Source organism: Mesocricetus auratus, unplaced genomic scaffold (genome assembly GCF_017639785.1).
Source record: "Mesocricetus auratus isolate SY011 unplaced genomic scaffold, BCM_Maur_2.0 Super-Scaffold_100011, whole genome shotgun sequence".
NCBI classification, from domain to species: domain Eukaryota; kingdom Metazoa; phylum Chordata; class Mammalia; order Rodentia; family Cricetidae; genus Mesocricetus; species Mesocricetus auratus.
The window spans coordinates 44,207,258-44,269,918 of NW_024429195.1; the positions used below are offsets into that span (position 1 = coordinate 44,207,258).

At 46.7% G+C, this 62,661-nt stretch overlaps 5 protein-coding genes across 6 annotated transcripts in view; 2 read left to right on the top strand and 3 right to left on the bottom strand.

Annotated features, from left to right (window-relative positions):
* The window catches only part of Sdr9c7 (short chain dehydrogenase/reductase family 9C member 7), a 16,325-nt gene extending 15,783 nt beyond the window's left edge, over positions 1–542 (bottom strand). The window contains exon 1 of the mRNA XM_005079736.4: positions 145–542. Within this exon, the coding sequence (XP_005079793.3) occupies positions 145–445 (301 nt within the window). The 5' untranslated portion in view covers positions 446–542. The remainder of the gene's footprint in view (positions 1–144) is intronic.
* Positions 543–17,668: 17,126 nt separating this feature from the next.
* On the top strand, positions 17,669–23,717 carry LOC121143251 (retinol dehydrogenase 16-like). Its single transcript, XM_040754723.1, has 4 exons — positions 17,669–18,193; positions 21,175–21,433; positions 22,657–22,820; positions 23,271–23,717. The coding sequence occupies exons 1-4, from the start codon at positions 17,881–17,883 to the stop codon at positions 23,486–23,488; spliced, it is 954 nt and encodes a 317-aa protein (XP_040610657.1). The 5' UTR covers positions 17,669–17,880; the 3' UTR covers positions 23,489–23,717.
* A 3,926-nt stretch (positions 23,718–27,643) lies between these two features.
* LOC101830355 (retinol dehydrogenase 7) lies at positions 27,644–34,083 on the top strand. Its single transcript, XM_040754724.1, has 4 exons — positions 27,644–28,256; positions 30,395–30,650; positions 32,652–32,815; positions 33,304–34,083. Exons 1-4 carry the CDS (start codon positions 27,944–27,946, stop codon positions 33,519–33,521), a joined length of 951 nt encoding a protein of 316 aa, XP_040610658.1. The 5' UTR covers positions 27,644–27,943; the 3' UTR covers positions 33,522–34,083.
* Positions 34,084–44,155: 10,072 nt separating this feature from the next.
* LOC121143253 (retinol dehydrogenase 16-like) lies at positions 44,156–50,356 on the bottom strand. The gene is made up of 4 exons (XM_040754725.1): positions 49,714–50,356; positions 46,439–46,697; positions 45,053–45,216; positions 44,156–44,601 (listed from the first exon to the last, which is right to left on the bottom strand). Exons 1-4 carry the CDS (start codon positions 50,024–50,026, stop codon positions 44,384–44,386), a joined length of 954 nt encoding a protein of 317 aa, XP_040610659.1. The 5' UTR covers positions 50,027–50,356; the 3' UTR covers positions 44,156–44,383.
* Positions 50,357–51,810: 1,454 nt separating this feature from the next.
* Positions 51,811–59,067, bottom strand: Rdh16 (retinol dehydrogenase 16). Of its 2 annotated transcripts, XM_040754726.1 has the most exons (4): positions 58,755–59,067; positions 55,807–56,065; positions 53,729–53,892; positions 51,811–52,472 (listed from the first exon to the last, which is right to left on the bottom strand). In XM_040754726.1, exons 1-4 carry the CDS (start codon positions 59,065–59,067, stop codon positions 52,255–52,257), a joined length of 954 nt encoding a protein of 317 aa, XP_040610660.1. In that variant the 3' UTR covers positions 51,811–52,254. The 2 variants fall into 2 exon arrangements, 1 of the variants encoding a protein (XP_040610660.1); XR_005880441.1 differs by lacking the exons at positions 53,729–53,892; positions 55,807–56,065; positions 58,755–59,067 and adding an exon at positions 53,102–53,226 and having other exon boundaries at positions 52,363–52,472.
* Between the last annotated feature and the right edge of the window lie 3,594 nt (positions 59,068–62,661).

Here is a 62,661-nt window from a genome sequence, read left to right on the forward strand (position 1 = left end):
GATTCAACTTCACCAAAGCCCCCCCTGGCCTGTTCCCTACTTGATCTCTCCAGTTCCATTTGTGTGTCAGAGTCCCAGGGAATGGGGGAGGGGGAGGGGGAGGGGGGAGGGGGAGAGAATGCTGAAGAAGGCAGTTCACCCCACCTTGCTCGCCCACTTGGTCCCTCACCCACTGGGCTGCCGCCTTGATGCTCTCAGTCTTGGTGACGTCTAGGAGGATGGTCTGCAGCTGGTAGGAGGTTTCCTGCTGGAGTTTCTGGGCTCCCTCCTCAGTGAGGCAAGCCGCAAGCACTCTCATGCCCCGGTCTACGAGCTGCCTGGCCAGCAGGTTCCCAAAGCCAGAGTCACAGCCCGTGATGAAGACATACTTCTCTGAGAGATTTCGAACCAGATTGCAGTTTTTGAACCAGCGGTACATGAAAGAGAGGTCTGTGAGGGCTGCCATAGGAGCTGATGTCCAAGGATGGGTCCAGGATCTGGTCCTCAGAGCCCAGCAGGCAGCCTGCCGGAGCCCACGGGGAGGGAAAGCTTCTGGGACTTGCGACAGATGCAGGGGCCCTGGATGAGCCACTCTGTAATTTTATAGGTGGATACATCAACACAGCAATTAGCTCAGATGCAAGAAATTCAAGTCCAACCTGAAGCATGTCACCTCTGACAAAACGACTGCCCTGGTGACTTCTTCAGTCTCTGTCCTTGATCTTTCAGGGAAAGGGGTCAAAAATGGGGACATTCATAGTAGTGTGAGTTCAAGTACATTCTGAGAGAGGCGTGAGAGGGCAAAGGAGGGCTTAGCTGAATTGAGCCTGCCGAGTCTCAGGAGAAATGAACTGCAGGGCGCCAGCTCTTTGAGATCGTCAATTAGTGAATTTAGTTTAGTTTAGTGACAGGGTCTCACTGGTAGCCCTGGCTGGCCTAGCCTGGACTTGCCAAGTTGTGACACTCCTGCCTTTACCAGGTGCCACCGTGACCACCTTCTTTGGAGATGTTCAGTGAGTCGGTGAAAAGCACAGGGTTTTCCCAGGCTGGGTGTGACTCCCTTGGCTGACTCCAGAGGCTTTGAGGTATCTTTGCAGGGGAGGCTGGAGACAAGAGTTTCAACTTCTCAAAAATGGGAAGACTCAAAACAAGCGGTGCGGTGGCTCACATTAGTAATCTTAGCACTTGAGACGTAGAAGTGGGAGGATCAGGAGTTCAAAGGTCATATAGCTAGCCTCAGGCCTATCTGGGCTGCATGGGGACCCAGACTCAAGTCAGTCAGAACCTTGGTGGTGGTAGGGCGGGCGATATTCAAGTTACCAGCAGGGAGCGGCCATACCCAATATTCCGGCCCCTGGTGGCCAGGCCATTGTATGTGTCCAATACTAAGGAGACCCTGGCACTCTAAGGAAAGGCTCTCTAGGAAGCTGTCTTCCCCTCTATTCCAAAGACCGGCGCTTTCTAGGTGGCTTGATGAACTTAGAGGGGGATGGTGCCGGGAAGGGGCTATCAAGCCATTTGACACAGTAGCTAATTGGATCTACAGAAGGAAAGGAGGGCAGACGTCGAAATGATTGGAAGGTATGGGCCAAGAACAAACAGAAGAGCAGATGGCGTGAAAAGCCTGGAGGCAGGACACAGCTTCAATAGGGAAGTTGGGGAATGGACCACACCGGGCCCGTGGAAAATGTGGGAGGAGCTTGGGCAGAGTCCCAGGGCGGTGATTTGTGGAGAGAGCAGGGTTGAGACTTGGAGAGCGTCAGGGGCAGAACTTGTCGCCGAGAGAGCTGTCCTAGGCAACAGAGTAGAGAGCTTACAGAAAGTTAGGAGGAAAGCTGCTAAAGCAGACGAGGGAAGGAAGCAGCCTGGGTGTGAGTCTTGAGCGGCCACGCCCAGCATTGCATCAACTGCAGGAACCGAGCAACGCTGGCTGCCTTTTTGGCTCTACATCCTGGATAGTCAGGATGAAACTGGTCACGCGCTGACCTCTTCCGTGTTTAGAGGGTCCGTACAGAAATTGAGGGGTGCTCCACTATTTACGATGCTGGCCAGCTGTACAGGTAAAGAGTATGTCACACCACCTGTTAATCCCACCGGGCAATGTTAATCCCACCGGGCAAGAATACGACCACTACCATAATTTTGAGCCAAATTTGAAACAAGCTTTATTAAATACTGGTATAGACACTGACCAGGTCTATGCCTGGGATTCCCATAGAATGGCTGTGAATGATGTTAGTTGGCTGCTTATAAAGGCAAAACCCACAAGGCTACCTACTCCCTGCCTTCATCTGATGGTGGGGGACAATGACATCCTGACATACCTGCTGCCTACATGTGACCAAGCACATCCTGTGCAGCTGGGGTGACCAACCTCATTTACAGGAGTGAAAATGCATGGCTTGTTATCTTGTGGAAGCAACAGCCCCCAGCACTCCAGCAAGTTATCTGCCCTTGGGCAAGTGGGGTTACAGGTTAGAGGCGTTTGGCTTTACAGATCTCTTAAGCACAGCCATTTAAACTTCAATCCTAACTTTAGGCCTCACACAGCAGGGCTGGGTCATTCAGTACCAAAGATGTGGGGGTGGGGACCAGGTCCTTAGCCCATCTCTGAAGGAAAGGCCCATGGGCAACGGAGGTGGGCAGTGGCAGACCACAACAAACCTACGTGCTTCGTCCTTTCCTCGAGGCCATGGTACATCCTGTACAGCCTTGGCAAGCAGCCTCCCGTCTGTGCCGGCCTCCTGGATGAGTGATCAAGGAAGTTATGCCCAGGAGACACCAGTGTTCCTCAAGGCTGAGCGGGCTGAGGGACAGCAAGCATTCCAGTTCTTGGGGGCACCGGTAAGACTGACGTATCTGGCCCCAGAGAAGAATAATTCAGAACTGACCTGGAGCAGGCCTATACTGGATCCAGTCACTCTCTAGGTCTCCCTCCTGGCTCTGGCTAAGGCAGTGGCTGCCTGTACTCAAACTAAAACAAAAGAATGTTGACTGAGGGCTGTAGGGTCACATAAACAAAAGAATGTTGACTGAGGGCTGTAGGGTCACATAAACAAAAGAATGTTGACTGAGGGCTGTAGGGTCACATACAAGGCTGGGGGTGCCCCCCATTTCAAAGACCAGCTCTCCTCACCTCGTTGGTATTTCAGGCCTGAGAGTACAGACTTCTGTGTCCCCTCTCAAGCCCACTCAGATCCACAGGAGCCTTCAGAAGACAACAGGCCTGGTTTCCTCCAGGCCATTTCCATGCCATGGAAGAGTAGGAACTGGCCACACCAAAGCTTACTATGTACATATACACAATTCCTCAACTGAAAAACATAGTTTGCTCTTCCTTGTATTTCCCCAGAATCCTGAATACTATCTCAGGAAAAAACCTGGGTCAGACATGAGGAGGTGGAGAATCTACATGATCCTGGGGTCCTGCAATGCTTCCCTTTACTCTGTTCCCTGCCCCATGGCATATTACCTGTCTCCCAGCAAACCACTAGAACTTACAATGTTCTCCATTCTTAACTTCATAGTACCTTGGGGGATTCCATGGAAGCCATCAGAAAGGTAGATGTATAGTTTGTGAGGAGAGTAACATCAGAGTTTCAGCCACGTGAGTGTCACATGGGTGCCACGTGGGTGCCATGTATGGACGGTATGAGTAATTAGTATGTTCTCTGTGAGTTTGTTACCCAGAGCAGATTCAACTCATCAGAACACTGTCATGGACTTTGAAGTCTGTCTGGAATGAACGGGATCTTTTTTTTTTTTTTTTTTTTTTTTGGTTTTTCGAGACAGGGTTTCTCTGTGGCTTTGGAGGCTGTCCTGGAACTTGCTCTGTAGACCAGGCTGGCCTCGAACTCACAGAGATCCGCCTGCCTCTGCCTCCCAAGTGCTGGGATTAAAGGCGTGCGCCACCAACGCCCGGCATGAACGGGATCTTTAATGTAATCTCTCCACTTCTGCTTTCAGTTCTAAATCAGGAGGGAAGTTTGTAAGAGTTCCAGGTTCCCCAATGATGCCACCTCCTCACCGCTCAGTTCTGTAGGAAACTCTCATCAGCTGGGCCACAAACTGTGCCCACTTGCCAGCATCCCACCTCCAGGCTCATTCATGATGGCATGTGGGTAAGAAAAAAGGAAGCTAGTAGTTGGTTTTTTCTTTTTGTATTTTTTTACTTTTTATAAGTCTCCCATACTTTTGAGGAATCTTGCCCTTGAGCACAAAGGAGATGTCTCCTTGAGACAGAGACAAGATCCAGACAGGAATCTGGGTAGGACCTTTGCTCCCCAACCCCCTACTCATCCCTTCACCCTTTAGAGACTACAGCAAAGCTCTGGTTTATTGATTTCCAGGGTCATGGCCTCCAACATGTCTGAGGTCTTGTTCCTCTGCTGCTCAGCTTCCTTCTCCAACAGTTACTCAGCCCGCACTCTCAAACTTCATATGTCCAACGGTCTGGCCAGCAGGATCCCAGGGCTGGAGTCACAGCCATGATGAAACATGTTTGTTTGGGAGATGGTACACCTCCTGCCTCTCCCTGTGTGAATTCCACAGACCCACTGTGGCCACTAGGTACAGCCACAGGCCTTTACAGAGCACAGTCACTGAAATCTGAGTCAAAATGAGTCTGGCCTCAGTTCAGATTTGAAGGAGTAGGAACGGCGAGGCCTGTGGTAGCCAGGGTCTGTAGGCTTTTGGCATGGAGTCTTCAGTTTCTTCCCTGATTATGGACTTTTCTGAAGCATTTTATTCCAGCTCCACTCTGTTCTTTGAATAGCTTTTGGTATTCTGGTAGACAAATATCGCTGGATATTTCCTGCCCTGCCCCAAAAGAAACCACAGCCCAGTATTCAGCAAAACTCTTTAGTCCCTTGATTTCTCTCAACTCCTATGTCTATGTGGGAATCCATACATATGTCACAACAGGTACTCCACCCTAGTCAAGTTCCAGGCCCAGACTGTGTGTTAATGTCTCGGAGGCTGGTGAGCACCCTCGACCCAGGGACTTTCTGAACACAGGTAGTTGCTGTAAGACCTGGAGTTGGCATCAAAACACATTTACAGCCACCTGTGTTGGGCACATCTGTGTTCTGAGCTACTTCAGAGGTGAACCCAGGAGTATCACAAGGTCAAGGCCAACCTGGGCAGGGTACCAGCAGGACCTTGTTTCATAATGAAGTTGTTTTAATAAATCTGCTGATACAGCTCACTGGTGGAGTTTTTGCTGACACCCTTGATTCAATCTACAGTTTCTCTTCCCCACCCTGCCCCCAAGTCCCGCTTCACCGAGAAAAATCCTCTGTTAATCTGGGTTTTCTCATTAAGTTTATAATCCTTCCTTAGAAATAAGATGATTTCCCTACAACTGCCGGAGAGGGCTGGCAGAGAGTGTGGGAAGGCTGGTTCACATATAAGTAGAACTAAATGGAAGCGAGAAGTGGGGTCTCCAGACAGGAAGTGCTGTTAGGGAACATGAAGGGACAAAGAAAGGACAGACACGTGTACAGAAACGCCGGCATCCCGTGGCTTGCGTGTGCTCTGATGGAGCCTCAGCCACTTCCACGGCAACCTGTGCCCTCGGCACGTTATTATGGACAGCATGGAGGAGGGGTTGGCTGTTCTCTGGAGGAAGTCTGAAGGCAGCACCTCAGGCTAGAACCCCCAGGAAGCTGCAGTTGCTAGCTTTCTCAAGACTACTGCATCATCCATAAACACCCGAACTTGGACCAGAGGAAGAAGGCTTGGCCAATTCTAAGTTTGACCCATATAGGGAAGGCCTTGCCAATTTGCTCTGGGTCTGAGGCCTTGGTACGTCATCGTGAAGCCCATGTCAGCAGCACACACTCACTCAGGACTTCACTCACTCAGGGCTCCCTCTGCTGTCTGCAGTTCCCTGGCTTCTGGGGCAAGCTTGACTCTTTGATACCAGTTTAAAATAAACATGATGACTTCCATCTATAATAAAGTCACTTTTAAAGAAATTTATTTTTCTATAATTATTTATGTGTGTATACAAACAAATATGTGTAGATAAAACATATACTGTGATCATTTCCTCCTCCCACTGAACCTCACTGTCTTCCTAACAGAGCTCTGGCCCGATTTCCTGTCCTGCAAGTGTCCTTGTGTCCCCCTGCACTACTTAGGGTTGCCGGTGTGAGCATGGGTGGAGAGCTGTTTTCTTGAGCAAGGGCAACTTATCAGAAACTACACCATTGAGGAATAGGACTCCCCCTCCCTAATGAAACGCGTACATCTCCTCAGGGAGGGGTGTGCCCTTAGGAGCCCACAGCCCCACCCTCACCCCAGCAATAGAATGGTGATGAGGTGATGAAGTCACTTTAGGATACAACCATCTTCCTGATCAGGATTGCAGGGATCCAACTGGTTTTATTGCTACTCAAGATTGCAGCACCTTAGGGTTGATTCCCCTATTGTTGCTTCAAGTTGATCCACAGCACTAATGCTGGAACAGCCTGCTTCTCTCCTGTGCATATTCCTAGACCCTAGACCCCTCAGAGACCGCATTCTCAAGGACTGCAAAGGTAGGGGGATGTTTTGAACCTCACGCAGACAGAAAGGTGTCAGTTAAGTGTACATTCTGGACAGACATGGACAGATGCTATCCTTCGGAGTCTGACCCCACATGACTGTCCATGGAGCACTCAAGTGTGAGTACAGGATGTCACTTCCCATGACAGTCAGGGGTGGGGGATGAAGACACACAGGAAGTTAGTAGAGAGAAAGGACAGACAAAGCCAGGGTCCTATGGGTCTGGGCAGCTTTTAACTGTTCATGTTTGTTACCTCTGATGGGTTAAAAAGATGCTCAAAGAAGAGATGGATTCCATGACATTTTTCTGCAGAAACCAGACTCAACCATATGCCTGACCCAATGCGTGCATGGGTGCGTGGCTTACAGAGCCCACTTTGCCTTTGAGGGCTGAGCACTGGAAGGAATCAGCAAGGAACTCATTCCACCTGGAGCTGGGTTTGTACTCCCCCAGTGAGGCCTCACCCCCACCTCCTGCTGCTCCTCTTCCTCCTGTCCTCCCCCTCCTCCTCCTCCTCTCCCTCCTCCTCCTCCCACTCCTCCTCTTCCTGCTCCTCCTCCTCCTCCCACTCCTCCTACCTCCTGCTCTTCCTCCTCCTCTCCCTCCTCCAGGTCCTTCTCTGGCCTTGCTCTCCCTCCTGCCCCAGCCCCTCACCAGCCTCCTTCCGTCATCTGCCTCTTGCTCCTCCTCTAGCTTTACCTCTTTCTCCCATTCAGGCTCCTGCTTCTGCAGTTGCTGCTGGCACCCTCCTTCATTGCCTTATTTCAGTGTTTGGGAAGAGGGTAGACAATTCTCAGCAGCCAATAGGACCTGTGAATTCGCATCTTTGCTCACATCCAACGAACAGAAGAAGGAAGGGCTTCCGACCCGGGACAACTGGCAGGCTTCATTTCCTCAGTGACTCCTTGCACCTAGGTCCATCCACTCAGTGTCATTTACGACTCCCCACACCTATTGTCTTAGTTATGGGTTTCTGTTGCTGTGACAAAACACCAAGACCAAAAAAGCAATTTGGAGAAGAAAGGATTTATTTGGTTTAAACTTTCCACATTGCTGTTCATCACCGACTACTGATGGTATGTTGTCCAAATTGGACAAGCAGGACACAAAAAAGATTGACTACAAACCTTGCCAAGACAAGATGGAGAGTCCTTCAAAAATCCTGCTTCACATAAAAGTCTGTCAGAGATAGGCCGAAGATGGATGCCCCAATGTTCCAGATGAACCTTGGGTGACTGTCCAGGCAGCCAGCTGTTTCTGTCATTTCTCACAGTTTTTTTGGAGTCACATCTGCTTACTCAGTTAATATAATTTCCTTCTCGGATCTCTGAGGAAGTTGAAGACTAGATAGTTATAGTTATAGTTTTCCTTGTTTACCAGACTCAGAAAAGAAACTCACTAAAGAGGTGTAAAGTGCAAAAGGCTGAAAGACATTAAAAGATAATTTGATAGTGCAAATTAGAATGTGATTTAGGTACAACATTTGGACTCACCAAGATAGGATAGATAGTGAAGTGTTTTCTCTGAATTTTTCAAACATAAATGGACTAGAAATTGTTGATCCACTTTACTGCCTGTATATATTACATATAGTTATTGTACATTTTTATATTAATTATAGCCTTCTTTTTTATTCTAGACTGAAAAAGGGAAATGTGGTGATATTTTACTTACGATCTAAAAGCTCACCTGAAGATCAGAATGCAAAAGTGTCCACAGCCACAGAGGCCAGGCAGTGGTGGTGCACACCTTTAACGCCAGCACGAGAGAGGAATATAAGGTGGGTGGAGGCAGGATTGTGGTGTATTCAGTCTGCAGTCATGCTAAGGACAGGATTGCCTAGCCTTAGTAGAGGTAAGAACCCTCTAGTGGGTGACTGCTTTGCTTTTCTGATCTTCAGGCAAGATTTATTAGATCATAAACAAAATATCACCACAGAGGAAGGCTGAGTTCATATTGGCTAACATAGCAGTGAATCTGTGGGGTCGTGATCTGTTGCACCAATGGAATACCCAGATTAACATTCCTCCAGTCTCAGAAACAGACCTTAAACCAACTCATGTTTCTGGGAGGAATATTATAAGGCAAACGAAACAAACAAACAAACAAAACAGTCACCAAGGGGGCTGGAGAGATTGCTCAGTGGTTAAGAACACTAGCTAGTCTTCCAGAGGTCCAGAGTTCAATTTCCAGCAACCATATGGTAGCTCACAACCATCTGTAATGAGATCTGATGCCCTCTTCTGGCCTGCAGGGATATGTACAGACAGAACTCTGTATACATAACAAATAAAGAAATAAAGGAATGAATGAATAAGCAAATAAATATCTAAAAAACAGACAAACAAGCAAACAACAGCAACAAAAAAGTCACCAATCATTCAGGCTATACAAAAGCATGGAACAAACAGCTGTTGAATTGTCAGAGCTGCCAACAGCCCTACCCTTGAAATGGTTGACTGACAAACCTATCTGGGTTGGGGACTGGCCTATGACATCAGAGAAATTACAGGTTTTAAAACAGCTGGTTCAGGAACAGCTAAATGTTGACATATTGAAGAACCTACTAGCCCTTGGAATTCTCCCGTATTGTTATTAAAAAGAAATATGGAAAATAGAGAATGCTGACAGAGCTGAGAGCCATCAAAATTGATCAAGATTCGATCCAAACAGGAGAAACCTCAGGAGGAGGAAAGATGACAGCTCATCCACAAGGTCATGTTCTACTATGCATAAGGAGATCTCCTAAAGGGGAAGAGAAGTGTTTGGTTTTTGTCTTCACAGGGACACCCATCTCCAAACAGCGAAAAAAATACTAGATGCATGGATACCTGAAGAAGAGAGGGTGGCTACCCAAAGAACCATCAAACAAAGAAGAATCTAATGTTTGTATCAATGTCTAATTCTCTTAACTTTGTCCTTACAAAAACTATTTCCATTTACTTCCTAATACTCTTTTGGTCCCAATTCACTTAAACTGAAGCTGTTTTTGGAGTTGGATTAGCTCTCCTTCTCTAAATCCAAGGATGCTGTTAAAATAAAATTCAGAATTTCTGTATTATATCAAGGAGTTGTTGATATAAGACAGAAGAAAACAAAACTAGGGACTGTCATCTGTGTATACTCGGTTCCTTTTCTGAAAGTCTAATTTCCTTCATGTTTACTATCTTCCTTATTGTTGCCTTTCCTGGTATACATACATATAAAAGTTGAAAATTTCTCTGTTAACATTAATGTTTGAGTTTTCCAGAGAAAACTTATCTGACTTGATGCATCTGTACTGCCCCATATCATTGACTCCATTTGACAAGCACCATCCTGAAACCGGTTTGGAACTACATCACTGGACACAACTCTGGACCAATGAACTGATATGGTGCACCTTTTACAGTCTAGCTAGAGTTTCAGATAAGAGCTTCAATCAACATTAGAACTTCAGACAAGAACTTCAATCAAGCATCTCCTGCCAAACAGAGACTGTTTAATCCACTTAAGACTCTTGTTACACTAACATTTTCTTCCTACAGGATTCCATGAGGTCGTCATCCCATTTCAGCAGGAAGTAATTTTGAGAATACTACGCCCCCTTTCCCTTCTGTTGATATTGCAGGATAGTTTACACCTGTTAGTGTTAGTTTTCAATTTTTTTAGGGTTGGGATTGGAAGGAGGTGTTTAGACTAGAGCATCTCTTTCAGATAAGTTTAGGATTTAGATGGGATAGATATGCTTAGAATAGGATATAGGTAGATTATAATTTGTTTATCATCTTCTATGTATACATGCTTTGTATATGTTTGAGACATTTTGTATATTGACACAATTTAATTTTGTCTCAAGTCTAAATCTTTTCTTTAGACTAAAAGGGGAATTTTATGGAGAGATTTTATGTATCAGTAGTGTTAACCACTTCAATTTGCAATTTAAGGCCCACTGTTGGGATACAACCTGAGGAACTGAATAATTTGGCCAGGACCCTGGAAGGGGACAAGGACTTAGACGGTCCAATAGAATTATCAGCTGAAGCTGAAAGAGAATTGGCTTTGGTGGAAAGAAACTACAAAATACACATGTGGATCATGTGGATCCAAAGGTTAACTGCATTATGGTTATATTACCCTCTGGACAATCCCTTTCAGTGAGTTTGATGCAAAGGGAAGGTACTATGTTAGAGTGGATATTTCTACCACATAAACAGAATAAGAAATTAAGGACATATGCGAGATTTCTGATTTGATCTTAAAAGGAAAATTAAGATTTCGTCAACTGACAGGAATGAACCCAGCAGAAATTATAGTACCTTTAACTAATGAAGACATTTCTCTTTATGGAAAGAAAATGAATATTGGCAAAGAGCTTACAGTAATTTTTTTGGGAAAGATTAGCAACAGTTATCCCAAAAGTGAGAGAATTAAATTCTTAAAAAAACATTTGGGTCCTTTGGTGCATTCTATGGAGGACACCAATCTCTGCAGTCCCTACATTCTACTGATGCAAAAAATTCAGGAAAGGCAGAATATAAATTCACTTAAACAAAGTGGTTCAAACCCTTATAACTCTGTGCAAAAGGCAGACTTGCATGCCATTCTCATGGTACTGATGGATTTTATAGAACCTCTCAATATAGTTACTGACCCTCAATAGTCTCAAAGAGTTGTTTTACACATTGAAACTGCTGAATTTATTCCTAATAAAATAGAATTATCTTCTTTATTTATACAATTACAGGAAACAGGAATAGAAATCATCCCAGATATAACACATATCAGATCCCATACAGGTCTGCCAGGTCCTCTAGCACAAGTTAATGATGAAATTGACCCATGTGCGGGAGGCCTCAGAATTTCATAAAAAGTACCACTTCAATAGCAAAGGTTTAAAAAAAGGATTTTTCCATAACTTGGCAACAAGTTAAGGAAATCATTTTAAAAAAAAAGAAACGCCAACTTGTTCCTTCTATAACCAAACTCCTTTACCTACAGGAAGTAACCCTAAAGGTATACAAAGAAATGAAATTTGGCAAATGGATGTGTTTAATTTTGCAGAATTTGGAAAATTAAAATATGTAAACCATAGATACACATTCAGGAATTCAATGGGTGACTACTTTGAGTGCTGAAAAGCTGATTCTGTACTTACACATCTATTAGAAGTCATGGCCATCATGGGAATACCTGCACAAATTAAGACTGACATTGCACTAGTGTATGTCTCTAGTAAAATGAAACAATTTTTGCATATTATAATACAAATCATATTACAGGTATACTGCACAATCCTACAGGGAAAACAATTGTTGAAGGATCTAATCACACTCTAAAAGAAATGCTTAAAAACAGGCAAGGGGAAACCCTGGAGATAGATTACATAATGCCTTATTAACCTTGAATTTTCTTCATGCTAATGAGAAAGGAACAACAGCTGTGGAGAGACATTGGAAAATAGAAAAACTGAGTTATACCAGCCTGTGTGCTGAAAGATGTGTTGACCTCAGAATGGAAACCAGGATATGTGCTACATTAGGGAAGGAGTTTCACTTTTGTTTCCACAGGTGTAGTTGAAGTTTCTGCTCTACCTAGTCCAGCTGGCCTTCAGTCCTAAGTAAACACACTAAGGCTTATATTAATTAGAAACTGTTTGACCGCTCCACCCTCTGCTTGAGGTGAGAGTGGGCTGTTCTCAGAACCCCAACTCCCTACATCCCCCTTCTTGGATCTTCCTGGGCCTGTCCCACATCTAGAGTGTCTCAGACCTAGCTGCACCCATTGTGAGACCCATCGGAGTAGTGGACCTGCTTGAACTCACTGGAAGAGAGCCTTAGACCAGTGCTCACCAGGAGAGGAAGAGACCCCACATGCACCCACTGGAAGAAGGGATGGAAAGACTATAATATAAAAACACATTCAACAAGAGAAAAACCAATATGATACCACCAGAGTCTAGACTCTACACCAGCAAGACCTGAACATCCCAACACAGATGAAACAGAAGAGAATGACCTTAAAAACAACCTCATGAAAATGATAGAGGCCGTCAAAGAAGATATGAGAAAATCCCTTAAAGAAATGGAAGAAGCCAGGCCATGGTGGCGCATGCCTTTAATCCCAGAACTCAGTAGGCAGAGACAGGTGAATCTCTGTGAGTTTGAGACCAGCCTGGTCTACAAGAGCTAGTTCCAGGACAGCCTCCAAAGCCACAGAAAAACCCTGTCTGGAAAAAAAATGGGAGAAAAAAAACAAACAAAACTGCAAGAAATCAACAAATCTCTTAAAGAAAGCAAGGAAAACCAAGAAAAACCAATCAACAGATGAAGGAAACAATTCAAACAGTTCAAGACCTGGAAACTGAAATAGAGACAATAAAGAAAACACAAACTGAGGGAATGCTGGAAATAGAAAAGCTGAGTAAACAATCAGGAACTACAGATGCAAGCATAACTAACAGAATACACAGATGGCAGACAGAATCTCAGGTGCTGAAGATAAAATAGAGGAAATAGATTCATTGACCAAAGAAAATCTTAAATCCAACAAATCCTTAACACAAAATATCCAGGAAATATGGGACACCATGAAAAGACCAAACCTAAGAACAATTGATATAGAAGGTGAAGAAATCCACCTCAAAGGTGCAGAAAACATATTCAACAAAATCACAAAAGAAATCTTTCCCAACCTGAAGAAGGATATGCCTATGAAAGTACAAGAAGCTTACCAAACACAAAATAGACTGGACCAAAAAAAATCCCCTCACCACATAATAATCAAAACAGCAAACATACAGAATAAAGAATGATTATTAAGAGCAGTGAAGGAAAAAGGCCAAGTAACATATAAAGACAAACCTATCAGAATTACACCTGAGTCCTCCATGGAAACTCTGAAAGCCAGAAGGTTCTGGATAGATGTTCTGCAAACACTAAGAGACAAGTTCAGGCTAATATACCCAGAAAAAGTCTCAATCACTATAGATAGAGAAAGCAAGATATTCCATAACAAAACCAGATTAATACACTACATATCCACAAATCCAGCCCTACAGAAGGAAAACTCTAACCCAAGGAAGTTAACTATACTCACAAAAACATAAGCAATAGATAATCTCACTTAATCAAAAGCCAGAAATAGGGGGAAACTCACACACAATGACACCACCAAAACTAATCCAAAATAAACAAGAATCAATGACCAGTGGTCATTAATACCCCCTCAATATCAATGGTCTTAACTCACCTATAAAAAGACACAGGCTAACAGAATGGATACGAAGACAGAATCCATCCTTCTGCTGCATACAAGAAACACACCTCCCCTTCAAAGACAGACATTACCTCAGAGTTAAGGATTGAGAAAAAATTTTCCAATCAAATGGACCTAAGAAGCAAGTGGGTGTAGTAATCCTAATATCTAATAAATTAGACTTCAAACTAAAATTAATCAAAAGAGATGAAGAAGGTCATTTCATATTCATCACAGGAAAAATCCATCAGGATGAAGTCTCAATTCTGACTACCTATGTCCAAATACAAAGGCACCCACATTCATAAAAGAAACATTACTAAAACTCAAATCACACATTAAAACCCACACACTTATAGTGGGAGACTTCAACACCCCACGCTTACCACTAGAAGGAACCACCAGACAGAAACTTAACAAAGAAACAAGGGACTAACAGAAGTTATGACCCAATTGGGTTTAACAGACATCTATAGAATATTCCATCCAAACACAAAAGAATATACCTTCTTCTCAGCACCACATGGAACCTTCTCTAAAATTGACCACATACTTGGCAATAAAGCAAACTGCAACAAATACAAAAAATTATAATAGCACCCTGTACCCTATCAGACCACCATGGCTTAAAATTAGAATTCAACAACAACACAAACTGCAGAAACCCCACAAACTCATGGAAATTGAACAATGCTCAATTGCATCACTCCTGGGTAAAGGAAGAAAGAAAGAAAGAAAGAAATCAAAGACTTCCTAGAATTAAACAAAAATGAAGACACAACATACCCAAACCTATGGGACACTCTGAAAGCAGTGCTAAGAGGAAAGTTCATAGCACTAAGTGCCCACATGAAGAAACTGGAGAGTAGCCACACTAGAGAATTCACAGAACATCTGAAAGCTCTAGAACAAAATGAAGCAAACTCACCTAGGAGGAGTAAATGCCAGGAAATAATCAAATTGAGAGCTGAAATCAATAAAGTAAAAACAAAGAAATCAATGAAACAAAGAGTTGGTTCTTTGGGAAAATCAACAAGATAGACAAACCTTTATCCAACCTAACCAAAAGACAGAGAGAGAACATGTAATTAACAAAATTAGAAATGAAAAGGGGACATAACAACAGACAACGGGGAAACCCAGAGAATCATTAGGTCATACTTTGAAAACCTGTACTCCACAAAATTGGGAATTTAAAGGAAATCGACAATTTTCTGGATAGATATCACTTACCGAAATTAAATCACAACAGAGAAACAATTAATATAGACCCCTAAAGAAGTAGAAATAGCCATCAAAAATCTCCCAACTAAAAAAAAAAGTGATAGTGGAGAGGCTGCCTTAAATGCCCTTTCCGGATAATGAGACTGATAACTACCTTGTATGCCATCTTAGAGCCTTCATCCAGTGGTTGATGGAAGCAGAGGCAGACACCTACAGCTAAACACTGAACTGAACTCCTGGAACCCAGTTGCAGAGTGGGAGGAGTGATGAGCAAAGGAGTCAAGACTGGTCTGGTGAAACCCACAGAGACAGCTGATCTGAACAAGGGGGAGCTCATGGACCCCAGACTGATGGCTGATTGGCCAGCATGGGACTGATCCAGACCCCCTGAATTTGGATGTCAGTGAGGAGACCTTGGCAATCTATGGGGCCTCAGGTAGTAGATCAGTATTTATCCCTGGCTTATGAATGGACTTTGGGAGCCCATTCCACATGGAGAGATGCTCTCTCAGCCTGTACACATTAGGGAGGGTCTAGGCCCTGCCCCGGATGATATGACAGACTTTGGAGATTCCCCCATGGAGGGCCTCACTCTCCCTGGGGAGTGGAGGGGGGGATGGAGTGGGGGCTGAGGGCCTGGGGGGGGGATGGGGAAGAAGGGGAAGGAGAGGGAGCTGGGATTGACATGTGAAGCATGCATGTTTCTAATTTAAATAAAAACATATATTGAAAAAATTTTTAAAGAAATTGTTTGACCAATGGCTCGGACTTCTTATTGACTAGCTTTCTCCTAATTATTAATCCGTTTCTATTCATCCAAATATCTCCACATGGTCTTATCCTAACAGAGAAGGGTTCGGACGTATTAGTCCTTCCTCGGGGATTGCATGGCATCTCCCTTGGCGGCTTCTTCCTGCATCCTTTCCCCAGAATTCTCCTCCTCTGGTATTCCTGCCTATATTTCCTGCCTGGCTACTGGACACCAGTGTTTTATTCATCAACCAATAAGAGAAACATATATACAGAAGGGCATCCCCCACCACACAGGAGAAGAAAAGCTGTGGATACCATCAAAATTAATTGAGATTTGATTCTAACAGGAGAAACCTCTTGGTAAGGAGAAATGATAGCTCATCCATTGAGGTAACAATCCTACAGTTTGTAAGGAAACCTCACAAGGATCGAGGCAGGGTTCTGTTCTTGTCCCTACAGGAAAATAAAAATACCCATCTTAAAGAAATAAAAAGACCTTGGACATCAAGACATCTAAGAAGAAGAGAAAGGTATGCAAAAAAAATTACTAACCGAAGGGAAATCTCACTTACGGCACCAATATTCTCCACAGGACAAAATCTCACTACCTTAACATCTACATCTCTTTACTTCTCAGAAAAGTTGTCGTCCTGACTCAATTAAAAATCAAAGCTTACTTGGAGTTGGAACATTGCTCTCACCTTCTCTAAATCCAAGCATTATCTTAGAAGAAAATTTCTGCCTAACATCAGAAGAGCCACCTGGTGTGGGATGGAAGAAATTCAAAAATCTAGGGACTATTTTTGCCAAAACTCTATTATCTCCCCCAAATTCTATTTCACCCCATACTAATTTTTGTACCTCTTTTGTATCTTTTTTGGATAAAAATCTATCTTAAAAGTTAAACTTTCCATTTGATATTAATAAGTTTAAGTTTTCCACAGTGAGCAATAAATTTTCCTAACAGCAATCTCTGAAGTCTTCAGAAGAAACATGGGGTACCACAGCAACAATTCTGCCTGGCTCAAAATGATGCCATTGAGTCAAAATACACCACTCAAGGATTGGCTTTGGATACCAACTGCTCGCGAAAATTCCAAATTGGCTGGTTGAGATGGTGCTCCTTCTTACAACACTCTAGACAAAACTTGAGATTAGAATTTCGGATAAGCCTTACCCACTAATCAGAGACAGGCTACAAATGTTATACATGGTGCTCCCAAGACTGGACCATTGCTTCAGTTTTTTTCAGGATCACATAGAGATATCCTCTCCCCCAAGACAGATGGAAGTAATTCTAGGAAATGATGCCCCCTCTATAAATACATGGAATGGATGGATTTTGGTTTTTCTCAGGGTTGGTTATAAGTTAGTGTTGGGTTGTGGGTATAATAATAATAATTAGAGAACAAAACTAGCATGGATGGCATCTTGAGAAGCTATGCCATTTCTTCCTCCACATCAGTTCTGAGAGTCACTATGTGCCTGGGGTCCCTAGCCACCATCGCCTTGTGTTTCTTTGGGGTCAGACTTCTGTTTGTAGTTGGAACCTCATTCCTCCCAGGCAGCTGCGTGTCCAGTCCTCTCTTTAGACTCCCATGAAATTCTAAAGATAAAATTTTCTGAGGAGAGTTTCTGGCTGAGGAACCTGAGGAGGAAACCTGAGCTCAGAGCAGGATTTCCTTGTAAATGTATCCTGAGTTCAAGCACAGTTGGCACCAGCGCCTGACTGTGTTCACAAGGCCCTGGGTTCGCAGCACTGGAGTGCAAGGTGCAGAGACACAGGTGAGCCTGGGACTTACTGTAGTGAGCGTGAGTGAGGAAACAAACATGTATTCCCACATGAGTAGAAGAAAAAACATCATACTTGAACGAAGGTGGGTTACAGTAGTGTTTTCTTGGCAGCAAGTATGGGACGGCCAAAGGCCATTATGTATCAGATGACCAAAGAGGTGACAGAGCAGAGAGGCAGCAATAAATATCAACACAGGCAGTGGACAGAGAACAAGGTGCGGACTCCCTGCTAGAAGCCTGCGCTCTGCTGTGTCTCCTGAGTCCTCAGTGCCTGCTCCATCCTCTGTGAAGGGAGGCCAGGCTCACTTTGGCACAGACTGTTTGTGCCCGTCCTTTTCAAAGCCATGTGGCTCTACCTGGTGGCTCTAGTGGGCCTGTGGACCCTCCTGCGCTTGTTCAGGGAGAGACAGGTGGTGAGCCATCTCCAAGACAAATATGTCTTCATCACGGGCTGTGACTCCGGCTTTGGGAACCTGCTGGCCAGACAGCTGGACAGGAGAGGCATGAGGGTGCTGGCTGCATGTCTGACGGAGAAGGGAGCCGAGGAGCTGAAGAGCAAGACGTCAGCCAGGCTGGGGACAGTGATCCTTGATGTCACCAAGACAGAGAGTGTTGTGGCAGCCACTCAGTGGGTGAAGGAACGAGTTGGGAACAGAGGTACCACTGAGACGCCCGTCTGTGTCTGTTGGTTTGCCTGCCTGTGTGAAGGGAATGCCTGTGTAGCCCTGAGGAGATTTCTGACACGGGTGCGGGTGGAATTGAAGTGGCTGCAGACTCTTCCCTCTCCAGCATGACAGTCCTTCCTCCTCCTCCTACATTGAGTCCCTCAAGCTCTCTTCTTGGTCAGCTGGTGCCCTGTGCAATTTCATGTCCACAATCCTGTGTGTCCTCTTCTGTCTCTGTATGCAGAAAGACTGGACTGTTGGCTGCCGAGTGCCAGGTTAGAGCCTGATGAGGAAGGAGGGCCGGGGCCCTGGCTTGGTGTGAAGCTGGCTGGTCATGTGCCAGATGCATCTCTCTCAGTGCTGGGACCTGGTGTCACCTTCCACCTGGAATCCTTTATGGGGACCAAGGTCATTGTCATGCTTAAGTGCAACATCCAACACTGGAGGAATGCCTTAGGAAAGTCAAAACCAGGAAGGTCTCTCTCTCTCTCTCCTCCCTCTCTCTCTCTCTCTCTCTCTCTCTCTCTCTCTCTCTCTCTCTCACCCACACCCACCCACCCACACACACACACACAAAGTAAACACACCTGCGTCTATTTTTCTTCTGTCTCACTTTCTCCCCCCCCCCCCACTATGTGTTAGTATGAAAATATTAAGTTATTTTTAAAAATCGAAAACATGGTGATTGTTCTAGATACTAGAGCATGCCAATCCATAATTAACACAGCATTCACTAGCTAATGGATGAAAACTAGCAGCCGTTTGACTTGCATAGGTTAATATATGTTCATTATTTCAATTTAAAAAGGTGAGCAATTTTACCCCTTGAACATTTATTCAAATAATAATATTCAATGAAATAAAAGAAATTGACCCTTAACCATGTCCCACCATTTATACCATACCTTGGGATTAGATATTGGAATTGTTTCATTTGACTGTGTCCATTTGACTTGTGTATTTGCTTTTTGTTGTTCTTTTGTTTTGTTTTTTGCTTTGAGACAGGGTTTCCCTGTAGCTTTGAACCCTCGTCCTGGAACTCGCAGTGATCATCCTTTGGCTTGGGTTGAGCCAGGGTGTTGATATGGAGCAGGCCATGATCTGATGCCCTCTTCCTCAGCCTCCTCTGTGCCTGGATTGCAGTCATGTGCCACCATGCTCAGATCCTTGCTTGTATTTGTTGCCAGGTTGATCACGTTTTCTCTTTCTTCAACAACCTCCAGATTTTCCCATGTCCCTACCCACCAAAGTTCATATTCTTTTTATCGCTCTCTCTCTCTACAACAAAAAGCAAGAACAAAATGAAAATCAACACAAATAAATGGAAAAGCCGATCAAAACATTATGACTCCCCCCCTTAAAAAATTAATCTTTGGAGTTCGTGTTATGTTAACTGACTAACCCCTGTGCATGGGACTCCAATGACAATACGTGCAGAACATGTTATTGCCTTTGGCAATAGGTATCAGTTACAGAGAGCTGCTTGGTTAGAGGCTGGACCTTGTGCCCTCTTCCCTTTCGGTGCTGGGTCACTTCTGGAACCTGTGCAGGTTTTCGGGATGATGCCACAACCTGTGTGAGTTCACGGGAGCATCAGTCCTGTTGTATCTGGAAAACAGCTGATTGGAGTCATCTGTTACCTCTGGCTCCTTTAATCTTCACACAGCCTCATCTTCATAGATCTCTGAGCCTTGAGCAGAGGGCTTTGAAGAAGATTCCCTTTTTGGGACTGAGTGTTCCAAAGTCTCCCACTCTCTGCACATTGTCCAGATGTGGGTCTCTGTGTTAATTTTCCTCTATTGCAAGACAAATGTTTTCTGATGAGGATGGTGCAAGGCACTGGTCTATGTGTATAATATGTACTTGCTGCCATTTTACTGAATATTCCTTTAGCAGAATATATAGTAGGCTCATGAACTACCGATTAGTCTTAGATTTTTTTTACTACTGTAGTTGAGTCAGGTATGAATTCTATCTTATAAAGCAAGCCTTAACTCTAATTTTAAAAAGTGCTTATATAGTTCCATGTCATTTGTGCCTGTATTGCACCAGTATGCCTTACAGGCAAACCAGTATTGTAGGTCACAGGCTTGTAGCAAGGTAATGCTGGTGGTTACCTTTCTCCTCTGGTAATGTGTAGGGTGTCTTCTGGAACACAGAATACTAATCAGTAAGGGTGAAGTTTTGGTTGGGCATGTACTCAACTTCTCCAGCTTGATGACATAAGTATCATCTTCAGAAAAATGGCCTAACTATGAGCTGTGGAGAACACTGAGAAGTCTTGGCAATGGCTATGACGGGCTAGCTTACAGTTTCATAGGTGTAGTCCATTATCACCATGGCAGGAACCAGGCACAAATCATAGTGCAGGAAAAGGAGCTGGGAGTTCTACATCCAGGTCAGTTCAACATGCATTCTTCCAGACCGAGTGAGACTTGTCAGACCCGAAGCCCACCCTCAGTGACACACTTCCTCCAACAAGGTCAGACCCACTCCAACAAGGTCACACTGACTAATTCCTCAAGGTAGTGCTGTTCCGCAATGTCAAACCTTTCTAACATGTTAGCCCAAGGGTCAGATTCCTATTGAAACCACCACCAAAAGGTAAAGAAAAAAAAAACATGTTCGAGAATAGAATAATCTGTAAAACATAATCATAGTTTCATGGTATTCAGATAAATAGAGGAACACCATGATGTCTACATCCCTTCTTAAAACTAGCAAGTGATAAGTGACTGGTTCCTACTTCCTAGGCAGGGAGCTGGGCATGAAGATTAAAGAAGGAAGACATCCATGCTGTGAGACTAGAGCCTGTGGGGTGGGTTTCACCAACCCTGATTAAACCAGGCTGTTCTTCATGGCATCCTACTCTCCGGTGAACACACGTCTAAGCAGTCTTACCTTGTTGAATATGCATTTAATCCACAACCATACCTGAGTTATGTGACGCTCTCTTCTTTCCACTGTCCCCAGGACTCTGGGGCCTGGTCAACAATGCTGGCATCTCCATTCCCTCGGCTCCCAATGAGTGGCTGAACAAGCAGGACTTTGCAAAAGTCCTGGATGTGAACCTGTTGGGCATGATCGAGGTGACTCTGAACATGCTGCCCTCAGTGAGGAAGGCAAGAGGCCGTGTGGTCAACGTCTCCAGCATCATGGGTCGAGTCTCTTTCTTTGGTGGTGGTTACTGCATCTCCAAGTATGGTGTAGAGGCTTTCTCAGACTCCCTCAGGTATTGGACAGGGATGTGGTGGACCTGAGGGAAGCTTTGTCAGGGGTTTTATTTAATCAAGGCCTTTAGGATCCTATTGTGAAGAGGACACTCTCTGCTTTGGTGCTCTCTCACCTTCTCCCTGAATCATTCATTGGGAAGGGCATATCCATGTCTCTAGTAGAGGGCAGGAACAACATCTGAGTTCAGTTCAACTTGTCCTGTCATGGTGGAGGGAGGACATGGGGAACATTACTGAGGTAGAATTGGTCCTGTGAGTATTTTGGTCAAGAATCCAGAACCCTGAGCTGTATGGTGCTAATCATGTTTTTCAGTTGGCATGAACATGTCAATCAAATATACAGGTAAGTGTCAGGCCCCTGTAGAGTCCACAGTCAACACATCCCAGCATTAGAGAGAGGGTTTGAATTTGACCTGAAGACAATGGCAGCACAGAGAGATGTAGATCTAGGGGACACAAGAGAAGTGTGGCCTTACCCTGCAGTGGCCATAGCCTAGTCAGTTGTGACAGCCACGCTTGTCACCTGTTTGTCAGTGTCCTGTAGCAGGACTGGGCTGCTGCAGAGAAAAGGTTAAACATGGAAAGCTGGGACCTGTTTGTGTAGGGTGGATGCTCCTTGGGGGACAGGCCAGGCCAGATATGGAAGAGGAGGATCACCAGGTGGGCTGAGGCAGACTTGTGGAGAGCCTGAGGGCGCTGGGTAGTCTGTATTTCATGCTGTTGCCAACTAAACCCTTGAGAGACGTTGACAGAGGGGAGCCATTTGAGGTGGGTCCATCCCCGGCTGCAGGCACCTGGAAGTCTGTGAACGGGAGGGAGTGGCAGGCAGGGTCTCGCTCTCTGAGACAGCTGCAGGGACAAAGTGGGGCACGTCCTCAGAGCTTCCTGGGACACACGTGGGGTAGACTGAGATTGGGAGTGATAAGGAGGTGACTTGAGCAAGCATGGTAATGATCCTCTGCGTCTGCAGTGTGTGGAGAGAGGTCTGACAGGGTGTCACAGAACAGAAAGCCTCGCTTCAGACCAGTGAGCTCCATCCACCAGATACTTAGTGTGACATCTAAAAGCACACAGGCTTCTTCCCCATCTGCTGCACAATCCAGATCCAAAGCTCGTGCCCTCTCCTCACCACAGGCTCATGTTGGCGTGTGACTCTACTCTCACTGAGAGTTTTCTCACAGGAAGTCCTCTGAATTCCTTGACGTGTCTGTCTGTCTTGCAGGAGGGAGCTCTCCTATTTTGGGGTAAAGGTGGCTATTATTGAGCCTGGTTACTTCAAGACTAGTATAAGCAGTGGTGACATTCATTTGCCAAGTGCCAAGATGCTGTGGGACCAGGCCAGCTCAGAGGTCAGAGAGATGTATGGCGAGAAGTACCTGACATCTTGTAAGTGAGCTGCAAGGATCAAAACCAAGCCTAGTCCTGAATCCTTAGTTTCCATTCCTGTTGCCAGTACTAACGCCATTATCTTTCCAATCAAGGAAAGCACATTTAGACCCATGTGGTGGGGAGGGTGGGTATGGGGTCTGAGAGAGTTCTTGACATTCAGAACATGGTGCTCTCTTCCATCTGAACCTCTCATCATCATGAAGCTGAGGGAAGTCACTGAGGGGAGCCGGGGTTAGACAGAACCTCCCATGAGCTAAGACACAGGTGGTGAGGTGCCTGGTTCTTCGTGAAGCTGGGTTGTGGTCCCTCCTCAGGACCTGGGATAGGCTATGCTTGGGCGTGGCTTCTAACGTGGGAGGCATGGGATCTAGAAAGGTTCCTCCATGTTGGTCTAGAGCAGGAGTGGTGGAGGTAAACACCACCTGAAGTGTTTCTCATTCTGCATAGATCTGACATTTCTAAAGTCACTGGACCAAAAGTGCAGTGAGGACCTCTCCTTGGTGACAGACTGCATGGAGCACGCGCTGACTTCCTGTCACCCTCGCACTCGATACTCAGCTGGCTGGGATGCCAAGCTCTTGTACCTCCCCATGAGCTACCTGCCCACCTTCCTGACAGACGCCATCTTCTACTGGATGTCCGTGAAGCCCGCCAAAGCTCTGTGAAGCCTCTGCCTGTGTCTGTAGTTGGGGCACATGAGTGAAGTGTCAGGTCACGGGTCCTCAGGAGAAGGAGGGCTCCTGGGTGCAGTCAACCTTGTCATTGGAGGCACAGCCATAGGTGCCTGATTTTCTGCCCTGGGTGTGAAGGTAGAGGACACAGAGTGACAGGAGGAACTGCTGTGTCTCAACAATGATTCCCAACGTGGGTGAAAATAGAAAGTGATCTTCCACACCTCAGGGTCACCACTGCCTCCTTTTATTTCAAAGATTTGACTTTTAGTTATCTGTCTGCATGTGTGTCTGCATTCTATGTGTGTTGGAGTAGAGTCCAGATCATTGCAGCCCCTGCAAGTGGAGTCGTAGGACTTGTGAGTTACCTAACCACAGGGTTGGGAATAAAATTTGGGTCCCCTGATAAAGAAGCCAGGGCTCTCACCAGCTGTCCCTATGGCTAGCCTCTTGTTTATATTTTAGTTACTCATTTAGTCAGTCTCAGACAGAGCATCCCTATGTCACACAGGCGCATCGCGACGTGAGTCCCTAGTTTCACCACAGCACACCATCTGGCTTAGGTCTGAAACCCAAAGGGAATCTGAGGTTCATTGAGGGAATGAAGAAGGACAGGCTCACAGACACGTGTACAGAAACGCCGGCATCCGGTGGCTTGCGTGTGCTCTGATGGAGCCTCAGCTGCTTCCACGGCAACCTGTGCCCTCGGCACGTTATTATGGACAGCATGGAGGAGGGGTTGGCTGTTCTCTGGAGGAGGTCTGAAGGCAGCACCTCAGGCTAGAACCCCCAGGAAGCTGCAGTTGCTAGCTTTCTCAAGACTACTGCATCATCCATAAACACCCAAACTTGGACCAGAGGATGAAGACTTGGCCAATTCTGGGCCTGACCCTTGTAAGGGAAGACTTAGCCAAGGATCCTTGGGTCTGAGGCCTGGGCCCCTGTCATGGCGGTGCCCATGTCAGTAGCACACATTCACATGGCTTCCTCCTCCTGTGTCGGGCTTCCGTGTCTCCATCGCTTGGATTACACGTGCCTGCCGCCATGCCATGCAGTTATTTCCTATGTGATGGATACTTACAAACACTCAATTTACACATGATAATAGACTAGCATGCAGTATTCCAAGAAATTCACCAGAAAACTCACAGTGAGTGTTGGCTTCAGTCTCAGAACAGTGAAGGAACAGGATGACCAAGATGGAAAGGAGCCAAGAGTCTGCAAGTGCCCCTGTGTTGTTCATTCAGGTCGGCCCATGTTCTCTTGGAAAGTTGAGCAAGACCAGTGTAGAAACCCCAAACTCAGGTCTCCAACCCTAGATCCTCAGCCATTAGAACCTAACACTCCTTAATTTCTGGGACCCCAGGTTAGACGAAGCAGGGCCTGCATGAGGGCAGGACTGGAACAGGCTTGCACAGTGGGCCTGTTTCCCACAGTTACCTCTGTGATTCCACGCTCCATCCCTCCCTCCTGCATGAAGAAGAAAGAGTGTGGTGGGCGGGGCTGCCCTGACCTTCACTGGAGAGGTGCTTCCCTCCTGGCTGAGCTGGACTGCTCTGGAGTCTTGGTCCCAGTAGGTGGCTCTGCTCAGACTCTGCCTCAGCACCACAGCCCAGACATCAGAACAGCTGGAGGGTTTAGACACACACAAATTCAGGCCTGCAATGGGACCAGGTGCTACCCCAGCCCCAGGACAGCGAAGAGGACTAGCTGGACGCTACCGGGTGGCTTGTGCAGTAATCTTAGTGGAGGGATGGAGGCGGAGGGAAGCTCCACGGGACAGGCAGGTGTCTCTGAGGATTTCTCTTCAGCCCTGAGGCTCCACGTGAGTGAGCTGCACCCAGACTCATATTCCCACTGACTTCTGAAAATTCCCGGGGCTGGTCTAGATCCTGCTGTGTGACTAGAAGCCCTTGACTGCTCTGATCAAACTCCACAAACACGATAACTTTCAAAAGAAAGCTTTAATTGGGTTTGGCTCCAACGGGTCCGTGATGGTGGGGCAAAGGCCTAGAGGCAGGTGCTGGAGTCAGCCAAGTAGCTCACATGTCAAGGGAGCAGGGAGCAGGGTTACCTAGTGGAGGGAATCTTGTGTCCCCTCAAAGCCGGCCCCCAGCAACTCACCTCCTCCAACAAGACCACTCCTCCCAATCCTTCCGGAACATTCTAAACACCTGTGCTTATGGGGGAAGCCCTGCAAGATCAGGAGCAGGGGGAGGCGGGGTGGGGCAGGGGCAGGTGCGGAGGACGGGCAGGAGCGGGGCAGCTACCCACCCACCTTGAAGGAAGAGTGGCCCAGCTCCAGGTCACAGCTCACTCCCTGCTGGAGAGCAGAGCTCAGGCCTTATGATGGAGCGGTGGTCTGTCTGTCTCACCGTTCTCAGACGCGCACTTGAGCTGGTGTACAAACCTACCTGCCTTTATGGCATGACTTTCCCCTTAGAGAGCTGATGGCTGAAGGCGGCGGCTCGGAGACTTGAAACTTTGGCTTTTCTCTCTCCCAGCTCTTCTAGCTCCCTGCCCTTCTTCATTCATCTTGAGACACGGCATCTGTACTTCACTGTGGAGTCCTCAACAGACAGTTTCGTGGGGTTCAGATTCTAGCCCTGTGTCAGGACCCTTGGGGGAAACACACACGTGACACAGGCTGAGCAGCACCTATTGGATCTGTACTCTTAGGGGTCTCTGGGCTTGGATAAGTTCCGGGGAAGCCTGTTGGCTTTGTGGTCCTTGTTCCCCTGAGGTGCCACTGCTTTTAGACCCTTGGTGACTGAGGAGTCTTGATTCTGTGTATATGACAATACAGAGGAAGCTACAAAAATGGAGACCAGTGGGCAAAATTATGCGCTCCCACATAGCTTTCAAGAACTATGGAGTCTTAGAGAATGGGGAGCAGACATGAGGTGCTGTGAGACCTAACAAAGAAAAGCAGATAGATGGAGTTTATATAGCGTATACACTGCATTGGAGGACTTCTTGGGTAGAAATCTGATCTTTGAGAATGACAAGACTATCTGATTCATGTAAATTGAGTTAAAAATTGGTGTAAATCATGGGTAAGGAGGTATGTAACTGTGTTCTTGCTGGAAAGTTCCTGGTATATTTTAGACTGATTCAGCAATTCAGTCAAGCATGTTCCAGGAACCAGATGCAAAGCTCCAAGTATCTCTAGGAATTTAGTGTGACTATGTTTCCTGGGAAATTATGCAAGAAATCCTGGCTTAGGTTACTCTGGGGGCATTCATGGTGGTTACAACGCAAAATTGCTACCCTTGTGTCCAGTTGAATCTGTAGAGCCAAGAGAAGGATGTCTGTCCTCAATAGCCTTCTGTTGCTGTGCATCAGCAGAAGCATCATGGGGAGAAAAGGGTTTATCCCACCCTATCATTGACGGGCTTCATGAAGAGCAGTCGGGGCAGGGGCTCAAAGCAGGAGCCTGGAGTCGCGAACTGAAGCAGAAAGCATGGGGTAATGCTGCTTCCTGGTGTGCTCTGCTTGGCTAACTCAGCCCACATTTTATACTGCCCAGGACCACCTGTCTAGGGCTGACCACACCCATAGGGGAGTAGACCTTCCTTCATCAATTAACAGTCAAGGAAATGCCACCCCAGACTTGCCTATGGGCAATCTGATGGAAGCATTTTCTCAGGTTAGGTTCTTCCCATTTGATTCTGGCTTGTATCAGTTGACAAAAAAACTAATAATCAAGAAAGGAACAACAACAAAACTAGCATGGATGGCATCTTGAGAAGCTATGCCATTTCTTCCTCCACATCAGTTCCTGAGAGTCACTATGTGCCTGGGGTCCCCAGCCACCGTCGCCTTGTGTTCCTTTGGGGTCAGACTTCTGTTTGTAGATGGAACCTCAATCCTCCCAGGCAGCTGCTCACCCTGTCTTGTCTCTAGCTACCCTGAAATTCTAGAGACAAGGAGAGCTACTGTTTTCTGAGGAGAGTTTCTGGCTGAGGAACCTGAGGAGGAAACCTGAGCTCAGAGCAGGATTTCCTTGTAAATGTGTCCTGAGCCCAAGCACAGTTGGCACCAGCGCCTGACTGTGTTCACAAGGCCCTGGGTTCGCAGCACTGGAGTGCAAGGTGCAGAGACACAGGTGAGCCTGGGACTTACTGTAGTGAGCGTGAGTGAGGAAACAAGCATGTATTCCCACATGAGTAGAAGAAAAAACATCATAAGAGAACAGAAGTGTGTTGCTTAACAGTGTGTATTCTTTGGCAGCAAAAAATGGCATTAGATATCAGGACACCAAAAGCGGTCCAAAGAGCAGAGGTCAGGCACAAATTAAATGTTCCAGAAATACCGTGGCCAGAGAGGAACATGTGGATTGCATGACAGAAGTCCACAGTCCTCCGTGCCTACTTCTTCCTTTGTGAGTTGATGTCAAGCTCATTTTGACTTAAGATTATCTTGCTCTTGGCTTGTCTTCTGAAAGCCATGTGGCTCTACTTGGTGGCTCTAGTGGGCCTGTGGACCCTCCTGCGCTTGTTCAGGGAGAGACAGGTGGTGAGCCATCTCCAAGACAAGTATGTCTTCATCACGGGCTGTGACTCCGGCTTTGGGAACCTGCTGGCCAGACAGCTGGACAGGAGAGGCATGAGGGTGCTGGCTGCATGTCTGACGGAGAAGGGAGCCGAGGAGCTGAAGAGCAAGACGTCAGCCAGGCTGGGGACAGTGATCCTTGATGTCACCAAGACAGAGAGTGTTGTGGCAGCCACTCAGTGGGTAAAGGAACGAGTTGGGAACAGAGGTACCACTGAGACGCCCGTCTGTGTCTATTGGTCTGACTCCCCATTGGAAAGGGTCTCCCCTCACACTCCCTGGCAAGATCCCTGAAGGGGTTTGGGGCACTTGAAGTAACAGCAGCCTCCTGCCCTCCCCTGACATCATCTGAGTGCTTTCTCTCTCTCCAGCCCCTACCTGCTGTCTCCCAATTCTCCAGTCTCAGTAAGAAGATGAGGAGTCGCCTTCCCGTGTTCCTGTCTTTGCTGTCATCTCCTCTGTGCAGAAAACCTAGAGTGCTGGGTGCTGGTGCCACCTTAGAGCAGGGCCCCTTTCTGGAGTCGGGGGTGGGACTTGTCCCTGGGCTCTGTGTGCAGGGAGGGTCCCTGGGGCCACGCTGGAGTGGATCTCCTGTGTCAGCTCTGAACTTGCTCTTACCTGTCACCTGCCGTCCTCTATGGAGGGAGACAAGATGGTCTGTGAGGAGAGCAGGCCAGGGCAAGGTTAAGGTCTGACTTGGCAAACTACATACTAAGAAGTAGGCTTGCTTTTGTTGTTGTTTTGTTTTTGAGACAGGGTTTCTCTGTGTATCGCTATAGAGTGGAACTCACTCTATAGGTCAGGCTGGCCTCATACTCACAGAGATCTCCCTGCCTGTGTCTCTCAAGTCCTGGGATTAAAGGTGTGTGCCACTGCTCCTGGCCACTCTTCTTTTACTATACTAATACGAAGAAAAGGAGAGTGGTTTTAAGAGTAAATTGAGAATAGAATTATTGTTCAAAACACTGGGGAATAAAAGTCAAAATAAAAATAACCAATGTTCTCATTCCCCTCACATAAATCCTGGAAACATTTTTACCTATGCAGGATTAAAATATGTGAATTCTTTTCATAAAAAATGATTAATTTAGCTACCTCAAGAACATTCCTTCAAATAATGGTGTTCAGTGACTTAGAACCAACCTTTAACAAATCTCTCAGAATTTAAATGTATCTTGGGGCTGAATACTGGAGTCTATGGAACATGCTTCTTTGTTTTCTTTTCTTATCATTATTACTATTATTATACTTTATTAAAGGGTCTTGCTTGCACATGCCATCATGCCCAGCTTGTTTCTCACATTTTTTACCATAAGCACTATCTTGACAAAATCATTTATTTCAATTATCAGCAGGCATGAACAGGTTGAGACCCTAGAAATAAAAGACCTCGATTAAACAATATTCATCTCCAGAAAGCAAGGCATTGTTTTGAACTGAAGGGGCATCTGACTTATTGAGCCTGATTTTAAGAAAAAAGTGACATGCTTTCCTCAGATCAGTTAGTCCCCAGTTGTCCACGCACGGAGCTTAGCAATGTCAGTGTGCTGTCTCGTTGCGTTGCTGATGGTAGAGCTTGCAGAGAGGGTTACCTGGAGATCCATCACCCAGGGCCTGAGAAGGATGAGTGAGGGTGACCTGCGTGCCAGTGTGAAGAGAGGACGCCATTTTCTGGGGCAGAAGGGGGAGCCCACGTTCTGTTGTTTGCAGCAAGGTCCACCTCTCTTTCACACTGGCATGGTGTCGCAAGCATCCCAGGAAAGTTGCTCAATATGTTTTCAAGACTTTTTATTTATTCTTTGATCATTTCATGCATCGATGCTATGCAATTTGTATTATATCCTCCTAACTCCTCCCTCTCCTCTCTAGTTCGTCCTTACCCTTCTTCCATACCCTCCTCCTCAACCTCACATTTCTTTTAAAGTAGGACACACCAGGTTTTATTAGTCACTTGCCCTCTCTTCCCTTTTCATTTTTGTCTTCTCCTCTGCTCCCTCACCTGCAAGATATTATTAATCTGTAAGATGCAAACATAGTTTCCATGTGTCCAGATTAAGGGAGCATTGTATGTCTTCAACATCTGTTCTTATTATCAGCAAAGGTGAAGAGGCAAGTTGCTGCCTCTCAGGTAATGAGCTAGACTATCAGGAATCAAAAGAAGATGAAGAAGAAGACGGTATCCATGCTGTGAGCATGCCTTCCGGGATGGGTATCCCCAGCCCACATACACCATGCCGTTACTTGTATTCTACCCTCCATCCAATGCCTGTCCACATGGCCTTACCCAGTGTAATGTGAATTTATTCATAACTAGACCTGTGTAACGTGATTCTTTCTTCTTCCCAGGACTCTGGGGCCTGGTCAACAATGCTGGCATCGCAGCCTTTTCTGTCAATGAGTGGTTGAACAAACAAGATTTTGCAAAAGTCCTGGATGTGAACCTGTTGGGCATGATCGATGTGACTCTGAACATGCTGCCCTCAGTGAGGAAGGCAAGGGGCCGTGTGGTCAACGTCTCCAGCGTCATGGGTCGACTGTGTTGCTTCGGTGGTGGCTATAGCATCTCCAAGTATGGTGTAGAGGCCTTCTCAGACTCCCTCAGGTAATGGAGTTATAGGGTCCTGTTGGGAACCTTCGTCAGAGTGTTATATTTGATCACAACTTTTGAAGAAATTTTTCTTTCTTGTTTGGAGGATGCTCTTACCCTCTCCATACCCCTGGTAGATGACCAAGGCCTAGGTTTACTTATCCGTGTCCTGCCCTGGAGGCCTGCCCTGTGCACAGAAGGAAGTGTCCAAGGTGGCACTGAACGTGGCCAAGAGTACAGATGCTCACCCTCTTGGATGCTCAGGTTGGGACTGTCCTGGAGGTGGCTGAATATCATGTTCAACTCAACTTGTGTTTATCAAGCTCTTGTCAAAGTCCACAATTCTCATAGTCTAGCATGATGATGCTAAGCAAACAACCCAACAGCAACAAAAACCCTAGAAACTGAGAGAGCAAAAGAAGAGAGAGAGAGAGAGAGAGAGAGAGAGAGAGAGAGAGAGAGAGAGCATGCCCAAGAATGACAGATTTTTAGCAGTAGCAACCGTGTTAATCATCGGGTTTGTGCAGGGCCTGCAGCATGGGTCTCAGGTGAGGGCTGAACATGGCAACAGGACAGCCTGGTTACATGGGCTTCCTGGGTAAGAAAATGTTGACAACCCAGGCCCTGTGTGACTGCTGACAGATGCCTTTAGTGCTGCCTCGTCCTGGAGCAAAGGGTGTGTCAGTCCTGGCAGTAGTGGGGCTGGGCAGACTGTCCCGGGTTGCTTTTGGAGCGTCTCAAGGTTCTATACAGATATATATATATGTATGTATATATATAGAGAGATATAGATACAGATGATACAGATGACACAGATACAGATGCAGATACAGATGACACAGATGCAGATGCAGATACAGATGCAGATACAGATGGCACAGATGCAGATGCAGATGCAGATACAGATACAGATGCAGATGCAGATACAGATACAGATGCAGATGCAGATACAGATGTAGATACAGATGACACAGATACAGATACAGATGCAGATGCAGATACAGATGTACATACAGATGACACAGATACAGATACAGATGACACAGATACAGATGACACAGATGCAGATACAGATGCAGATGCAGATACAGATGACACAGATGCAGATACAGATACAGATGCAGATACAGATACAGATGCAGATGCAGATACAGATATAGGTACAGATGACACAGATACAGATACAGATGCAGATGCAGATACAGATACAGATGCAGATACAGATGGCACAGATACAGATACAGATGACACAGATACAGATGACACAGATGCAGATACAGATGCAGATGCAGATACAGATGACACAGATGCAGATACAGATACAGATACAGATGCAGATACAGATACAGATGCAGATGCAGATACAGATATAGGTATAGATGACACAGATACAGATGCAGATACAGATGCAGATACAGATGCAGATGCAGATGCAGATGCAGATACAGATGCAGATGCAGATACAGATACAGATGCAGATACACCATGAGGTGGCATGGTCAGCCATCTGAAGCTGTTGCATCACTGCAGCAAATTGGGTTAGGTTTCCTGTTAGATGCAGGGGAAAAAGATCTCAAGTTGGAGTCCTACAGCTGCTTATACAGATTAGCTCCCTGAAGACATCTGAAGGAGCCAGGCAGGAACTGGCCTAGATTTCCTGAGCCAGTAGAAGGTGAATGCAGGACCCAGGAGTGAGGGGGAGCTGATGTAGGCAAGCCTGGTGAGCCATTGTGTGTACCCTATATGGACAGAAGTCCTACTTGGTTGGCATCATAGGACAGACATATCTAGATTTAGAGCAGTGAGCTGCACACACAAAATATTTGGAGAGATGATGAGAAGCACAGAGACAATGTCCTTGCCATAAGTTTCATCACCATCTGCTGGCCATGCCAGACCCAAAACTTCTGACATTTTCTCATCACAGGCTCTTGTTGGTATGTTGTATTGTCAAATGTATGATTTTCCTCAAAAGATCTCTGGATTCTTTGACCTTTGCCCGCTGCTATCTTACAGGAGGGAGCTCTCCTATTTTGGGGTAAAGGTGGCTATTATCGAGCCTGGAGGCTTCAAGACTGCTATGACCAAGAGTGACAGGCTATTGCCAAGTATCAAGATGCTGTGGAACCAGGCCAGCTCAGAGGTCAAAGAGATCTATGGCGAGAAGTTTTTCTTATCCTGTGAGTGACCCATAGACACCAAAGCTAAACCTTGTCCTAAGTCTCAAGTCTCTGCACTTTCTGCTACTGGCACAAGGCCTGACCAGAGCTACCTTTTCTCACAGTGGAGATGTTTAGTTCCAATTCTTGGGAGCCTATGGGACTCTGGCTGCTAGAACTTGGGGCACTATTTTATCTGAACCCTTCATTATCTCACAGAAGAAAGTGAAGCAGGGATGGGAGGCAGCATCAGGACCACCGCTCTCCATAACCTTAGGTTTGTTTCTAGTGTTGGGAGAGACCTTCCATCTATTCAGCCAGAAAATTCTCTGAACAGGGACACAGGTGGCTGAGTGTGCATGGTTCCTGAGGACCTGGGAAATGCTAGGGTTACGCATGGGCTTCTGATTGTGGGAGGCAATGGGTTCTAGAGAAACTTTCTTTGGTTGGTCACAGAGCAGCGGTGGTGGGATGTGGAGTCTCCCAGAATAATTTCTCATTCTCTCCAGTGCTAGAAACAGTGAACTCAATGGTAGAATCAGGCTCAGACGACCTCACTTTGGTGACAGACTGCATGGAGCACGCGCTGACTTCCTGTCACCCTCGCACTCGATACTCAGCTGGCTGGGATGCCAAGCTCTTGTACCTCCCCATGAGCTACCTGCCCACCTTCCTGACAGACGCCGTCTTCTACTGGATGTCTGGGAAGCCTGCCCAGGCCCTATGAAATCTGCACTTGTGTGCAAAATTGGGAGAGTAATGTGGGTGGAGGGAACAAATGGCACTGAGATACTTTGTTCACCGTATTCATTAAAATGATTCTGCTTTCACACTGCTCAAGATCAGTGAAGTTCAGAGGAAAGGGCCAAAGAATTCTGCCAAGGATGAGGGATACAAAGGTGATAGCAGTAACTTGTTAAGTTGGGCAACTTCCCCAGGCTCTTAGCATCATGGCCTACTGTGAGAATCCATAATGGGGGGAAGCTGTGAACACCTAGGACATGCTTTGCCTCCAGCCCCTTTCTTCAGGATGTGCACGGGCCTGAATACTCACACCATCATGTAACATGGAGAGAGTCTACTTCTCAATCCCCTTTGTCCAAGGTATCAAGTTGGAGGGCCATCACCAGTACTCAATGTCCTAACACCGCATCAGCAACCTGCAGTTGGGAGACAGTAGCACTGGTGGCGTGGAATCCAGCCAAGACAGAGAAACCAAATGTTGATTTGTCTTGAAATCATGGCTTTCTTTGGATTCGTTTCATTGTAGAATAAATGCCACAAAGATTGCTTGTGTCCTGTGTCTTGAGCTAGAGGAGCAATGAGGTGTGGGCATTGGGTGACAGAGTTGAGGGAGAGGGTACCATACTGACTATGACCGCTGCACTTGCTGAGCTCTTCGTACAATGGAGGAAAGCGACCATTGCTCCCCTTTCAAGCAACCTGATTCACAGGATAAGACAAAAGAATGGGCATCAAGCAGATGACTAAAAGTATTAGTAGGACCCCCAGATCCTGTTCTTTCTCTCACCAGCAGCTTCCCAGCAAGCAGACTCACTAACTACCCATGTCCATTTGCCATGGATTCTGTTCTGGGTCTCTCCTCCCCATTCTGTTCACCTCCTACAGCCCTTGGTGAATGGAGTGGGCATCGTTTCTGGGTTCTGGTCTTTTATTTTCTGCTCAACATTTGCTCCTCAAGGTCAGAGATGCTCTCGGACTCATCCTGGCTCTGTGTGTCAGGAAGTTTGGGACATTCTTTTCAAGTGAGGGATGAGCAGAGACACCATTTTACAGTAAGTGGCAAAGTCCCGGGTTTAGTGCCAAACTGCCAATAGGAGGAACCTCCCCATATGTAATGGTGTCCTCCCTAGGAGGAACCTCCCCAAGTTATAGAAATGGAGGCCATAGTGTCATTGATAAGTCTAGTTTCACTGAGCAATGACTCCTGTCTCAAGAGAAAACAGAAATTGACATCCTGTGTTGCAGGGCTATTCATTTTGTCCATTTTAAGCATTTTATTTGTTTGGTTTTGAGACAGAATCTGGGAACAAGACTTTGTATCAATACATAGAAATCCATATCAATGTAAAATATTTGAGACTAGTGGTTGTTCAAAAGTAGACTCAATAATCTACCCTTTATCCCATCATGTCTATACCATATCCCCCCTTCTCCCCTTCAGAAAGAGATCCCCTGAATCTAACCTCCCTTGTTTAGCTTTCTCTCTGACTATGACCAACAGCAATTTGTAACCAACCCCCCTAAACAATGACAAGCATCCATAACCCACTGAATGACCAAAAACAGCTATCCCACCTTTTGGGAATGTGGGCATCGTGCTTTCTAGACTGCTTCCTGTTGTCTGGGGCCAGTGGCATCTTTTATTGGACCCCAAGAAAATTGGGATAATGGTCAAGTCCTGGGAGATGGGAAAATGTGTGGCTTATCTGAGGTCTGCCTGGGGTAGTCTGAGATGGGTGGACCGTCTCAGCTGGCAGCCTTGAAGCTGTTCTGGATGCAGAACTCTGAGGAAACTGTAACAGAGGCACTCTGAGAGGCTGAAACACCTGGGCCACCTGTTTTCATGAGTGTCTGGTCCCATTGCTCTTCATGAAAACACATGAACTTTTCAAGGTAACATCCACACCTGCATTAACACAAGTGTAGACCATGCATGTGTTATACACAAGCCAGCCAAAGATGATTTGTTGTTTTATGTTTGAACAGGTAAATCTTTTACATTTATTCTTTTATGTCTGTAATCAGGATTTTCAGGGGGTCTTCCCCAAACAAATCTGATCTCTATCAACCTTGCCTTTCCTTTCCTGTGGAAACAAAAGCATAACCTCTTCCCCAAAGCAATACATCTTTTGAGTTCCATTTTAAAGTCAAGGCATTTTTAAAGCTTTCAGGATGGTTTATTTCAGCAGTCCCTTCCACAATTCCATGTCCCCCAGCAGCTGCTGTTGCTCATCAGCAATCACAAAATTCAAGGACAACACAGTAACGTACAAGACCCAGACTCCCCATGCATTTCCCATCTCCACATGGTTTATCCTTTCTATATTATTTTGCTTTCTCTTTAAAGATTTTATTATTTATGACTATTTTTCTATGACTGTCTATACACATTTCCTTTTCTTTCTTTAAGCCTATGCATATTTTTAACACACTGTAACCTGCTTAGAGTTTATTTCTGTGTGTGTCTGTCTTTACTGAGTACATGCAGAGCTCCCTGATAGAGTGTGACAAAATTAAAATGATCTTATCCCACATATCAATCCCAGTTCCCTCTCCCTCCATGTCCCGCGCTACCGTCTCGCCAGCAAGAACGACGCAGGACACTCGGATCCTTCTGCAGTAAAGCTTTAATACATCTTGAGAGATAGATGATCAGCTTCTGAAAGGGAGACCCCAAGCTAAGAAACCCAGCCCCTTATATAAGCCTGGGAGCTCCGAGTGAGACGTGTAGAGCCGAGATTGGTGGTTTGCTCATCACCCCAGATGACGCCACGGGAGAGGCACAGCTTAAACGGTGAACTCCAACCGACAACGGATGTCGGCGCCATCTTGTAATGGCGATAGTGATAGCGAGGGCGGCTCCTCACACCTCCAGTCCTCCCATGCCCTCTACCCACCCCTACCCCAACTGCTACCCACTCCCAGGGAGGGTAAGACCTCCCACAGGGGATCATCAAAGTCTGATACATCATTTGGGGCAGGACCTAGGCCCTCCGCCATGCATCTAGGCTAAGAGAGTATCCCTCTATAGGGAATGGGCTCCCAAAGTCCATTTGTGCACTAGGGATAAATACTGGTTCCACTGCCAGGGGCCCCATAGACTGCCCAGGCCTCCCAACTGACACCCATGTTCAGGGGCCCTGGTTCGGTTCTATGCTGGTTCCCCAGCTATCAAAATGGGGTCCGTGAGCTCCCATGTGCTCAGGTCAGCTGTTTCTGTGGTTTCCCCAGCCTGGTCTAGACCCTGAGACAACCTTAAACTGCTGTGTCAGTTACCATTCAGCTTAGAGCATGGCATTGCCTCACAGCACTGGTGGCTGGCTCCAGCTCACGGGCAGCAGCTGGTAGCTATGTCTCTCTGTATGCGCCAAGCACCAGCTGGCCTGAAAGACTGCCAGACCAGGAAGCCGTATCTGTCTCCTTGTCAGAAGTCTTCTTAGCTTTCTCAGGCCTTATGTGGATAGGCATGGCTGGATGTTGGCCTCAAGTCTTTCTCTGTCTCACCAGCGAGCTCCCAAATGACCACATGGAGACTTACTGTTAATTATGAAAGTTTGGCCTCTAATTTAGGCTTGTTTCTAACTAGATCTTATAACTTAAATTAGCCAGTTTCTAATCATCTATGTGCTTCCAAGTGGCTCATGGCTTTTACCTCTCATCCTGCGTGTCTTGGTGGTGACCCCTGCTTCTTCCCAGCATTCTCTCTGCCCTGAAATTCCTGCCTAACTATTGGCCATTTAGCTTTTTATTAAACCAATCACAGTGACATGTCTTCCCACAGTGTAAAGGAAGATTCTGCAACATGACCTAGGCCGAGCTTGACGTCCTTACCTTCTGCCTCTGCCTCTGGGTAGCTGCCATTACTGGTGTATATCACAACACCCACCTCAGCTTATTGCTATTTGCCAGGTCCTTACATTTTTCTTTCTCCTTCCTTTTTGTGTGTATATGTGCATATCTGTGCATGTGTGTGAGTGGGGGGTGGATCATATGTGCATGTCTGCACGTGTGTGTGAAAGTCAGAGGACAATCCCTGCTGTTGTTGCTCTGGTACCATCTACCTGGTTTGCTTGTTTGTTTTTGAGACAGTGTCTCTGACATCTTCTTCCTCCTCAGATGCTACAAAAAAACCACCTCATTTATTCCCTTTGTAGTTGTGACCGGCTGTGAGATGTACACCTTATTAAGCCCAACTTCTAGACCAGCATTCTCAACCTGTGGGTCACAACTCCTTTGGGTTTCGAATGACCCTTTCACAGGGGTCACCTAAGACCATCAGAAAAGAGATACTTGCATTAAGATTCATAGCAGTAGCAAAGTAACATGAGGAGCTGTGTTAAAGGGTCACAGCATTAGGAAGGTTGAGAACCACTGCAGACTTTCAGCCCTTACAGTACAAATGTTCCTTAATTTCCGGGACTGGCTGGTTGTGTCAGCTTGACACAAGCTGGAGTCATCAGAGAGGAAGGAGTCTCAGCTGAGGAAATGCTTCCATGAGATCCAGATGTAAGGCATTTTCTCCATTAGCGATCAGAAGGGGAGGGCCCAGCCCATCATGGGTGGTGCCATTCCTGGCTGGTGTTCCTGGGTTCTATAAGAAAGAAGGATGAACAAGCCAGGGGAGCAAGCCAGTAAGAAGTTTGTAAAATTAATTTTGGATTCCTGTCTAAGTTAATTTGTATGTTGATACAAATTCAAAATTATATTTGTGTGTGTTCCTAGTTCTGTTTATATATATGTATATATGCGGAGTATATGTTCCTATTTCTGTTTACAAGATTTTTGTACACAAATGTATATTTTTGTCTGTTTCTGATGGGGGAAGTCCTGTGTATATGTCAATAAAGCACTGTTGGCCAATAGGGAAGCAAGATAGGTGGGGCTAGGAGTCCAGGAGGACTCTGGGTAGGAGAAACACAGGGAGTCAAGGTGTAACCGCCATAGGGATAAGAAGCCCAGAAACTTCTCCAGTAAGAGAAATACTTAGATTAACAATTATGGGGTAATTACTTAAGTCAGAGCTAGCCAGTAAGAAACAAGCAAGGCCAACAACTTCATAATTAATATAGCCTCCTGTGTGTTTATTTGGGGACTACAACGCGGCAGAGCCCAGGCGACTGGTGGGGGGGGGACCAAAGCGGCAGAAAAGAAAAAGGCTTCTCTCTACATGTTTCTACTTCTGCTTTAGATATTTTGCTTCAATGCAATCCCCGTCAAAGTACCAACACAATTCTTCATAAACCTTGAAAGAAAAATAATCAACTTTATATGGAAAAACAAAAGACCCAGGATAGCCAAAACAACCCTGTACAATAAGGGAACTTCTGGAGGCATCACCATCCCTGACTTCAAGTTCTCCTATAGAGCTATAGTCCTGAAAACAGCATAAAATAGACAGGTAGACCAATGGAATCAAGTTGAAAACCCTGATATTAACCCACACACCTACAAACACCTGATTTTTGACAAAGAAGCTAAAATTACACAATGGAAAAAAGAAAGCATCTTCAACTAATGGTGCTAGCATAACTGGATGTTGGCATGTAGAAGACTGCAGGTAGATCCATGTCTATTGCCATGCACAAAATTTAAGTCCAAATGGATCAAAACCTCAACATAAAATCCAACCACACTGAACATCTTAGAAGAGAAAGTGGGAAGTACCCTTGAACGAATTGGTACAGGAGACTGCTTCCTGAACATAACACCAGTAACACAGGCACTAAGATCAACAATTAATAAATGGGACCTCCTGAAACCGAGAAGCTTCTGTAAGGCAAAGGACACAGTCAACAGGACAAAATGGCAGTCCACAGAATGGGAAAAGATATTCACTAACCCCACATCTGACAGAGGGCTGATCCCCAAAATTTACAAAGAACTCAAGAAGCAAGTCTCCAAAGCACCAAAGGATCCAATTAAAAAGTATGGTAGAGAATTCTCAATAGAGGAATCTAAAATGGCTAATAGACACTTAAGAAAGTGCTCAACATCCTTAGCCATCAGGGAAATGCAAATCAAAACAACTCTGAGATGTCATCTTACTCCTGTCAGAATAGCTAAAATCAAAAACACCAATGACAGTTTATGCTGGAGAGGATGTGGAGAAAGGGGAACTCTGCTCCACTGCTGGTGGGAGTGCCAACTCATACAGCCTCTTTGGAAATCAGTATGGAGATTTTTCAGGGAAATGAAAATCAGTTTACCACAAGACCCAGCAATCTAGTCTTAGGTATATACGAAAAGATGCACATTCATACAACAAGGACATCTGTTCAACTATATTCATAGCAGCATTATTTGTAATAGCCAGTACCCGGAAGCAACCTAGATGCCCCTCAGCTGAAGAATGGATAGAGAAAATGTGGTACATTTACATAATGGAGTGCTACTCAGCGGATTAAAAAAAACAATGGAATCTTGAAATTCACAGACAAATGGACAGCACTAGAAGAAACCATCCTGAGTGAGGTAACCCAGTCACAAAAAGACAAACATGGTATGTACTCACTCATGTATGAATTTTAGACATAGAGCAAAGGACTACCAGCCTACAATCCATACCACTAGAGAAGTTAGAAAACAAGGAGGACCCTAAGAGAGACATACATGGTCCCCTAGAGAAGGGGAAAGGGATAAGATCTCCTTAGCAAATTAGGAGCATGGGGGGGAGGGGAGAGGGAGGTAGGAGAAAGAGAAGGGGAGAAGAGGAAGGGAGAGGAGGACATGAGGGAGCAGGAAGGTTGAGTCGGGGGAAGAATAGAGGAGAGCAAGATAAGAGATATGTAATAGAGGGAGGCATTACAGGTTTAAAGAGAAATCTGGCACTAGGGAAATGTCCAGAGATCTACAAGAATGATACCAAGTAACAATCTAAGCAATAGTGGAGAGGCTACCTTAAATGCCCTTCCCCAATAATGAGATTGGTGTCTACCTTATAAGCCATCCTAGAGCCTTCATCCAGTAGCTGATGGAAGCAGAAGCAGACACCCACAGCTAAACACTGAGCTGCACTTCTGGAATCCAGTTACAGAGAGGGAGGAGTGATGAGCAAAGGGGTCAAGACCAGGCTGATGAAACCCACAGAAACAGCTGACCTGAGCAAGGGGGAGCTCATGGACCCCAAACTGATAGCTGGGAAACCAGCATAAGACTGATCCAGACCCCCTGAATTTGGATGTCAGTGGGAAGACCTGGGCAATCTATGGGGCCTCTGGTAGTAGATCAGTATTTATCCATAGCATGCAAATGGACTTTGGGAGCCCATTCCACATAGAGGGATACTTTCTCAGCCTAGACACATGGGGGAGGGCCTAGGCCCTGTTCCAAATGATATGACAGACTTTGAAGATCCCCATGGAAGGCCTCACCCTCCCTTGGGAGCAGAAAGGGAATGTGATAGGGGTTTAGTGGGGGGCAGGGGAGGAGAGGAGGGAGAAGGAACTGGGATTTACATGTAAAACAAGCTTGTTTCTAATTTAAGTTAAAAATAGAAAACAATATTTTGCATATTGATACAAATTGTAGATGTTTTGTCACATTGCATTATACATTTCTACCTCTGATTAAGATATTTTATGTATTATTGCCATTTTGAGGTCACTGTCCTCATGCTGCACATCTGTTTAAAGACTGTTTGTTTTTATAATGTGAAGCTTTGGTCTTTAAGCTATATGGGTTATTAAGAATTACAGGTTAATAGTCACCCACATTTGTCATAGTTATGTTAGTTGGATTCTCTAGATGCACAGAGATGTACTCTGAATAGATAGGCAATCTTCAAACACTTCAAAGCCTACAGAATATGGCATTTAAATGTTTTAATAATTTGGAACTTGGTTGACATGAGACGTGACTGTTCCTGGCAGCACTGATATTCCAGAGAGTATGAAAGGCACTGAAGACACTCCATAGGGAGGTTGTTTTCTTCTTGGCAAAACTGCCCTGTTGGGAAAAGAATTATCCTTGCCTCAACTGCTCATATTTAGCATGTTGTTCAATCTGGACAATCTGTTCAAGATGGACAGGATACAAGGAAACGCAACTGTTGAACCTTGCCAAGACAAGGTAGGACAGTCTTTTGAATTTTCCTGCTTCTACAAATGGTCTGTTGCATATTCCAGGCCTGTAGCCAAAGTTGGTTGCCCCAAAACTGCAGAGAGACTTTGAGTGACTGTCCAGGTAGTCAGGTGTTTCTGTCATTTTTTGCATCTTTTGGAAGTCACTTGTTTGTACTTTCTCCTTACGCAAGTAATATTATTTTCCTTCTCAGGACTTTCATGGGGTTGAAGAATAGATGACTGCAGTTAATATCCTCTCTTATCTTGGCTAAGGCACATTAGGTACAAAACTTAGACTCTTCAGGATAGGATAGCAATTGGAATAATGTCTGTTATTTGCCTATTACCTATTGCCTAAACATTTAGCATGTGTTCTTGCTTCATGTTGTTCTTGTTGGTTATAGTTCCATTTTTATGTAAGTTATTACCATTTCTTTCTCCTGGACAATATTTGATAATTGTTCTTATTGTATATAGTTTTATATTAGATTTAGAACCTTCTTATTTAGACAAAAAGGGAAGTGTTGTGGGAAATACTTCTGCAAGTAGACTTGGGGTACTGGCCTTAGAGCATAGTCTCTTGTCTGCAGACATAATCTCTTAGAGAAAGTGGGGCAGTTGCTTCCTCCTTGGGAAGTCAAACAGAAGCAAACCTTGTGGATGGTCACATCTCCCAGGGCAGACAGCACGACACAGCACCTGGACCCACAGCCGACTCCACCTTGTCCTGTATTCATGAGTTTGTATTTCCCGTTGAAACCCAAGAATAAAGATTCTTGTAAATTCTCCCATCATATCATAGCAATAGGGACTAAGAGACTCTAAATGATCGTAACAGTGAAGGGGACCTCAAAACCCTAGAGTTGTCTGGACCTTACAAAGTGAATACAGGGCTTCCTTAACAAAGGAGATTGAAGGTACACAGGAGCACACGTGTTCTTGTGGGCATAGAGAGACTGTGAGTCCGGGAGGCTCAGATTCAGACTTGCCCTCACTCACAGTCATCCTCCTGGCTCACCTTTGCAGAATGCTGTCACTGCAGGAGAGCCCCACCATGCACTGGTTGTTGGAACCCAGCATTGTGCTGACCTCGCCCCCTGACAACGGGTGGGACATGCATGTAGCATTCAGGCAGACACTTAGGCAGCTCAAAGGGCCCTGTGTTACATGACCACATCATGACATTGTGGGGCTGCATAAGGACTCAGTACCCATGTGCAAACTTCCCCTTTTAAGTGAGCACCTCCCCGTGCTCTCTCTCTAAGCTCTCTCCTCTCTCTCCCTTCATCTCCCTCCCCTCTCCTCTCTCTCTTCCTTTGCTCCCTCCTCTCTCACTCTTCCTTCTCTGTCTTTCATCTCCCCTTCTCTCTTTCTCTCTGCTCCCAGTTGGCCAACACCCCCCTTCTGTTCTTCTCTTGCCCTTCAATAAACTCCACGTGGGTTTATTGACTCATAGTATATGTTTTGTTGCCCATTGCTGCAGCAAAAGAACAACACTGGTCTTGCTCAACTTTCCAAGAGAACATGGGCCGACCTGAATGAACAACACAGGGGCACTTGCAGACTCTTGGCTCCTTTCCATCTTGGTCATCCTGTTCCTTCACTGTTCTGAGACTGAAGCCAACACTCACTGTGAGTTTTCTGGTGAATTTCTTGGAATACTGCATGCTAGTCTATTATCATGTGTAAATTGAGTGTTTGTAAGTATCCATCACATAGGGAATAACTGCATGGCATGGCGGCAGGCACGTGTAATCCAAGCGATGGAGACACGGAAGCCCGACACAGGAGGAGGAAGCCATGTGAATGTGTGCTGCTGACATGGGCACCGCCATGACAGGGGCCCAGGCCTCAGACCCAAGGATCCTTGGCTAAGTCTTCCCTTACAAGGGTCAGGCCCAGAATTGGCCAAGTCTTCATCCTCTGGTCCAAGTTTGGGTGTTTATGGATGATGCAGTAGTCTTGAGAAAGCTAGCAACTGCAGCTTCCTGGGGGTTCTAGCCTGAGGTGCTGCCTTCAGACCCCCTCCAGAGAACAGCCAGCCCCTCCTCCATGCTGTCCATAATAACGTGCCGAGGGCACAGGTTGCTGTGGAAGCAGCTGAGGCTCCATCAGAGCACACGCAAGCCACCGGATGCCGGCGTTTCTGTACACGTGTCTGTGAGCCTGTCCTTCTTCATTCCCTCAATGAACCTCAGATTCCCTTTGGGTTTCAGACCTAAGCCAGATGGTGTGCTGTGGTGAAACTAGGGACTCACGTCGCGATGCGCCTGTGTGACATAGGGATGCTCTGTCTGAGACTGATTAAATGAGAACTAAAATATAAACAAGAGGCTAGCCATAGGGACAGCTGGTGAGAGCCCTGGCTTCTTTACCATGGGACCCAAATTTTATTCCCAACCCTGTGGTTAGGTAACTCACAAGTCCTATGACTCCACTTGCAGGGGCTGCAATGATCTGGACTCTACTCCAACACACATAGAATGCAGACACACATGCAGACAGATAACTAAAAGTCAAATCTTTGAAATAAAAGGAGGCAGTGGTGACCCTGAGGTGTGGAAGATCACTTTCTATTTTCACCCACGTTGGGAATCATTGATTGACACAGCAGTTCCTCCTGTCACTCTGTGTCCTCTACCTTCACACCCAGGGCAGAAAATCAGGCACCTATGGCTGTGCCTCCAATGACAAGGTTGACTGCACCCAGGAGCCCTCCTTCTCCTGAGGACCCGTGACCTGACACTTCACTCACGTGCCCCAACTACAGACACAGGCAGAGGCTTCACAGAGCTTTGGCGGGCTTCACGGACATCCAGTAGAAGATGGCGTCTGTCAGGAAGGTGGGCAGGTAGCTCATGGGGAGGTACAAGAGCTTGGCATCCCAGCCAGCTGAGTATCGAGTGCGAGGGTGACAGGAAGTCAGCGCGTGCTCCATGCAGTCTGTCACCAAGGAGAGGTCCTCACTGCACTTTTGGTCCAGTGACTTTAGCAATGTCAGATCTATGCAGAATGAGAAACACTTCAGGCGGTGTTTACCTCCACCACTCCTGCTCTAGACCAACATGGAGGAACCTTTTCTAGATCCCATGCCTCCCACGTCAGAAGCCACGCCCAAGCCTAGCCTATCCCAGGTCCTGAGGAGGGACCACAACCCATCTTCACGAAGAACCCGGCACCTCACCACCTGTGTCTTAGCTCATGGGAGGTTCTGTCTAACCCCGGTTCCCCTCAGTGACTTCACTCAGCTTCATGATGATGAGAGGTTCAGATGGAAGAGAGCACCATGTTCTGAATGTCAAGAACTCTCTCAGACCCCATACCCACCCTCCCTACCACATGGGTCTAAATGTGCTTTCTTTGATTGGAAAGATAATGGCGTTAGTACTGGCAACAGGAATGGAAACTAAGGATTCAGGACTAGGCTTGGTTTTGATCCCTGCAGCTCACTTACAAGATGTCAGGTACTTCTCGCCATACATCTCTCTGACCTCTGAGCTGGCCTGGTCCCACAGCATCTTGACAATTGGCAAATGAATGTCACCACTGCTTATACTAGTCTTGAAGTAACCAGGCTCAATAATAGCCACCTTTACCCCAAAATAGGAGAGCTCCCTCCTGCAAGACAGACAGACACGTCAAGGAATTGAGAGGACTTCCTGTGAGAAAACTCTCAGTGAGAGTAGAGTCACACACCAACATGAGCCTGTGGTGAGGAGAGGGCACGAGCTTTGGATCTGGATTGTGCAGCAGACGGGGAAGAAGCCTGTGTGCTTTTAGATGTCACACTAAGTATCTGGTGGATGGAGCTCACTGGTCTGAAGCGAGGCTTTCTGTTCTGCGACACCGTGTCAGACCTCTCTCCACACACTGCAGACGCAGAGGATCATCACCATGCTTGCTCAAGTCACCTCCTTATCACTCCCAATCTCAGTCTACCCCACGTGTGTCCCAGGAAGCTCTGAGGACGTGCCCCACTTTGTCCCTGCAGCTGTCTCAGAGAGCGAGACCCTGCCTGCCACTCCCTCCCGTTCACAGACTTCCAGGTGCCTGCAGCCGGGGATGGACCCACCCCAAATGGCTCCCCTCTGTCAACGTCTCTCAAGGGTTTAGTTGGCAACAGCATGAAATACAGACTGCCCAGCGCCCTCAGGCTCTCCACAAGTCTGCCTCAGCCCACCTGGTGACCCTCCTCTTCCATATCTGGCCTGGCCTGTCCCCCAAGGAGCATCCACCTACACAAACAGGTTCCAGCTTTCCATGTTTAACCTTTTCTCTGCAGCAGCCCAGTCCTGCTACAGGACACTGACAAACAGGTGACAAGCATGGCTGTCACAGTTGACTGGGCTATGGCCACTGCAGGGTAAGGCCACACTTCTCTTGTGTCCCCTAGATCTCCATCTCTCTGTGCTGCCATTGTCTTCAGGTCAAATTCAAACCCTCTCTCTAATGCTGGGATGTGTTGACTGTGGACTCTACAGGGGCCTGACACTTACCTGCATATTTGATTGACATGTTCATCCCAACTGAAAAACATGATTAGCACCATACAGCTCAGGGTTCTGGATTCTTGACCAAAATACTCACAGGACCAATTCTACCTCAGTAATGTTCCCCATGTCCTCCCTCCACCATGACAGGACAAGTTGAACTGAACTCAGATGTTGTTCCTGCCCTCTACTAGAGACATGGATATGCCCTTCCCAATGAATGATTCAGGGAGAAGGTGAGAGAGCACCAAAGCAGAGAGTGTCCTCTTCACAATAGGATCCTAAAGGCCTTGATTAAATAAAACCCCTGACAAAGCTTCCCTCAGGTCCACCACATCCCTGTCCAATACCTGAGGGAGTCTGAGAAAGCCTCTACACCATACTTGGAGATGCAGTAACCACCACCAAAGAAAGAGACTCGACCCATGATGCTGGAGACGTTGACCACACGGCCTCTTGCCTTCCTCACTGAGGGCAGCATGTTCAGAGTCACCTCGATCATGCCCAACAGGTTCACATCCAGGACTTTTGCAAAGTCCTGCTTGTTCAGCCACGCATTGGGAGCCGAGGGAATGGCGATGCCAGCATTGTTGACCAGGCCCCAGAGTCCTGGGGACAGTGGAAAGAAGAGAGCGTCACATAACTCAGGTATGGTTGTGGATTAAATGCATATTCAACAAGGTAAGACTGCTTAGGCATGTGTTCACTGGAGAATAGGATGCCATGAAGAACAACCTGGTTTCATCAGGGCTGGGGAACCCATTGCACAGGCTCACAGCATGGATGTCTTCCTTCTTTAATCTTCATGCCCAGCTCCCTGCCTAGGAAGTAAGAAGCAGTCATTTCTCACTTGCTAGTTTTAAGAAGAGATGTTGAAGACTGGTGTTCCTCTATTTATCTGGAGACTGTGAAACCATGATTGTGTTTTACAGATTATTCTCATTCTTGAAGATATTTTATTCTTTACCTTGTGGTGGTGGTTTCAATAGGAATTTGACCCTTAGGCTCATATGTTTGAAATGTTGGTCACTGGGGGACAGCACTACTTGAGAGGGATTAAAGATGTGGCCTTGCTTGAGGAAGTGTTTCCACTCAGTGTGGGTTTGGCGTTTCAAATGCCCAAGCCAGACCCCTGTCTCAATCTTTCTGCTACCTGGAAGGATACATGTAGAACTGATCTGGATGTAAAACTTTCAACTTCTCCTGCATCATAATTGCCTGTGTTCAGTCAGGATTCCTGTCATGCTGATAGTGGACTATACCTCTGAAAGTGTAAATCAGTCACAAACAAACCCCTTCCCTTATAAGAGTTATGGTGGTCAGTCCTGGAGCACCATGCCTTTAATCTGAGCACTCTGAAGGGAGGCAAATGGATTCTGTTAGTTCAAGTCCAGCCTGGGCTACAGAGTGAGTTCCACGACAGCCAGGATTGTTACACAAAGAAACCTTATCTCCAAAAACTGAAAAAAATTACTATGGTCTTTTATCCTTCTACAGAAACAGAATAATGACTAAGACACATTGATGCCTCTGTCTTTCAAATGGAACTGGAACAAAATAATAAGGAAGGATTAGGGAGAGAGGAAACAGATTAAAAAAAAAAGACAAAAAAATCAACTGTACCTTTGATTGGGGAGATTGTGGGAAAACAGCGCTGTTTTGGACTCTGATGAAGATGGCCTTGCAAGGTCATCAGTATTGAGCATCTCTCCAGATGCTTACAAAAACCCGGGACAGGGATAGGGAAGGTGACAGTGCTTGCTGATCACCAACAGCACCGACATTCCACCCTCAACCTCAGAAAATGGTGCCGTTTGTGGGAGCTCGCCCACAGTTTGCCCTTCCTCCCCCTTTTGTCTTTAAGCTGTGGATCCTCAAGTACGACTCTGCAGCAAGGCTTACAACTAAACATGGCATCTACACTGTCAGTTTCTGTGCTAATTTCAAATAATTGGCTCAATAAGTGGTATGCCTCCTTGTCTCAAAAGCATGTCTTGACCCTCTGGATATCCATATTCTTCCATCAAGTTTTTTTTTATCCTACTTTGTTTTGAAAGCCATGTGGAAATCTCCTGTAGAAGCTTCCTAAAATACATGTGTACATGAAAAGAATCTAAATGGGGTCACCGTAGGATGGGGAGATGATACCTGACCTAGACATCCTAAGGCACCAAGTAAAACCTCCAGTGACAGGAATGGGTTACTTCCTGGTGAGTCAATGTCCAGAAGGAGCCCAACTTCCAACCCTATCACAGGCTATTGCCAAGGCTTCTCATTGGCCTCCATATCCTGATAGCAAGGCCATATTGCTGAAGACAATACTTACTTAGTATCTCAACTGGGGAAGTTGAGCAGGTGCCTGACTAAAAGCTTTACCCCTACTGAGCAGCATTCAAGATGCCAGATGATACTCTGTACACTACCAGAGGAGAAAGTCAATCACCAACTACAAACCCTGTAACCTTCATCATTTAAGATATACTGGTGCAATACTGGGGGCTGGAGAGATGGCTCAGAGGATAAGAGCACTGACTGCTCTTCCAGAGGTCCTGAGTTCAATTCTCATGGAGGCTCACAACCATCTGTAATGAGATCTGGTGCCCTCTTCTGGTCTGCAGGGACACATGCAGACAGAACGCTGTATACACAAAGAGCAAGGGAACAAAAAAGCCAGAGGTGACAGATGTCTCCAATCAGCTGTCTTCCAGACACAACAGGACTGATGCTCACGTGAACTCACACAGGTTGTGGCAGCATTCCTAAAACCTGCACAGGTTCCAGATATGACCCAGCACCTAGATAGGAAGAGGATGCAAGGTCCAACCTCTTACCAAGCAGCTCTCTGTTAAACAGATGCCTGCTGGCAAAGGGAATAACAGTTTTATCCACTGCATTGACATTGGAGCCTCATACCCGGAAGTAGTTGGCTAACAGAAAATGAATTCCAAGTATTAATTGTTTAAGGGATTTTTTTCATGTTGATTTGTTCTATATTGTTTCTTGTTTTTGACTTGGCTTTCTGTTTATTTGTGGTTTTTATTTTGTTTTAGTGTGTGTGTGTGTGTGTAAATATGAGAGAGAGAGAGAGAGAGAGAGAGAGAGAGAGAGAGAGAGAGGAGGAGAGAGAGAGAGAGAGACCTTCCTGGTTTTGACTTTCCTAAGGCATTCCTCCAGTGTTGGATGTTGCACTTAAGCATGACAATGACCTTGGTCCCCATAAAGGATTCCAGGTGGAAGGTGACACCAGGTCCCAGCACTGAGAGAGATGCATCTGGCACATGACCAGCCAGCTTCACACCAAGCCAGGGCCCCGGCCCTCCTTCCTCATCAGGCTCTAACCTGGCACTCGGCAGCCAACAGTCCAGTCTTTCTGCATACAGAGACAGAAGAGGACACACAGGATTGTGGACATGAAATTGCACAGGGCACCAGCTGACCAAGAAGAGAGCTTGAGGGACTCAATGTAGGAGGAGGAGGAGGAAGGACTGTCATGCTGGAGAGGGAAGAGTCTGCAGCCACTTCAATTCCACCCGCACCCGTGTCAGAAATCTCCTCAGGGCTACACAGGCATTCCCTTCACACAGGCAGGCAAACCAACAGACACAGACGGGCGTCTCAGTGGTACCTCTGTTCCCAACTCGTTCCTTCACCCACTGAGTGGCTGCCACAACACTCTCTGTCTTGGTGACATCAAGGATCACTGTCCCCAGCCTGGCTGACGTCTTGCTCTTCAGCTCCTCGGCTCCCTTCTCCGTCAGACATGCAGCCAGCACCCTCATGCCTCTCCTGTCCAGCTGTCTGGCCAGCAGGTTCCCAAAGCCGGAGTCACAGCCCGTGATGAAGACATACTTGTCTTGGAGATGGCTCACCACCTGCCTCTCCCTGAACAAGCGCAGGAGGGTCCACAGGCCCACTAGAGCCACCAGGTAGAGCCACATGGCTTTGAAAAGGACGGGCACAAACAGTCTGTGCCAAAGTGAGCCTGGCCTCCCTTCACAGAGGATGGAGCAGGCACTGAGGACTCAGGAGACACAGCAGAGCGCAGGCTTCTAGCAGGGAGTCCGCACCTTGTTCTCTGTCCACTGCCTGTGTTGATATTTATTGCTGCCTCTCTGCTCTGTCACCTCTTTGGTCATCTGATACATAATGGCCTTTGGCCATCCCATACTTGCTGCCAAGAAAACACTACTGTAACCCACCTTCGTTCAAGTATGATGTTTTTTCTTCTACTCATGTGGGAATACATGCTTGTTTCCTCACTCACGCTCACTACAGTAAGTCCCAGGCTCACCTGTGTCTCTGCACCTTGCACTCTAGTGCTGCGAACCCAGGGCCTTGTGAACACAGTCAGGCGCTGGTGCCAACTGTACTTGGGCTCAGGACTCATTTACAAGGAAATCCTGCTCTGAGCTCAGGTTTCCTCCTCAGGTTCCTCAGCCAGAAACTCTCCTCAGAAAACAAAGAAGCTCTCCTTGCCTCTAGAATTTCAGGGCAGCTAAAGAGACATCAGGGCAAGCTGGTGTCTTCCTGGTACAGCAGCTCACTGGGAAGAAGAAGGGACCTGCTGTAAACAGGAAGGCTGACCCCAAAGAAAGATAAGGTGTGGCACCTGGGACCCCCAGATAACTAAGATTCAGACATGATGTTGGGGAAGAAATGACTGTTACCTCAAGACGCCCATCTCCTGGCTGATTGAATTCAAGCAGACATGAGCTTAGCCATCTTGAATTCTAACCTCCATGAATGCCCCTGACTGTGTTGAGACACGGTTTCTGGCTTAATTTCCCAGCATGCCTGTGTGTGGAGTTTTGCATCTGGTTCCTGGCTCTAGAGATGTGCACAGATGATCTCAGACTCCAGCTCAAAATAAACCATGCACGTTCCCTCAGAGAGAAAGTTGTGTTTCCCCCACCCACTTCTTCTGCCACTCTCTATCCTGGCCTGTAAGGACTGGAACTGCTCTCACTGCTCTCCAGGACCCTGCTTCTGTCTGCAAGTTCTCCAGAAAGACATCTGTGCACAACGCTTTGTTAGGCCTCATATACCAGACTCGATGGCTCATGAGGATACATTCTGGACGCCCACCGTACCCTCCATTTCTGGGGCCTCCCTGTGTGGTCATTAGGGTTTCTATTATTGCAGTAACATAAAATGACCAAAGAAAACTTGCACCTTCCAGGATGTTTACAGTCTGAGACTGCTGCCTTCAGACATACAGAGAACAGCCAACCCCTCCTCCATGCTGTCCATAATAACGTGCCGAGGGCACAGGTTGCTGTGGAAGCAGCTGAGGCTCCATCAGAGCACACGCAAGCCACCGGATGCCGGCGTTTCTGTACACGTGTCTGTGAGCCTGTCCTTCTTCATTCCCTCAATGAACCTCAGATTCCCTTTGGGTTTCAGACCTAAGCCAGATATCCTGTAGCAAAGTGAGAGATTTAGAAGGTCATGAAGTACCTGCGTAACATAATGAGATCCTGTCACAAATAAACTAAATGAGTAACTAAAAATATAAATAAAGAGTTTTGACAGGTTTGGAGAGGAGGCTCAGTGGTTAAGAGCACTGGCTGCTCTTCCAGAGGTCCTGAGTTAAATTCCCAGCAACCACATTGTGACTCACAACCATCTGTAATGAGATCTGCTGCCCTCTTCTGGCCTGCAGGCACAGCACTGTATACATAATAAATAAATAAATCTTTAAAAAAAACAGAGAGTTTAGACATAGGGACAGCTGGTGAGAGCATTTACTTGTGTGCTAGAGGACCCAAATTTTATTCCCAACCCTGTGGTTAGGTAACTCACAAGTCCTATGACTCCACTTGCAGGGGCTGCAATGATCTGGACTCTACTCCAACACACATGGAATGCAGACACACATGCAGACAGATAACTAAAAGTCAAATCTTTGAAATAAAAGGAGGCAGTGGTGACCCTGAGGTGTGGAAGATCACTTTCTATTTTCACCCACGTTGGGAATCATTGTTTGACACAGCAGTTCCTCCTGTCACTCTGTGTCCTCTACCTTCACACCCAGGGCAGAAAATCAGGCACCTATGGCTGTGCCTCCAATGACAAGGTTGACTGCACCCAGGAGCCCTCCTTCTCCTGAGGACCAGTGACCTGACACTTCACTCACGTGCCCCAACTACAGACACAGGCAGAGGCTTCACAGAGCTTTGGCGGGCTTCACGGACATCCAGTAGAAGATGGCGTCTGTCAGGAAGGTGGGCAGGTAGCTCATGGGGAGGTACAAGAGCTTGGCATCCCAGCCAGCTGAGTATCGAGTGCGAGGGTGACAGGAAGTCAGCGCGTGCTCCATGCAGTCTGTCACCAAGGAGAGGTCCTCACTGCAGATCTGGTCCAATAAGTTTAGATTTGTCAGATCTATGCAGAATGAGAAACACTTCAGGCGGTGTTTACCTCCACCACTCCTGCTCTAGACCAACATGGAGGAACCTTTTCTAGATCCCATGCCTCCCACATCAGAAACCACGCCCAAGCCTAGCCTATGCCAGGTCCTGAGGAGGGACCACAACCCAGCTTCACGAAGAACCATGCACCTCACCACCTGTGTGGTAGAATATTATTTTAAGTTGTATGACTTTTGTTTATGCTGCATTTGTTTAGCACTGTGAAACTGTGATTCTTTGCCTGTCTAAAATACAATAGCGAGGCAGGAACAAGGATAGGTGGGGGCTGGCAGGCAGAGAGGATAAATAGGAGAACTAAGGAGAGAGGAGAGCAGGAGGACAGGAGGACTCCAGGGGCCAGCCACCCAGCTACACAGCAAGACACAGAGTAAGAAGAAAAGAAAGGTATACTAGAATAGAAAAGCCCAGAGGCAAAAGATAGATGGGTTAACTTATGTTAAGAAAAGCTGGCAAGAAACTCGTCAAGGTAAGGCCAAGCGTTCATAAGTAAGAATAAAACATGTGTGATTTATTTGGGAGTTGGGTGGTGGGCCCCTCAGAAAGTATCCAAAGTGCCAAAAGAGTAAAAACCCAACAACACACCTGGGTCTCTGTTTAGAGATCTTTGTGGTGTAGATGGGTTCTAATTGGTCTAAATAATAAAAACCTGGAGTCGGATATAGAGGAAAATGCTGAGAGATCAGAGAGAAGGACCAAGCCAAAGCCACCTTTATCCCATTAGCTTCCCAGCAGAAAAGAGAGTGAGTTCCTGTTTCTTCCTCGCTTATATCCTCTCTGCACCCAGCCATGTTACTTCCTGTTTCTACCCAGCTACCTCACTTCCTGTCTGTCTGCACAGACCTCCAGACCTCTATGGTTAGCTGGTGGCAAGCTCCATTCTGTTCTTCAGACAAGCTTTATTTGTGCAAGCGAGATATCACCACACTCTGGTCTCTGCAACAGTGGGAACTAGCCCGAGCTCATGGAAAATCACTGTTATCTGACAGAGGCTCCACTTCAAGTCATGTTAACAAGAGATTCGAATAACACCACCCTGTGTTCTAGAAGCCAGGACCTCTTTATGTGGTGAGATGCCCACCTAGCACCAAGGAAACAGAATTTTAAGAAACTCATTTTGCAGAGAAACACCTTGGGGTAACTTCTGTCAGCATCAACAGGAGACACACAATTCTAGACCCAACTTTGCTCTGATCCCCAAAACCCACTCACAGGATAACAGAAACTTCTCGCCATAGAGGTCTCTGACCTCTGAGCTGGGCCGGTCCCACAGCATCTTGACAGCTGGCAATAGCCTGTCACTACTGGTCACACCAGTCTTGAAGCCTCCAGGCTCTATAATAGCCACCTTCACCCCAAAATAGGAGAGCTCCCTCCTGCAAGACAGACAGACGTCAATAGAGGCCTTTCTGAGAGAAAACTCACAATGAGAGTACAGTCACACGCCAACATGAGCCTGTGGTGAGGAGAGGGCACGAGCTTTGGATCTGGATTGTGCAGCAGACGGGGAAGAAGCCTGTGGCAAGGGCATTGCCTCTGTGCTTTTGAATGTCACAGATTGGCATATGCATCCCACCTAAAGATAGACTCGAGATAAGACCTCTCTACTCACTCCAGGTATAAGATAGACTCTAATGAAGACCTCTCTGCACACTCCAGGTATAAGATAGACTCTAAGGAAGACCTCTCTGCACACTCCAGGTATAAGATAGACTCTAATGAAGACCTCTCTGCACACTCCATGTATAAGATAGACTCTAAGGAAGACCTCTCTGCACACTCCAGGTATAAGATAGACTCTAGGGAAGACCTCTCTACACACTCCAGGTATAAGACAGACTCTAATGAAGACCTCTCTGCACACTCCAGGTATAAGATAGACTCTAAGGAAGACTTTTCTATACACTCCAGGTATAAGATAGACTCTAATGAAGACCTCTCTGCACACTCCAGGTATTAAGGGTCACCCTTGCCCAAGTCCCTCCTCCTCACTCTTAGGTTTGCACCTTCCCCAAGCCTGTCCCAGGGAGCTCTCAGGCCAGCTCCCCTAGGGCTCCTGCAGTGTCTTCCTAGGGCCACTCTCTGTCTGCTTCTGTATTGCCTCACATTTATCACCACCCAGTTCCCTGCAGCCAACAGGTTAATGGCACAAATGGCTCCCCTGACTCAGCCTCTTCAGATTTGCCTTGTGAAGATCATAAAGTACGCTCTTGTCTGTGGCACTCAGGCTACTTGCATGTACTGGCCTCCTGCCTGTAACATGTGACTTATCCTTTTGTCCGGTAGCAGCAGCCAGCAGCACGTTCCATCAGTCAGTGGCCACACAGAGCCCCAGACAGACAGATTTTCCCACCAGCCTTCCTAATCAGGTTTCTAGGTTCCCACTTGGACCCTTGCCATAGGACCCTAAATCTGATAACTGCTCTGGTCACTACTGAGGACCTGGGGATAGCCACTCCAAGGATGGCCACAATCTCTCCCTCTCCTCTCGAATTTCTCAGTTGCCAGAGTTTTTAAGGTCTTTGGGAAGAGCTTTCTTGTGATTCTAGAGTAAGTAGTCTGTAGACTCTAACAAGAGTCTAGAAACTTCTATATGAGCTGAGTGAGATGCTCAGTCCACATCAAGGACATCCTCAAGATGAACATCACTAAAGGTCAAGGGTCTGGACTCTTCCCACATACCTAGCTTTGTGTCCTTCGTCCACCCTCCTCCAGAGTAAGACACCAACTTTTTTATGTGCATTGGTGTTTTGCCTGCATGTATGTCTGTGTGAGGGTGTCAGATCTTGGAGTGACAGACAGTTGGTTAGCTGCCATGTGGGTGCTGGGAACTGAACCTAGATTCTCTGGAACACCAGTCCTGCTCTTAGCCACTGAGACATCTGTCCAGGCCCAAGCAGCATACTATTAACTGAACTTGACAGGATGGTGGCTCAAACCTTTCTCCCTAACATATTCCTTTATGCCCACACTCAAGAAGTAGATCTGTATGAGTTGAAGCTAGACTGGTCTACATAGTGAATTCCAGGCTAGGCAAGGTTACATAGTGTGAGTGTATCTAAGACAAAGAAAAAGAAAAAAGAACTGAATTCCTGTCTCAACCCTGCCCTTACTAGAGACATGGACATGTGTTCTCAGGGAATGATCACCTACCTGCAACAAGGAGACAACGAGAGAGCCCCAGAACCAGAACCAGAGAGTGTCCTCTCTATGATGGCCTCCTAAAGGCCTTGATTAAATAAAACCCCTGACAAAGCTTCCCTCAAGTCCACCACATCCCTGTCCAATACCTGAGGGAGTCTGAGAAAGCCTCTACACCATACTTGGAGATGCAGTAACCACCACCAAAGAAAGAGACGCGACCCATGACGCTGGAGACGTTGACCACACGGCCTCTTGCCTTCCTCACTGAGGGCAGCATGTTCAGAGTCACCTCGATCATGCCCAACAGGTTCACATCCAGGACTTTTGCAAAGTCCTGCTTGTTCAGCCACTCATTGGGAGCCGAGGGAATGGAGATACCAGCATTGTTGACCAGGCCCCAGAGTCCTGGGGACAGTGGAAAGAAGAGAGAGTCACACAACTCAGGTATAGTTGTGGATTAAATGCATATTCAACAAGGTAAGACTGCTTAGACATGTGTTCACTGGAGAGTAGGATGCCATGAAGAACAACCTGGTTTCATCAGGGCTGGGGAACCCATCGCACAGGCTCACAGCATGGATATCTTCCTCCTTTAAGTCTTCATGGTCCAATTCCCTGCCTAGGAAGAAGCAGTTGTTTCTCACTTGCTAGGTTTTTTTAAGATTTATTTATTGGGGGCTGGAGAGATGGCTCAGAGGTTAAGTGCACTGACTGCTCTTCCAGAGGTCTTGAGTTCAATTCCCAGCAACCACATGGTGGCTGACAACCATCTACAATTCAATCTGGTGTATATGTAATAAATAAACAAAATCTTTATAAAAAAAGGGGGGAGCGTTTTAAAAAAAAGATTTATTTATTGTGTATACAGTGTTTTGCCTGCATGTATGCTTGCATACCAGAAGAAGGTACAGATCTCTTTATAGAAGATTGTGAGCCACCATGTGGTTGCTGGGAATTGAACTCAGGACTTGGAAGAGCAGTCAGTGCTCTTAACCTCTGAGTCATCTCTCCAGCCCTCACTTGCTACTTTTAAGAAGGGATGTTGAAGACATGGTGTGTCTGTGTTTATCAGGAGACCAGGAAACCCTGCTTGTGTTAGAACACAGATTGGTATTACACATGGGGATATTTCACTTGTGTTAAAACACAGACTGATATCACACATGGGGATATTTCACTCTTTCAGTCGTGTCTTCAGATGACTTCTCAGCACTTTACATGGTGCTGCCTTTGTCCTTCATGTGGCAAGGACAGGAGAAGAGCACTTGGGAGATAGCTTAGTGCATGTAGGACTTGCCTCCCGCACATGAAGACCCGAGTCTGAGTGCCACAACCCATGTAAAAAGCTGCGGATGGTAGCAGGCTTGTCATCCTGGGACTAGGGAGGCCTAGACAGGAGCTTACAAACCCAATAGACTATACGAACCTGTGGGCCACGGTGGGAGGTCTTTTTTTTTAAGCCAAGCAAACAAAAACCACGTAAATAATCAAACAAGGTTGACAGCAACCTCACCTGAAGGCGTCATCTGGCCTATATGCCTTGTCATGTCCAGCATCAACTCTGAGCACCTTCCATGAGGTGCTTACAAAAGGCCTGCCTGAGGGAGCAGGTAATGCTACAGCTCCACACTCTGCCTCAGAAAACAGAGCTCTCTCTTCTCACTCATCCACAGGACACTGTCACTTGTCTCTTCAGCCACCGTTACAGATCTCCAGGCAATCACCCTGTCAGGGCTGTGCACCCCAACGGCACGTCTTCACTGTTGTCCACCGTGCCTGGTCAGCTGGGAGCTACTTAATTTAAGGCTATTGTGGTACTTGTGGGTTTTGAAGAATTGGCCCCAAAAGCCATGTGCCACTTCAGTCCAAACTCATAACTTGCCCTTCTGGAGATACAAACTGTTTAACTGAGATGTTTTAATATTAGGATCCCAACACAAGCTCAGGAAAACTGACTACCAAGATAGTGCTTATGATCATAAGCAAGATGTAGGTGGTGGCGCGTACCTGCACTCTCCATACAGGAGGGGCTGAAGGAGAAAGATCACGTGTTCAAGGCCAGCTCAGTGTCAAGATCCCAAGTGCCAAAACCCAAGCTAAAACAAATAGAGATGCACCAGACAACCCCAGCTTCTGATGCCAAGATGCAGTTACATCAGCAGGACTTTCTTAACAGCTAAGGTGTTCTACTTCATTAAGTAGTATCATGCAAGCCAGCCTATGCTGGCACATGCCTTTGATCCCAGCAATTGGGAAACAGAGGAGGGCTGATCTCTGAGTTGGAGTTAGTCTACAGGGTGAGTTCCAGGACAGTCAAGAGACAGAAACCCTGTCTCAAAAATAAAACTATCAAAGAAAGGTTGTGAGGAGGTTACAAAACTGCTCACCCTTTTAAAGTGAGAAGAATGTATTTAGTTAACGCATGCAGGTTAAAATGTTGCTAGCTCTTGTCCACTGGGTATCTAATTGTAGGTTAATTTTTGTTGCTCTAGTGAACAATTGCCATGTTTTCAACTTACTCTTAGGTTTTTTTTTAAAGCAAGGTTCTTTTTTGTCCCGTTACAATTAACATTGCCAGCTTGGTGGAAGAAGGGTGAGCCTTTCAAGTCAGACCTTAACCTTGCCCTGGCCTGCTCTCCTCACAGACCATCTTGTCTCCCTCCATAGAGTACGGCAGGTGAAGGGTAAGAGCAAGTTCAGAGCTGGCACAGGAGATCCACTCCAGCGTGGCCCCAGGGACCCTCCCTGCACACAGAGCCCAGGGACAAGTCCCACCCCCGGCTCCAGAAAGGGGCCCTGCTCTAAGGTGGCACCAGCACCCAGCACTCTAGGTTTTCTGCACAGAGGAGATGACAGCAAAGACAGGAACACGGGAAGGCGACTCCTCACCTTCTTACTGAGACTGGAGAATTGGGAGACAGCAGGTAGGGGCTGGAGAGAGAGAAAGCACTCAGATGATGTCAGGGGAGGGCAGGAGGCTGCTGTTACTTCAAGTGCCCCAAACCCCTTCAGGGATCTTGCCAGGGAGTGTGAGGGGAGACCCTTTCCAATGGGGAGTCAGACCAACAGACACAGATGGGCGTCTCAGTGGTACCTCTGTTCCCAACTCGTTCCTTCACCCACTGAGTGGCTGCCACAACACTCTCTGTCTTGGTGACATCAAGGATCACTGTCTCCAGCCTGGCTGACGTCTTGCTCTTCAGCTCCTCGGCTCCCTTCTCCGTCAGACATGCAGCCAGCACCCTCATGCCTCTCCTGTCCAGCTGTCTGGCCAGCAGGTTCCCAAAGCCGGAGTCACAGCCCGTGATGAAGACATATTTGTCTTGGAGATGGCTCACCACCTGTCTCTCCCTGAACAAGCGCAGGAGGGTCCACAGGCCCACTAGAGCCACCAGGTAGAGCCACATGGCTTGCAGAAGACAAGCACAAACCTTTGCTTGACAAAGTGAGCCAAGGCTGTTTGAGACAGGAGAAATAGGAACACAGTGGTCTGTGGTCGGTTGGGTAACCTTCAGGCTTCTGGCAAGGATGCCTAGTTTTCCTCTCTGATCACTGTTTCTCTAGAACATTCTTTTTGTTTTTAAATCCTGCTGCACCTCTCTGCTCTTCAGGTTGATTTTCTGTGCTGATATACACATGTCCTTGGGCACCTCCTATTTAGCAACACCTCTCTAATTGGTCCACTGGCTTCTGCCCTCCTGCACATATGTAAGATCCATCTATGCCAAATGACTCATGGCCTACATGAGTCAAGGTCTAGGCTGACTCCTTGTGTGCTACAAGGCCCCATCTGAACACAGGTTGAATGCCACTGGGGAGGTACATGTGGACTATAGACACATTCACAGGGAAATTCCTCTCTGAACCCACTTTTCCTCATTGACTACAGCACTCAGCAAACTAACTCTCTGTCACTCCCTGCAGGATGACAGGAAAAGGACAAAGGAGGGAACAAGAAGACATCAGTTCCCTTCCCAGAGTAACCCTGTCTGGGGTGGGGGGTGTGTACCCTAAATGTGGATTCTGACTTCAAGCATAATCTGCCATACTTGCCATGATAAACACCATGACTAAAAGCTTTCTAAGGCTCACAGTTTATGGTCTGTCACGAAGGATCCTGGATGCAGAGCCTGAAGCAGAGGCCATGGAGGAGCTGTGATTACCGGTTTGCCCCTTGTAGTGTTGTCCCAGATTCTGAACCCCCAAAATCACCAAGAGACCCATTCCGATGCAAAAGCAGAGTCTTACTGTCTAACGAGCTTACTGCATTAACTCAGGCCCTTCGTTTGTTCCTCACCACGGATGACTGGCAGGGGTGATGACCCAGAGAAATCTGAGGTGCAGAACTTATTGGGCAGCGGAAGGGGAGTGTTTAGGGGTACGCAACAGTCTCGGGATTGGTGAGTTTCCGGGCTTGGACAACCTGTTTTGTGTTGGTTGGTCAACTGGTTGTTATGGCCCGTAGGCCCTCCCAGGGTGGTCACTATGCTCTGCATTCCACTTTTATCATAAAGCACATCAGTTAACTTCTGATTGGTTCCTTGCCACGTGGGTACCCTAGTGCCTGGGAGGAGGGGCAAGGTCAGGCAAGCACACGTTGAGTCTTTTCTGCAGCTGATGACGGCTGCTAAAGTGGGGCCTGGTCCCTTCAGCAGCTTGCACAGCCTGCCTTTCTTATACCACCTGCCCAGGGCTGCTACTACCTTCAGTGGGCTGGGCCCTCCCATGTCAATCATTAATCATGAAAATGCCCTACAGCAGCGGTTCTCAACCTCCTTAATGCTGCCACCCTTCATACAGTTCCTCAGGGTGTGCTGACCTCCAACCATAAGATCATTTTTGTTGTTACTTTGCTACTATATGAATCATAATGCAAATACCCGGTATGCAGGATATTTGATATGGGAACCCTGTGAAACGGTGGTCCAACCCCAAAGGTGTCGTGAGCCACAGGTTGAGGACCATGTCCCTACAGGCAACCTGGTGGTACCATTTCTCCCAAGCGAGATTCCCACTCCCAGATAATTGTGTTAAGATGACAAAGAACTAAACAGGACATAGAGAAAACGGGAAGAAAAGAGAATGAGGCCTGGGTATACCCATGAAGGAAACTCCCAGAGCTACTGAGGAGCATGGAAGCGGGGAATGGTTCCTATAAGCTTTTCCTCAGCTGGGTTGACCTGGCTGGCAGGACTGTAGCCACCTGGATTTGTAAGAGCCATGATTGCTTCAGATGAGCACAAGCCTGTTTTTCCTGCCTAGCTTCACGGCAAAATGTATGTTAAGGATCTCCTCAAGCAGTGTGTAGAATTTTGCCGTTGGCTCCTGCACCAGGAACGTGCCCGACTCTGGTCCCAGCGTCAAGCCCCTCAGCAAAGAAGTCACTTTTGCCCCTCTTTCTGACACAAGAGCTGCAGGGACCTGACTGTCCTTGTGGTTTTAAGGAGTAAGGGTTTATTCAGGCTCAGAATTTGAGGGTACGGTCCATCACGACAACAAAAGCATGAGGTAGCTGGCCATATATTTTCCCGCAGGAAGCAGAGAGAAATGAAAGCTGCTGAGATGTTTGCCCTCTCCTTGTTTATTCAGTTCAGGACTCCGCCTATGGCATGGCGCTGCCCACTCTCTAGAAATGGCCTCACAAACATAGCCAGAAGTTTATCTCCCTGGTGACTCTAAGTCTTGGCATGAGTTTAACTGTCGAAATCTCCTCCATAAATTTCACTCTTGTGCTTTGAATCTGACATGTCTCCGCCCGGGCTCTTGTTTTTTAAATTCTGGCTCCTCAGCTGTTGGTGCTAGTTAAGGGAGCTAAGGAATCTTTAGGAGATGAGAATGGCCGGAGAAAGATGCTCACTAGGTACGGGCCTTTGTAGGTTCTAACTCCCAACCCCTGGTTCTAAGTCCTGGCCCCTCTGCCTTGTAAATCACCAAGAACAGTTGCTCTGTCAGGGGCTGAGATCCTCTGAAACTGTGAACCCAGATCACCCTTCCTCCCTGAGGTGCTTGTGGCAGGTGCTCTGGTCACGTCATCACTGGAGAAGCTAACACTCACTCTGAGGGCTCCTCGCCCTGTCTGCTTTGTTCTTCAATGCTATAACACCCCGGCACTGGTTCTCATACAGCCTTGGTGCCGTCGTTGTCTTCCCTGTTCCTGTTCTGGGGCCTTTTCTGCACACACACCTGGATTCCAGGCCCCTCAGACAGCAGAAAAGTCTCAGCTGGACAAGGACCATGAGATGACAAGATAACCTGAGCTTCAGCCAAGCACCAAGAGCCTGAGTCATGCCCACAGGGAAGGTGTTAGTTCTGTGTATATCCTGGAAGAGTAAATGGGACAGCATTTCCCCTCAGGCAGGGCCAGGGTCTGGACCCCATAGCACTGTCCATGGGGAGTTCTAGCATGGGGTACAGGATGCCACACCCCACAGGGGACAGGATGAAGATGGATCAGGGAGCTAAAGAAATGGGCAGAGACAGAACCCAGGCTTTCATGGCCCAGACTGGCTCCCATGTTTACCCAGCATTCTGTCCTTTAGTTAGGGAAGATGAAGATTCAGATGAGGGGAGAAAAACCAGTGTCTGGGCCTGGAGAAATGATTCAGTAGTTAAGAACACTTACTGCTCTTTCAGAGCACCCAAATTCAGATGCGAGCACCCACACTGGGTGGCTTACCACCACCATAATCCCATCTCCTTGGGTACCTGCACCCACATTGCACACACACATACATGAAAGAGAACTAAATCCCCCCCACTCCCCCTCAAAAACAAGAAACCAGAGTCTAGGAAGAGTCATGCCTTCCTCCTGGTCATTTCCAGTCTTGACATAGGCGTTAGCTTGGAATCTGCCACCCTGCACTCCAAGGCATCCCTGTGATTGTAAGGGCATACCACCCCCATGCCCAGGCATTCTTCATATTCCAAAGCTGGTAAAAGTCTGGGCTACTGGGCCTGGAGAGATGGCTCAGCGGTTAAGAGCACTGAGTGCTCTTCCAGAG

What these genes read in the sequence shown, in the direction of transcription:
- Rdh16 (XM_040754726.1), bottom strand. Translation starts at nt 59,067, where the DNA reads ATGTGGCTCTACCTGGTGGCTCTAGTGGGCCTGTGGACCCTCCTGCGC. An exon ending in GGAACGAGTTGGGAACAGAG is followed by an intron (nt 56,066 to 58,754) that starts GTACCACTGAGA and finishes CACTGTCCCCAG; the next exon opens with GACTCTGGGGCCTGGTCAAC. An exon ending in CGAGAAGTTTCTGTTATCCT is followed by an intron (nt 52,473 to 53,728) that starts GTGAGTGGGTTT and finishes CATTCTGCATAG; the next exon opens with ATCTGACAAATCTAAACTTA.
- LOC121143253 (XM_040754725.1), bottom strand. Translation starts at nt 50,026, where the DNA reads ATGTGGCTCTACCTGGTGGCTCTAGTGGGCCTGTGGACCCTCCTGCGC. An exon ending in GGAACGAGTTGGGAACAGAG is followed by an intron (nt 46,698 to 49,713) that starts GTACCACTGAGA and finishes CACTGTCCCCAG; the next exon opens with GACTCTGGGGCCTGGTCAAC. An exon ending in GCTTTCTCAGACTCCCTCAG is followed by an intron (nt 45,217 to 46,438) that starts GTATTGGACAGG and finishes TCTGTCTTGCAG; the next exon opens with GAGGGAGCTCTCCTATTTTG.
- LOC121143251 (XM_040754723.1), top strand. Translation starts at nt 17,881, where the DNA reads ATGTGGCTCTACCTGGTGGCTCTAGTGGGCCTGTGGACCCTCCTGCGC. An exon ending in GGAACGAGTTGGGAACAGAG is followed by an intron (nt 18,194 to 21,174) that starts GTACCACTGAGA and finishes CACTGTCCCCAG; the next exon opens with GACTCTGGGGCCTGGTCAAC. An exon ending in CGAGAAGTACCTGACATCTT is followed by an intron (nt 22,821 to 23,270) that starts GTAAGTGAGCTG and finishes CATTCTGCATAG; the next exon opens with ATCTGACATTTCTAAAGTCA.
- LOC101830355 (XM_040754724.1), top strand. Translation starts at nt 27,944, where the DNA reads ATGTGGCTCTACTTGGTGGCTCTAGTGGGCCTGTGGACCCTCCTGCGC. An exon ending in GCCTTCTCAGACTCCCTCAG is followed by an intron (nt 30,651 to 32,651) that starts GTAATGGAGTTA and finishes GCTATCTTACAG; the next exon opens with GAGGGAGCTCTCCTATTTTG. An exon ending in CGAGAAGTTTTTCTTATCCT is followed by an intron (nt 32,816 to 33,303) that starts GTGAGTGACCCA and finishes CATTCTCTCCAG; the next exon opens with TGCTAGAAACAGTGAACTCA.